The sequence below is a fragment of the Haliotis asinina genome, chromosome 11 (genome assembly GCF_037392515.1).
Source record: "Haliotis asinina isolate JCU_RB_2024 chromosome 11, JCU_Hal_asi_v2, whole genome shotgun sequence".
NCBI lineage: Eukaryota > Metazoa > Mollusca > Gastropoda > Lepetellida > Haliotidae > Haliotis > Haliotis asinina.
This window is the reverse complement of record NC_090290.1, coordinates 8,885,575-8,957,663: the sequence shown is the minus strand read 5'-3', so window position 1 is coordinate 8,957,663 and position 72,089 is coordinate 8,885,575. Positions and strand designations below refer to the sequence as shown.

The window sequence follows — 72,089 nt, the reverse complement described above, 5'->3', positions numbered from 1 at the left end:
CCTGCCTTTATTGATCTAGGAGCATTAGGAAAATGAAATGAAAACAGGTAAGTGTTCGTCAGAACGGTTTCGTGGTTTTTGCGTGTTATAAAACGCTTGACGTAAATGACTCTTTGGTCTTTCATTTCCGAAACAATATCAAGTTCGGACATGTCAGCGAACAATCGATCTCTGTCTGTAACAACTCCTGGTATTAAGTGATCTGTGAGGAGAGACTGATACCGGAATGCCGACGAACGTTTCAGTTGACATCAAATTAGTTACTTGTTGCCTTTTGCTGCACTCAATGAGCAATGACCCTGGACGCAAAAGTCTAATGTTTTTCACATCACCAGCTATGCCTTGTATGCCTTTTGGCACTGCAAAAGGATTCAACTTCAATCGTGTGTTATCTTTAGTCTCCATTACTAACAAACGTGGCCAATGATTTTGGCTGTCTGTCGTCATCATGGTCAGGATCAGTGTCGAGAGGACGTTTTGTTTTCTTTAGAGGAGTTTCGTATTCCATGTTTAGTGTTTTAAGATTCATTGTCCGAGCTCCCACCCATCACGTAGTATCATGAAGACGATGCTAAACATAAGTGGGTCTCCAACTTGCAGCACCAAGGATACTCGGATGATATACTCCAGCAGAAAAAAAACAACAAAAGATTAATTCTTCCACCAGATTGGCCCATGAACCACCGCATTCTGGGCATAAGACTCTAGGCAAAGTTCAAGTTAACAAAATTCAAGTTAAATATTATTCTATAATCCAAGGGCGCCAAGACCAAAATACAGACAATTTCAAATCCCATTTTGTGCAATTACATAATTACATAAAATGCACAGGGCTTGGCACGACCAGCCGATTGGTTGAACTAGGCCCATTCAACCACCCGTCTAGTTGAAGTCAGGGCCAAAGTGGTGTGTTGAGCATTAGGAACACTGGTCCTGCTCCCATTGCCCTCAACCAGCAGATCAACGTTTTGGTGGATCAAATAATCACCCTAGGCCTGGTCCACAACGGGGGTGAACGGTTCTTGGAGTTACTCAGCACCCACCACGAGGAGGTCCCCATGTTGAGGCTGATGAACCATCTCTTGAGCAGCGCCGTATTAAGTTAGCTTTACAGTACATTACTAAATTATACTCTAATGAATCTAACCCTACATATAACTGTGTTTTCAATCCCTTTATGAGGATTTATACAACAAAAAATCTTCTCTTGTACCGCCTCTAGGACATAGAATGAAACCATTTCTTTCTTTGGCCGGCATTGAGCTGGAAAACACAGCTCCCTCCCATCTTCTTTCTTCTCCTCCTTGGCAGTTGGTCAGGGCCCAAGTGGAACTAACATTGACGACATTTAAAAAATCAGAAACTAATGAATTACAATATAAACAAGAATATAATCAACGAAACAATAAATATAGCAATTACAAATCCTTATTTACAGATGTTATATGCAGGGTGAGATGCATTTGAGTGTAATTTAGTAATGTATTGTAAGGATAACTTAATACGACGTTGTGTAAGAGATGGTTCATCGGCTTCAATGTCAATAGGTAAAGTTCTAAAAGAACCAAGACAAAGTCTTAGACCTTAGTGAGGGACAGAATCTAATAATTTCAGGTTGCCTTCGCAGGCTCCTCCACATACGATGGAGCCATAATCAAGTTTTGAGAGGATGATTGATTTATGTAAGTGAAGGAGGGTAGTCTGATCCCCTTCCCACTTTCAATTTAAAACAACCTTTAATAAATCGAGTGCCTTCAAGCATTTGGCCTTAAAAGATTTAATATGGGGTGAAAAGGTCAAATGTGAATCAAAAATAAGTCCCGAGAACTTAGCCTCCTTGACAACTTTGATAGGGGTGCCACTTAGAAATAGTTCTGGTTCTTGATGAGGTTTATATTTACGGCAGAAATGTATACAATTGGTTTTTGATTTAGAAAATGTGAAGCCATTTTCAAGACAACATTTATCTATTTTGTTCAAACACAGCTGTAGTTGCCGTTCAATAGTATGCATATTTTCCCACGACAAGAAATATTAAAATCATCCACAAATAACGATCCATCAATTGAATCGTTTAAAACCTTTGATAAGCTATTTATCCTTATACTAAAAATGTGACTGACAAAATACTGCCTTGTGGAACACCCTGATCCTGATTTTAACGATCAGACAGGGTAGAACCCACGAGGACTTGAAACTGTCTGTTATTTAAAAATTATGAATTCAGGCAAACGACCACGCAAACAGAAATCATGTAAATCTCTCAAAAGGTTGTGTCATATGCCTTCTCGAGATCAAAAAAGACACACACAGCGTGTTGTTTATTAATCAACGCGTTTTTCACAAATAATTCCACACGCAATAAGTGATCGACAGTACTTCTGTTTTTACGGAAACCACATTGTATATCTGTTATGAGGTTATTTGTTTCCAAGTACCAAACTAGTCGATTATTTATCATGCGTTCCATGGTCTTACAAACACAGCTAGTTAATGAAATCGGACGATAATTGGATGGATCCGTATGATCATGTCCAGGTTTAGGTATTGGTACTACTATGGCATCACACCATGAAGAAGGAAATTCCCCGGAAGTCCAAATGTCATTAAATACTGATAGGAACGTCTCTAAACAGGATTCTGGTAAGTGCTTCAGGAGTCATTAATGTTTGTTATGAGCTCCTGTAGCAGTGTCATGAGCTTGATCATGAGCAGTATGGAGTTCATGAATAGAAAACGTTTCATTATAATCTTCCCTATTATCAGAACTGAAGTTAATAGTTTTCTTTTCTTGTTTTTTTTTTTTTTTTGATATTGCTGAAATTTAGGTATATAATTTGAAGAGGAAGAGTGTTTAGCAAGGGTTTCACCTAGTTTATTAGCAATATCTGATTTGATCTCCATGTTTAAGATGATGGACTGCAGATTTAGTACCTTTACCTTTAATTTTCTGGACCATATTCCATACCTTGGACATGTGTGTCCTCGAATTTATTTTGGATACATGATTTTGCCAAGACTGTTTGTTTTGTTTAAAAGTACGCCGTGCTTTAGCATTTAAAAATTTAAATTGATTTAAATTATGCACCATAGGATGGCGACGGAAATAATGTTCTGCTAATTTGTTTGCATTCATCGCTTAACCATGGTTTTCGAATATGTGAAACTGCAGAGGAATTTGGTATACACTCATCAGTTGACTTTTGTCTGACTAGAATGGATGATCCACCAGTGGCCCTATCACCTAGGGCGAAAAACAATGATATGCATTAAAATGACGAAGGTCAAATGTATCTGTCTTTTTAAATATGTGTCTTGGAGACATATCGCTGAAGGTGTAAAATATTTGAATAGCTGTAATTCAGGTAAATTAGTCATGTAAAAACCTTTGCAGTTCCCCTGTAGAATATTATTGGAGTAAACGTCAGCGAGACAGTTCTGAGTTCCACGAACATCCCAAGTGGCAATACGAAGCACCATTTCCACTGTACAATATTATTGGAATAAACTACCTTCTTGGGGATTTATTGGGGATCTACCCCGCACTCCATATCTTCAAGAGACTGATATGTATTGAACAAATGAATTGTATTTAGGCACCCTTTAGGAACTCTGCCACTTTGTTGTTTTGAAACATCAGACTTATGTTTGGGTTTAGTTTGAACAATTTGTTGTCTATGAGCTGTCGAATGTGACTCGGAGCGTGACTGTGAAGATGTACTGGGAAGTGATTCCTTAGTCTGTGATGATGTAGCAGGGTATAAAACCTGTGGGGAGTCGGAACTGACCCAAATCAAGGTAGTTTGGCATCCTGCGGATGATTTTGTTATTTTAGAGCTGGATTCAGATGATGATTTTGCTACTGTAGCATACCTTTCTGGAAGGTCAGATCTCTTCACCAGAGTCTTTGCCTCAGATTTTATTTTGTTAATCGCCATTTGCTCTTTCCAAATTGGACACTGTTTTGAAGAAGATGAATGGTCGCCAGAGCAGTTGGTGCATTTTTTAAAAATCACTGTCACAATCTTCGGTTGTGTGTGTCTTCTCACCACAGTCAGCACAAACAACAGGCAATATGCAGGTAGTTACACCGTGTCCATATTTCTGGTATGTAAAACACCTGAGAGGGTTGTGGATGTAGGTATCAACTTCGATGTTACAGTAGCCTGCCTTCACTGATTTAGGAGCATTTGGATATGAAAAAAAACAAAACAGATACGTATTCGTTTGGAATGTTCCATTGTTTTTTCGGGTTGAAAAGCGCTTTACATATAGAACACCTTGATCTTTCATATCTGATGTTATGTCAAGTTCTGACATATCAGCAAACAATCGATCACGATCTCTGACGATACCTTTACTTGAGTTCAAGGTCTTGTGTGCAGAGACCGTGACCGGAATGCCCACAAAAGATTCAGTCCTCATCAGATTGGTTGCTTGTTGTTTCTTGCCGCACTTAACTAGCAGCGCACCCGAACGTAATCGTCTAATGTTCTTAACATCCCCAGCAAAACCTTGAATACCCTTAGATACTGCGAAAGGGTTCAGCTTTAATGGTGTCTTGTCCGGAGTCTCGATAACAAGGAAACGTGGCCAATAGTCAATCGATAGAGACGGTCTGTGATCAGTATCAACAGGATCAATTTCAAGTGGACGTTTTGTTTTCATAGGGGGGATTTCATAAGCCATGTTTGGTGCCATATGGTTTATCATCCGAGCTACCCACCCACCACGGAGTATCACAAGGTCAATGCTAAAAGCAAGTGGGTCTCCAACTTGCAGCACCAAGGATACCCGGATACTCCAGCAGAAGAATTAAAATTAATAATTCTACCAGATTGGTCCATGAGCCACCGCCTTCTGGGTATAGGACTGTAGGCAAAATACAAAAGTGAAATAATTTCAAATTCAAATACATATTTGAAGCCACGTCATCTCACAAAACATTTTCTGGCGTGTCTGAAATTGTGTATCAAAATCTGCATACACAGGGCTTTGCATGACCAGCCGATTGGTTGAACTGGGCCCATTCAACCACCTGCCTAGGTGGTGTCAGGGCCGAAGTGGTGTGTTGGGCATTAGGAACGCTGGTCCTGCTCCCATGCCCTTAACCACTAGGATCCCCTCCTCCACCGACACAGGGCCGCAACCCACGGCAAACGGGTTGGTGGACCAATTAATATCCACCCGCTTTGAAATATTTATCCCTCTTGACTTAATGATAGATCAAATACAGAAAAGCCTTAAACAGCATTACCTGGGTCAGGGCAAATTTCATTGTAGATCAATGAGGTTTTCACGTGGATCGTTCTCGGATTCTGAGTGTGTTGGTAACAAATGCGTTTTTCACTGGCTGTTTGAAAGGTGCTACCGTTATGTGCGACCGATCCTGGAACAGTAACACAGAAAACAGCTCGAGATATATGTGTATAGGCAGTTTGATAGCTTAATGGAATGCTTTTAACGGTTACAATATATGTGCAATACAATATGTTTATAAGACTCAGAACGAGGTTATTAAGACTGAAACATCAACCAAGGAATTTAGCTTTGACCTACGTGTACAATTAAGTCCACTTTGTAAACGTCGAGCCCAGCGGAAAGTGTAGACAGCTAGGTATAAGGCTTGTATATCCTGTGATTACATGGATTGTATGTCGCCTAATATCCAAATATACTGTTTATTTCATGTTTCCGATCCCTCTATCGTTATCCAAATAGAACTATTTTGGTACCTTTCTTCGGTGTGAGATAGCAACACCAAACATATGATCCAAAACTGTGTTCCAGAGGAGTCGTTTGTGTGAGATCACATCATGTTTCCTGGGAGATATTGGTTTCACAGTACATGTTAAAAAAGGTCTTACAATGCTATGACGTCATGAATCACAAAGCTGTGAGATAGCTGCACTGCAAGTCTAATGGTAGTGCAGTATTGAGAGATGTTATTTTGCTTTGATTATGATACTTGATTATAAATAGAATCCTACCCTCACTCGCTAATAAAGGTAAAAATATCATTAACAGGAATCGGGTATTTCTAACCTTATCACTTGGTGTTGATATAATTGATATTATTACATATTTTTTAGAAATGTAGTACTTGAGAAATATCACTTATATCCTTGCATTTCATTAATGTTCATGTATGTCAAATTAAATCATATCTGGTTTATTGAAACATTGAACAGTTTGGGAATTATACGTCCTACAGGACAATAACAATCCATATTCTGCAATGATAATTGCTATTAAATAGATATTTGCAGAAAGTATAAACTCCAAAAAACGAGTTACCTACAAATAAAACATAAATGCGAATTCTAATTAGCAAGCACATGCAATTAAACCAATACACTCAACAATGCCCATGTGCCCGAACGAGCATCGGTGACAGCCCACCACATGGCATACAACTTCAAACACCCAGATTGATTTTACCTACAAATACGAAAACTTATTAACGAATACACATGTTACCTACGGATCTACCATTCATCGCGTGATATCATACACGCCTGCATTTTTAGCAGCAAGATTAGCTCTTTTGCTGACATTTCAATAAGAACAGTCACGATATCACAATAAAAGTCTAAACCACGACGTGAAGTGCAACGCTGAATAGAATATTTTTACTTTATGCTCGACAAGGTAGCCAATCGAAATTTCAAGGAACTATTACGATCTGTCAATAGTCAGTACTGCGTACCTTATCAGTTTTATTATCTGCAGTAATTTTAATGAAGTATAACATGTGAATGATAGCGGCGTATTGTGTAAACAACGAGTACATGTGTCGTACAAATACCGTGAGCCACAAGTAGGGAAATGCCAGCGGGATAGAATGTCTTACTAATTGCAGCCCCCATGCCAATTCCACTTGCAGCCTGACACATTTTTCAACAATAATAAGATTTAAAACTACACTAAGATTAAAGTTAGTTAGTCGTAACAGGCGTCACATGGATTCTGTGTCGTTGTGACATGCATTTATTTACATAACATTCTTACAGAAAATATGTAATCACCAATATGTTGTCTCGTCTCATCTGTGATGACTTCGAAATGGAACACGTCATTTCTCCATGACAGCTATCTCCACTAATCTATTTGAATGTGATCACTTGTTGAAACTTGTATGCAACATTTAAGAATTAAAATTTCCTAGGCATACAGGTTATAGTGTGTGATATCTTCTCAAAAACAGCACGAAAAATGTTCAGATGCTGGCACTCGCATATCTTGTGGCCCTTTAAAATTGTTACTTAAGAAATCATTGACTAATGTGTTCGTCTTAAAAAAAGCGACTTCTTAAAATGGATTTGTAGGTAGCGTAATTATTTTAGCTAAATAGGACCGTGACTTTCTAGCATCTTCTTAGCGAAGTACTTGTGAGAAATATTAAGTAACACCATTGCATTCGAGTACTTTGCATTTTAATGGAGAAAATATGCGTACTAAACACAACAAAAAAGACCATTTAAAATCAAATATTTAAGCCCCAGACAAACACATTTCAGGAGATTTGTTCACGAAATGTTAACCAGTCAGACTAATACTCTTCTATTCATCCCGCTTGACTGGTATTTAGCACATCAAATGGTTTCAACAAAACCAAAGTATAAAAGTATGAAGTATAAAGTGTAAGTCCAAAATAATACAAATGACCTGTTTTGTCTCCCATAAGTCTGTGCCACCACGAACATCGATCTACGCACTTGTGATATGATGAAGTTCATAGGCCAAGGAAGCATGCCTTTCTCCTAATCCCTTTATAATTAGTTGCCCTGATGACAATTTGCTGTTTCATGTACACTTTCAATATTTATAGACTAATGAAGAAAAAAAAATGTTAAATGGTAAAACTACAGTGGAACCAAATACACATTTTATCGTCAGTTTGAGACATGGAAGAAAGATTTATGTATTTTTCGCTATGTGTCTGCTTCCCGCAAACCATATATTGACCCCATTGTGTCTGTGAAAATCTTTAACGCCACTTGAAAGAACTGCTCGACGTCGCGGTGTTCCTTGCTGGATTTCATCGTAACTAGTTTTCTGCGGTCTTGTGTTTGCAGTATACTTCGCTATAGTGTTCAAGCACTTCACTGTGTACCATATGGTAACCACCACACATTGATATAAATAGGCTTGTGATCGCTGTCTGTGATAACTTTCAGACATTATGGTCCACTGCCTATCTATCCGAACGTAGCAACAACATATTAGTGAAAATAGTCTCGTACTCAATCTGTTACCGACCGTTTGACCTTACAATAGTTGTTCACCATCCGACACAACCATCCAAGCCTTTGATAGCACTGCAAAATGATACCGAGTTTTGTAAGTGTCAGTCTAAAACTGCTCTTGCAATTAACGGTTGCTTGGATGGTTGCATTTTCAACATCATGCACGGAGCAGTGTAAACCTACGACGACTGGGAGGAACGGTTATGTCGTTGTCAGGAACGTTGGCATCAAGTTGTGCCAACTGAAATGTGCTGAAAGTGGTCAATGTTTAAATATTCAGTACAATGGTGATTCTTTGAACTGTCGGTTATTAAGAGCTGAATCAAGAAAGACCAAGATGGAGGAAGGATATGTCACTCTTGCAAAGAATTATCCAGATGTAAGTAAAGGCGAAACCACCTTGTCCATAATGATACCAAATATTTGCACAACACACTGTTTAGGAACGCTATTCTGGACTAATTATTGACAAGTGTTTATGAATCTAAAATACTGATGTGTGTTTTTGAAGAGGTGCAAAGAACGATGTTTTCTTGACCTGCAAATTCCGGAGTCAAAACAGGGATATGTGGCAGAGATATGTTTAATTATTGTTGATTTTATATTTGTGTCCTTCACATGCCGAGCACAAGCAAGAAAAACACCAATTTGTTTTTAGAGAGGCATGCATGGTAAGGGAAACACAAGCAAGGAGAGATAAATTAGAGGGGAATGCCTGTTTCTAAAATAAGGATTCAACATGGTGGACTCTTAAATTAGAAAAATAAAATAAATAAACATAAAAAAACATATCAGATGGTGTCTTTTACTGTTTGAAGGTGCCGAATGGTTCGTGTTCATCCAGGGTATGCAGTTTTGGGTAGCGATGTTTGACGTCCCGGTCTGGAAAGTCTGTCTGTGTGCCAGGTAATATGCGGCATTTCACTTATGCACGCCCATTGAATTGAATAACACTTTGTCTTTTGAAGGGCACATGCAACTTAAAACAAAACTTTGAAGATTATGATACCTTTCGGTATGCAGTTACCGAAGCAAATCATCAAAAATGCAAATTCAACTTGTCAAGTTGAAAAACGAAAACGCAATGAAAAAAGCCACCGAAATCAGATTTCAAACGATTTTCCCCCTAGCGCTGGGTGGGTACACAACACGGTGGCATTTGGTATAGCAATATATCAATAAAAAGTCCGAAAGTAACTTCTTTCCACCAATCGTATTGAATGATATTACCTCCGAAGACCCTGAAGAAGTTACAAGTGTTTTAAATTTCTTTGTAAACCAGCCTACAATAGAAAGTGCAGTGTCACATTTATCTTACTACAGAGTCACGAAATGTTGTCAATCTTACAATTGATGAAATTCAAGATATTCTCGTCTCTCTCGATCTGTCTAAAGCTACAGGACGAGATGGAATAGGAAACACATTTCTGAAGATACATGGCGAAAAACGCTCCTCTGTTAACAAAATGACTTAAGGATCACATGCAACCAAAAATCAAACATAATCAAAACACAGTGAGTGAGTGAGTGAGTTAACATTTAACGTCACATCGGCAATATTTCAGCCATATCGTGACGAGAACCATTAATGTCATAAATAATAGAGAATGGTAAAAAAATCTGCACACGAAGGACAGTAAAACAACTAGACTATCACTGGCAAATATTTAAAACTAGTCATGAAATCTGAAACAAGTCAACTATAGAGGACGATACAATACAAAACAGGCTATAAACCGCCGACAACTGAAGGTGGATCACCATACCAGGGTCCATGGGGTATTGAAACACAGTTATCAATTGTTCGTGATATATAAAATGCATTGGTGGTTGTGAAAAAACAAACAAACAAATAATAAAAACTAAAAGCGTATGATCTCAAATCAAAAGTGCAATTTTATGTTCTTGGGTTTACCTCTCTCAAAACGAAGCAGCCGCTATACCGAACCCAGGCAGGGCCTTTCGGCGTGCACTCATGTGTAACACTTGGTCGGTTCTTTGTTTATGACTTATAAGCCCGATAGGTGTACATGTGTTAATTTGAATTTGCAAATGGTCACTAACTGAAGTTGTGCATTGCATATTGTCATTCGTAGACAGGCAGGCAGACACATACGTGTCATTAAACCAGACACTGGGTTCTCTTTGTGACAGAGTCTGGTTATCACAATCAACATGGTTTTTATGTAACAAGTAGGTTACTTGCTTGCTTGCTTGCTTGCTTGCTAGCACAACTACTGCTCATGATCTCATACTCCGGGCAGGCATACTGTTTCAAGCTCCGCGAACCTGCTCACTGCGCAATCGTTAAGAGCATAGCGCAGCATAGCTGCTGAAACCACTTTTTTCTCCAGCGCAGGTGGAAAATTAGTGAATCGTTTAAACTCCGATTTCGTGGGCTTTTTTCATCTAGATTATTTTTAACTTGGTTGGATTGGCATGTTTGATGATTTGTTTCAGTAAATGCATACCGAAAGGTGTCAGAATCTGCAACGTTGTGTTTTACGTTACATGTGACCTTTAACTTGTCCCTTCAGAAAGTTACGTTTCCAGCCGTCTGAAAGGAAACGTCAGTTATACACTGTTTATACGAATGCGTGGTGGCTACCATTTGATACACAATGATATGCTTGAATACTATAGAAAAGTATCCTGCAAACACAAGACCGCAGAAAACGTTACGATGAAGTCCGGCAAGGTACACTTTCAAGGGTTCGTTAAAATAATAGTGTAAATGAACGTTCCCATCACAGACCGGTCACACACATGTCAAATTCGTCATTAATGGATATAGTTCCAATTATAGACCTGTTCTTGCCGGCATCCCACAAGGTTTCGTATTGGGACTCTTGCTTTTTAACGCATGCATAAATGATTTAGTACATGATATAAAAAGCCACGTACGTTAATCAATTTTTCACGGAAACAGAAATGATACTAATCCGACATTGACTATAGACCAATCCCTGATACGAGAAGTGGAAAGTCATAAAAACCTAGGTATAACTATACAGAGTGATTGTGGATGGAAAAGTCATATTGAAGATATTGTTAAGAAAGTTAGTGTTAGCGTCTTGATAAACAGCCCTCTAAGTTTTAAATATCGCCTCTCCAGATTTTTTTTAAAACGAAAGAAAACAAAAAGACGCAACATACTTTGTACAAACTGTTTGTGATGTCGATATTTGACTATTGTTGTCACATCTGGGATAATTCTACAAATGATCAGTTACATCTTGAACGGTTACACCTAGATGCGGCGCTCTTCGTTGCACTAGACATGGTAGGTTTTATATCTAAACCATTAAATGAAAGGAGACTAGACATTAAACTAATATATCTTTACAAAATGTATAACAATCTTGCACCTGAATGCCTGTGTGACCTTGTCAGATACTAACAACAGAAAGAAACTGTGCATTGCCAAAATATTATCCCAGTTGGTAAGTACGACAACAATGCCAAAGGTACATATAAACTTTAATGGAGGGATCATGAGGCCATAACAAGTCGGGAGAATTTCAATTGAAACGTCAATCACAACGGCGTCTTGAGTCCACAAGGAGTACAGGGGTCAAACGACCGTGCCACAAGCTCAAGAAGGGGTATGTCGACCATTGGCATTGAGAGCAACAGTGCACCGACGACACATAGAGACTACTAAATGTTCAAGGAAGGCTTGTGGGATGTCATGGCAGATTCTCTTAGGTTCTGTTGCAAGGTCAAGGACTTAATCTGGCGGATGAGGAAGACGGCGTAGACGTGGATCTATCTCGTCCCCAAAAAGCCTCATCTGTTAAAACAACATTTCTCAACGAAAACAAGCGTCTGCGGACATAATTTTGGCACCACATTCGGCGAGCTTCTCGATGACGTTGTGTCAGGATCTGTTGTATGGCGGGACGTCGTGGTCTGATCCCATGATGACATAAACGTTGTTGAATTGTGTTTGGGTGAATACTGTCAGGTCCTGGGATGGTCTGGGCAGTCATCACTGCAGTGTGAAACCTGTGGCATAATGGGTCACCCTTATCCATCTGTCCTGTCTTGGCGTTGTTACTCGTGGACGTCCAGAACGTAATCGATCAATGACGTCATTTGTGTTCCGGTAGCGTCTCACCAGTGCAGAAATTCTTGTGGCAGTGGAAATGTGCAGCCACTTGTCGTTGAGACATATTTCCAATACGTACCATTCAAATGGCCTCAATACGTTGTGCTGACGTTAGCCTTGGCATGCTACACGTTTCAATAGCCGTCTAATTTTTTCCGAAGTGATAATATTGTGTGGCATTCATTTGCTTTGTTTCTCCTTCCCGGAATGCACGTGCAACAACGTATTGCACATTTCAGGGTCGAAACCACTGACGTCACGGAACGTGCATTCCTGTTGGATACATGCCTATAACATCTGAGTTTCAGCCCTTATGTGTCTGCAAAGGTTTGATAAATTTAGATTTTAAATTGGTGTATGCACGATATCTTTTTGAGTATATATGAGACGTTCCTACCTGACACAATCCAAAGTTGGAATTCTTTTGCTGACAACTTAATATTAGCCAACTCAGTCGGTGAATTTAAATCATTGCTTACAAATTATGAATCAATTAATTGTCTAAATCTTAATCATGGCAGTCCATTCTTTCAGAGCGTACACTGTCGACTTAAGCTCGGGTGGACTGATCTGAATTCCGATAAAGTAAATAAGCGCATTTCTAACAACACTTAAGCTCGGGTGGAGGGATCTGAATGCCGATAGAGTAAATAAACACATGCAATACAGACACGCTTGTGGAAATCACAATGAAGATACTGTTCATTATCGTGTTACGGTTAATAATATGCCGTGACAAATGGAATAAGGAATCCCCTCAAAACCAACAAAATACAACCCAGACATGTCTCAAATATCCAATATTATGTATTGACCAAAGAACAAGATACAATAAATTTACAATAGAGGTTTCTGCTGAGTCAAATCTTAAGTAATAGGTCACAAATGCAATGTCAACTCACCAAAGTCTTGGTTTTCAGGGAAACAGTTCTACTAAATCTTTCAGAACAAAGTGTGTGTAAGTCCGCGCGTGTATGGCCAACTCAACAACCAGCCTTATATATACACAGTCACCCATTCTTGTGCATTCCAGCGAAGTATGGAACCTTCGCGATTGGCAAGTCAAAAACACAGTAAAGGGAGATAACTCGTAACTGCCAACTTAAAGGCGTGCCGCTAAAAATGTGACCCAGAATAACTATCACTCAAAGCTCTAAACATTGTGACAATAACTATAACTTAATCAATAACAATACAAATTACAGAAAATACGTACGTTGGACACTGCTATTGGAAATAATTCCTACTTCTGTGTACATGGCCACAATCTCCAAACTGTTTTAATCGGAATATCCTCCACAAACAACGATATCAATAAAAACATAAATAGAATCCCTGCATCAATATATTTTTAAATCTAAACGATTTGATAAATCATTTTAGATAATTGTATGCAATAAGTCGATGAAGTGAAGCTGCAAGATCAAGGTTCATAAGCACCTACAACGCAAAGACATAATTGTATCCAGTTCTTGTGTATTACGTTTCAATGTACTGGTAAATTCTGCTTGTTTAATAAACCAGGTTCTAAAGGAATAAAAAATATGTTTAAACCGACTAATGTAACGGTAGCTAACGAAGTGACATTATTGTGTCACATAACATCCACAGATAAGAAGCAGAACTACACTGAGAAATCTCCTCAGCAAAAGGCTGACAATGAAGAAACATTTGTGAACAGCCCACTTCACGATGCATGCAGGAAGGGGAACCTGACCCGAGTGAAACGAATCCTATCCCAGGATTTGGTCGACATCAACAGCAGAGTCGGGAATCATCGAAAAACAGCACTCATGGTGGCAGCACAGGAGGGACATTGCAGAATATTTGACTTTCTTATTAGAGAAGGGGCTAACAAGTCACAGGTGGATGATAATGGTAAGAACTTCCTTTACTGGTCCTGCAAGGGCGGGCATGTGGGTATGGTGGAGTGTGTGCTGCAACATTATTATGCTGCCACCTATGCTGTCGTCATGACCCCACTTATGCAGGCTGCATTTCATGGGTACAGAGACGTCTGTGAGTTCCTCGTGTGTATGGGAGCTGATGTGTCAGAGGTTGTTGCTTACGGATATAACGTCTTGCACTGGGGCTGCAGCGGGGGACATGTGGATGTGGTGAAGTATCTACTTTCACTGTGCATTCTTGATATTAACAGCAGGGGAAAGAGTGGTAATACCCCGTTGATGGAAGCTGCATATGGAAACCACAGGGACATAGTTGAGTTGCTCGTAAGAAAGGGAGCTAATGTGTCACAGGTTGATGATTGGGGCGAGAACGTCCTTCAAAATTCCAATATGGATGGGATTGAGGAGATTGCGAAGAACATCACCTGAGAGAAGATAGTTAATGTTAGGAACAAGGACAGGAACAAGGGTGGGGTAACAGCAGCCATAACAGCAAAGTGCAAGTGACTACGTCTCTTGTATAACCTTCTTGTTTCGCTGTCCAGTGACATAATATCATCTATGTCATGCATAATAAAGTGAGTGAGTGAGTTACTACTTAACGTCACATCGGCAATGTTTCACCCATATAGTGACGGGAACATTTAACGCTCAAATGGAATATACGTGTATTATAGAAACAGTCGACAAAGGACAGTAAAACAACTAGAATCTCACAATTAGGAGATAAACATCATGTGTTGGCCAATTTCCGGGTGTTATTGAGTATTTGAAGCACGGGGATGCATTTGGAACCGACGGCGGAAATTGGCCAACACACGATGTTTATCGACATTGTAAACTAACAAGTAAACCAAAGGGGTTTTACTGTCTGCACTCGTTTACATCGAGTATGAGTACAGCAGTAAAGTGTCATCAGCTGGCCGTTTCAGCTGGTTCCCATGGTAGCATCTGGAGTTGCTCATTTGTGACGTCATTCTAACTTTACGTCACAATATGATTTGAATGGCGTCACCACTGTTGTTGACACAGCAAAACAATTGTTTACGTGTAAATACGCAGTGAATAGTCTTGCAGTTTCCGGGAATCTAATACCATTTGATCATGTTTTTCAACCAATCAGATTACAGAACACAGTGACTTTTGGTTTACAATTAACATTAAAACTAGTTAAAACTAGTAGAAAGTTAAACTACTATCATTATATGGACAATGCAGCATAAAAACAGTCTATAGATCTCCAGCAACTGACGGTAGATCACCACACTAGGGACCATGAGAACTTACAGGACCTTTGCTTCCTGCATGGACCCTAGTTGGATCTAGACGCTGGCGAGTGTACGGAAAGCTAGCCGAGATAAAAAATCCAAAATACTACGTTTAAAAAGCCTCGAGAGTTTATATTGGCGTGAAAGTGTTTCGAATGACGTACCCTCTCAGGAGGACAATAATTTTACAATACTTCAACCCCCTTTGAGGTACAGCCACAAACAATTCTAGTTAATAATATAAACTACCAATATTTAAAATCCATTTATCTACAGAACATATTACTCACAATTCAACAAGGAAATCAATTTCCTTTGAAAAAACATTCATTAAATGATCACTGACTGTGATAAAAAAAATACACTAAAATACTTATCCCTTGTGACTGAGAATTCAACACAGACTAGCAGAATATTCTCGACCGTGACTCTCTCATCACAAAAGGTACAAAATGCAGGGTCCTCACCTTTTAACAGGCATGCATGAGTATATCTAGAATGGCCAATACGACATCGTCGTAAAATAACCTCTTGAAATCTGGACTGACAGCCCAAGGAGGTGCAACCAGTATACGGATTTCATTTATGTAATTTATTTATACCAGCTTGGGCGTCCCACTTCTTTTGCATCAGATCACTGATGTAAGTTCTAATGCTGGCTTTGTAATCAGTGTATGGGATTTCAGTTAAAAGTGGGTGTTTGCAAGAAAGATTTTGTATACCCTGAAGGCAAGAAAGAGAATCTGAATTGATTATATACTGTTTATGGGTGTCTTTGAATATATTTAAGAGCTGTTAATACGGCGATAGCTTCTGCTGTAAAAATACAACTATTGTCTGGTAATCTAAATCCACCGTCCTTGGATCCATCTGTAAATAAGGGTTTGTAATTGCTATATTTATGTTTTATTTGATGATATTCTTGTTTGTATTGTAAGTCATTTGTTTCTGATTTCTTAAATGCAGTTAATGTTAGGTCAACCTGTGGCCTAACCAATTGCCAAGGAGGAGAAGAAAGAAGACGGGAAGGCGACATACTTTCCAGCTCAATGCCGGCAGCAGATATAAATGGTTTAATTCTGTGCCCAAGAGGTGGAACAAGAGAAGACTTTTTGTTATACAAATCCTCATAAAAGGGATTGAACACGCAGTTATAGGCAGGGTTAAATTCATTAGAATATAATTTAGTAATGTATTGCAAAGACAATTTTATACGACGTTGAGTATGAGATGGTTCATCGGCCTCAACGTAGAGACTATCAATAGGTGAAGTTCTGAAAGACCCAAGACAAAGTCTTAAGCCTTGATGGTGGACAGAATCAAGAAGTTTAAGGTTGCTTTTGCAGACTCCACCATATACGATTGAGCCATAATCAAGTTTCGAACGGACCAGTGATCGATATAGGTGTAAGAGGGTTGCTTGATCCCCTCCCCACTTTGAGTTGGAAACAACTTTCAACAAGTCAAGAGCCTTCAGGCATTTAGTTTTAAGGGACTTAATATGAGGCAGAAATGTTAAGTGGGAGTCAAAGATTAGGCCCAAGAACTTGGCCTCCTTTACAACTTTGATGGGAGTGCCATCTAGAGTTAGTTCAGGGTCGTTATGTGGCTTATATTTTCTGCAAAAATGTATACAATTAGTTTTGGATTTAGAAAATTTAAAGCCGTTTTCAAGACACCATTTATTTATTCTGTTTAAACACAACTGCAGTTGCCGTTCAATAGTATGCATGTTTTTCCCACGACAAGAAATATTAAAATCATCCACAAATAACGATCCATCAATTGAATCGTTTAAAACTTTTGATAAACTATTTATCGTTATGCTAAAAAGTGTAACAGACAAAATACTGCCTTGTGGAACACCCTGATCCTGATTGTAATGATCAGACAGGGTAGAACCCACTCGAACTTGAAACTGTCTATCATTTAAAAAGTTGGCTATAAATTGAGGTAAACGACCTCGCAAACCAAAGTCATGTAAATCTCTTAAAATACCATATTTCCAGATTGTGTCATATGCTTTTTCAAGATCAAAAAGATAGACACAGCATGTTGTTTATTAATTAGTGCATTTTTAACAAATGATTCTAAAAGCACTAAGTGATCGACAGTACTTCTGTTTTTGCGGAAACCACACTGTATATCATTTATAAGGTTATTTGTTTCCAAGTACCAAACTAGTCGATTATTTATCATGCGTTCCATGGTCTTGCAAACACAGCTTGTTAATGAAATCGGACGATAATTGGATGGATCGGTATGATCACGTCCAGGTTTAGGTATTGGTACTACTATGGCGTCACGCCATGAAGGAGGAAAGTTACCCGATGTCCAAATACCATAAAAAATATTTAGGAGAGTTTCCAGACAGGATTCTGGTAAGTGCTTCAGGAGTTGATAATGTATGTTATCAGCTCCTGTAGCAGTATCATGAGCTTGATCAAGTGCAGTATGGATTCATGAATAGAAAACGTTTCATTATAATCTTCCCCATTATCGGAATTGAAATTGATAGTTTTCTTTCTTGTTGTTTTTGATATTGCTGGAATTTTGGTACATAATTTGAAGAGGAAGAATGTTTAGCAAGGGTTTCACCCAGTTTATTAGCAATATCTGATTTATCAGTAAGCAATTGATCTCCATGTTTAAGATGATTGACAGTAGATTTAGTACCTTTACCTTTAATTTTCTGGACCATGTTCCATACCTTGGACATAGGTGTCCGAGAATTTATTTTGGATACATGATTTTGCCAAGATTTGCGTTTGTTCTGTTTAAAAATACGCCGTGCTTTAGCATTTAAAATTTTAAATTTATTTAAATTATGCACCATAGGATGGCGACGGAAATAATGTTCTGCTTTTTTCCTTGCCTTCCTAGCTTGTTTGCACTCATCGTTGAACCATGGTTTTCTTATGTGTGGAACTACAGAGGACTTTGGCATACACTCATCGGCTATGGAATTCAGTTCATCAGAAAAGCATTTAATAACATCGGGAACGTCAATAAAACGTTCAGGTGTAAGTTTTTCAGCACACAGTGTTTCATATAAAGCCCAGTTAGCCTTTTTAAAATTTCGTCTTGATGATGGAGGAACATCGGTAGGAAAATGGTCACTTCCACATAGGTCATCGTGGACTGACCATTCAAATTCATTTAATAGTTCTGAATTTGTCAATGACTAGTCGAGAGCAGTGTAGGCCCCTGTACCAGGGTGTAAATATGTGTTGGCACCATCAGTATAAATACATAAATCATTATCAGAACAAAAGTCCTCCAACAGTTTGCCTTTAGCGTTTGTAGTTACACTACCCCAGAGTGGGTTGTGGCCATTTAAATCTCCCATTATAATACAGGGCTTCGGGAGCTGATCATATAGAGCTTGAAGATCGGTTTTAGCAAACGTCGAAGACGGTGAAATATATAGAGAGCATAGCGTAAACGCTACATGTAAAGTAATTCTCAGCCTGCATATTAGTAGTAAGTGGAACAGGGCTTTGAATAATGTTTTGTCTGACTAGAATGGATGATCCTCCGGTGGCTCTATCACCTGGAGGTGAAAAACAATGATATGCATTAAAATAACGAAGGTCAAATATATCTGTTTGTTTTAAATATGTCTCTTGGAGACATAACGCTGAAGGTGTAAAATCTTGGACTAATAGCTGTAATTCATGTAAATTAGTCCTCAATCCTCTGCAGTTCCACTGTACAATATTATTGGAATACACTATCTTTTTGGTGGGTTAATAGGGGATCTACCCCTCACCTTTTTCGAGGGCGACAAGCTATGTGCCCTGGGATGGAAGTTTTCTGACACTTCCATGGCCTCAAGCGATCCGTATTTATTAAATAATTTTACAGGATTTTCTGAACCCTTTTGGGGTTTGCCACTCTTTTTTGAAGATTCTGTTCTTGAGTCAGTTTTACTTTTGAACAATATTCTTCGAGCTTGTTTTTGATCGTGATTTGTGAGTTGGCTGAGACAAAGATTGTTCTCCAGATACAGAGGAAGCCTGACTACAGGACTGTGACCTGGCTTTAGATACCACCTGAGTGTTGACAGAAGATGTCAAGGTTTGAGTAGACTGTTCGGGTGCAACGAACTGAGCGTTATTTGTTTTAACCCACGTCAAATCTGTCTGGCAATGTATCGACGAGGTAGTTACTTTTGAGGTATATTCAGGAGTCCTTACAACTGATGCAAATGATTCAGTATGTGCTGCAGATTCCACAAGTTTTATGGCGTCAGAAAAGCTGACGTTCTGGGTGAATTTAATTTTATAGATTTCCATTTGTTTTTTCCAGACTGGACACTCTTTGGCGAAAGACGAATGATTTCCCGAACAATTTGTACACTTTTTATTGTCACTGTTACAGTCTTCTGTGACATGAGTATTCTCACTACAGTGGGCGCATGTTATGGGTTTGGTACAAGTGTTAACACCGTCCCCATATCTTTGACATCTCAAACATCTCAAAGTATTTGGTATGTACACGTCAACTGAAAGACTACAATAACCTGCTTTAACAGACTTCGGAGGATTTGGAGATGAGAAGGAGAACAGATAAGTATTTGTTTGGACCGTTTCATTGTTTCTGCGGATCATGAATCTTTTAACATAAATCACTCCCTGATCTTTCATCTCAGAGGCAATATCTAACTCTGACATATCAGCAAACAATCCATCTCTGTCTCTGATTATGCCTTTACTGGTATTCAGAGTCCTGTGGGCAGTGATAGAGACGGGAATTCCAACAAATACTTCTATTGACATGAGGTTCTTTGCTTGCTGTTTTCTGTTACATTCAACCAGCAGAGAGCCTGAACGCAAGCGTCTAACGTTTTTAACCTCACCTGCAATGCCATGTATACCCTTGGAAATGGCAAAAGGGTTAAGTTTCAGTGGCGTCTTGTCTACAGTTTCTAGACCTAAACATCGTGGCCAATAGTCGATTGAGTTGGAAGGTCGTTGGTCGTCATCATCGTTGTCAAGTTGACGTTTATTGCGTTTTTGGGGGGTTTGGTATTCCATAGGTAGTATATATGGTTCATCATCCGAGCTCCCCACCCACCACGGAGTATCACAAAGGACAATGCTAAACACAAGCGGGTCTCCAACTCTCAGCACCAAGGATACTCAGATGATATACTCCAGCAGAAAAACCAAAAGATTAATTCTTCCACCAGATTGGCCCATGAGCCACCGCCTTCTGGGCATAAGACTCTAGGCAGAATTCATGTAAACAAAATTCAAGTCAAATAATATTCTGAACAAAGGGTGCCAAGACTAAAGTTTAAACAATTCCAAATCGAATTTTGTGCAATTACATACTATCTATGCACAGGGCTTGGCATGACCAGCCGATTGGTTGAACCGGGCCCATTCAACCACCCGTCTAGGTGAAGTCAGGGCCAAAGTGGTGTATTGGGCATTAGGAACACTGGTCCTGCTCCCATGCCCTCAACCACCAGGATCCCTTCCTCCACCGACACAGGGCCGCAACCCACGGCAAACGGGTTGGTGGACCAAATATCCCCCCGGGTCCACAACGGGAATGTTGGCGAGCTCTTGGCGTTACCCAGCACCCACCACGAGGAGGTGGCTCGCCACGGGTGCCTGAATATTGGTTATTAGGTTATTGGTTTCAAGATACCAAGTTAATCTATTATTCACCATACGTTCCATGGTTTTACAGACACAGCTAGTGAGAGATATTGGTCTGTAGTTTGACGGATCTGTATGATCCCTGCCAGGCTTTGGTATTGGGATTACAATAGCATTACGCCATGATGGAGGAAATTCCCCAGACGTCCATATTTTATCAAATATATCTAAAAGGGTCATCAAGCATGGTTCAGGTAAGTGTTTCAGAAGCTGGTAATGGATATTATCATCACCGGTAGCAGTGTCATGAGCTTGCTCAAGCGCAGTTTGTGGCTCATGCAATGAAAACACTTCATTGTAATCTTCACCGTTATTTAATTCGAAATTAAGTTTTGTCTTTTCCTGTTGTTTCTGATATCTCTGAAACTCAGGAACATAATTTGTTGATGATGAATTTTTGTCAAGAGTTTCGCCGATTTTATTTGCAATTTTATCAGTAATTAAATTATCACCATCTTTGAGATGGTGTACGGCAGATTTGGAACCTTTGCCTTTAATTCTTTGAACCATGTTCCAGACCTTGGACATCGGCGTGCGTGAATTAAGTTTGGAGACATAATTTCTCCAAGATTGTCGTTTGTTTTGTTAAAACGTACGACGCGCCTTTGCATTCAGTATTTTGAATTTGTTTAAGTTATGGACAGTTGGATGACGGCGAAAATAATGTTCTGCCTTTTTCCTCGCTTTTCTGGCCTGTCTACAATTTGCATTGAACCATGGTTTTTGTACATGTGGAGTGGTAGAGGACTTTGGTATACACTCATCAACTATTTTATTTAAAATGTCAGAAAAGCATTCAATGGGATCAGTTATATAAGTGAAACACTCAGGTCGCAGTTTTGATTCACACATAGTTTGATATACAGACCAGTTAGCCTTCGAAAAGTTCCATCTTGTAAACGATGGAGAATCAGATGGAGTAATTTGTGAGAGAAATCTTCAAGTATTTTGCCCTTAGCATTAGTGTTAGTACTACCCCATAATGGGTTGTGACCGTTTAGGTCACCCATAATAATACATGGCTTCGGGAGTTGGTCATATAGTGATTGGAGATCAGTCTGTTGTAGTGTTGAAGAAGGCGGAATATACAGAGAGCATAGTGTAAATGCTACTCCCAGAGTCAGTCGCACAGCAACAGCTTGTAGATTAGTTTTAAGTGTAACAGGGCTGTGAATAACATCCCGTCGTATGAGGATAGTGGAACCTGGAGGGGAAAAATAATGATCCGCTTCAAACTGACGTAAACTAAAGTTATCTCTCGGTTTAAGATATGTCCCTTGCAGGGAGAACGCTGGTGGTGCTAAATCCTGGATTAACAACTGTATTTCATTAAAATTTGTTCGTAGTCCTCTACAGTTCCACTGCACGATATGCTGAGATGGACCTATCTTTTAGGTGGATTAATGGGGGATCTACCCGTAACTTTTTCGAGGGCGACAAGCTATGTGCCCTAGAATGGACGTTTTCAGACACGTCCATGTCCTCAAGCGATCCGTATCTGTTAAATAATCTGACCTTATCATCTGACCCCTTTGGGGCCCTGCCACTTTGCTTTGTGAAAGAATCTGGTTTCGGTTTGGTTTTGCTTTTGACAACTGGTTGAACGTTTCTGTTAGACTGAGTCATTTGAGATGCCTGAGAAGATGTATCACAAGCAGAAGATGGTTCTGATTGGGTTTGCCAAGTCAAGTTCGTTTGACAGCTTGCAGATGACGTGGTTACTGTATGGGTTTTATCAGACGGTGTTTTTGCAATGGAAGCATACGTTTCCTTAATCTCAGAACCTAAGCCAATCTTTTTTGCATCAGAGAAACTAATGTTTTGAGTAAATTTGATCTTGTTGATCTCCATATGCTGTTTCCAAACTGGACAATCTTTGGAAAAAAGATGAGTGCGCACCCGAGCAGTTTGTACATTTCTTAAAAGTACTCTCGCAATCTTCTGTTTTATGTGTCTTCTCACCACAGTGAGCACATACAACGGACAATGTACAAGTACTAACACCATGACCAAATTTCACTCATTTGAAACACCTCAAAGGATTTGGTATGTAGGTGTCAATGGTCATGTTACAATATCCTGCCTTTATTGATCTGGGAGCATTGGGAGAAGAAAATGTGAACAGGTAAGTGTTCGTCAGAACGGTTTCGTGGTTTTTGCGTGTTGCAAAACGCTTGACGTAAATGACCCCTTGGTTTTTCATTTCCGAAACAATATCAAGTTCGGACATGTCAGCGAACAACCGATCTCTGTCTCTAACAACTCCTTTGCTGGTGTTAAGTGTTCTGTGAGGAGAGACTGATACAGGAATGCCGACGAACGTTTCAGTTGACATCAAATTAGTTGCTTGTTGCCTCTTGCTGCACTCAATGAGCAATGACTCTGAACGTAAAAGTCTAATGTGTTTCACATCACCAGCTATGCCTTGTATGCCTTTTTGCACTGCAAAAGACTTCAATCGTGTGTTATCTTTAGTCTCCATTACTAAAAAAACGTGGCCAGTAGTCAATTGATTTTGGCTGGCTGTGGTCATCGTGATCAGGATCAGTGTCGAGAGGACGTTTTGTTTTCTTTAGGGGAGTTTCGTAATCCATGTATAGTGTTTTAAGATTCATCATCCGAGCTCCCCACCCACCACGGAGTATCATGAAGACGATGCTAAACAAAAGTGGGTCTCCAACTTGCGGCACCAAGGATACCCGGATGATATACTCCAGCAGAAAAACCAAAAGATTAATTCTTCAACCAGATTGGCCCATGAGCCACCGCATTCTGGGCATAAGACTCTAGGCAAAGTTCATGTATACAAAATTCAAGTTAAATAATATTCTATAATCCAAGGGCGCCAAGACCGAAATACAGACAATTTCAAATCCCATTTTGTGCAATTACATAAAATCCATGCACAGGGCTTGGTGTGACCAGCCGATTCGTCGAACAGGGCCCATTCAACCACCCGTCTAGGTGAAGTCAGGGCCAAAGTGGTGTATTGAGCAAGAGGAACACGGCTGCAAGCTCCTGTTGCCCTCAACCACCAGGATCCCTTCCTCCGCCGACACAGGGCTGCAACCCACGGCAAACGGGTTGGTGGACCAAATATCCCCCCGGGTCCACTACAGGGGTGTCGGCGAGCTCTTAGCATTACCCAGCACCCACCACGAGGAGGTGGCTCGCCACGGATGCCGGTTTGCGGATGTGCGGATTTACAGAGGACTTAGGAATAGTGTCATCAGCTATATGTTTCATTTTGTCTGAGAACATTTTAATTGGATCAGGTACATCCATGAAAAGGTCTGGTTGAAAGGTCTGAAATAATGGCCAATTGGCCTTTGGAAAATTACATCTTGTTACAGGCGGAACATCGGAAAGGTTAATTGCTGTAAGTACTGTTGGAAAATGGTCACTACCACAAAGATCATTATGGACTGACCATTACAACTAATTCCCCATAATGGGATATGACCTTTGAGATCACCCATTATGATACATGGTTTTGGTAATTGGTCATACAAATCTTGAAGATCATTCTGATGAAGAATGCAAGAAGGGGACCGGAGATATACAAGGAACAGAGAGTAAGGGTTATATGTAAGGTAAGACCAACAGCAACAGCCTGCAGATTGGTTTTAAGAGGAACAGGGCTATGAATAATACCATGTCTCACCAATATGGAAGATCCACCAGTGGCTTTGTCAGGGGGGTGAATAAGAATGATAAGAATGGTATTTACGCAATTCAAACTTATCATTTTGTTTCAAGTACGTTTCTTGAAAACTAAATGCTGATGGTTTACAATCCTGTGCTAGTAATTGTACTTCATTAACATTGGTCCTAAGTCCTCTGCAATTCCATTGGATTAAGGAATTATTGTTCATTTAATAGCAGGTGGTAGTACTGGGGACCGACTTTTCCCCTTCCAAGGCGAACTGCTTCTATTTCGCGCACGGGGATGAGGAGAGACGTCCATGTCTTGATTTTGATAATTTCATATTCACGTTTCCAGATTTCACATGTCTTTGATGAAGACATATGGTCTCCAAGACAATTAACACATTTTGGAGAAGACAAACAGTTAGAACCTTCATGATCTTCTTCACCACATCTGTAGCATGTTTCACGATTCCTGCAAGATTGGGCACCGTGACCAAACTTTTGACACTTGTAACAACGAAGTGGATTTGGAATATATTGCTCCACTTCGATACTACAATATTCCGCTTTGATATACTTTGGGTGTTTCGGTTGTGAAAAAGAAATCAAATAAGTGTTTGTATTTAAAGTTTCTCCATTTTTCTTAAAAGTGGATCGTTTGACATGAGTGACTCCTTGATTTTGTAGTTCAGTGGCAATTTCTGTTTCACTCATGTGGGCAATCCACCGGTCTCTGTCTCTCAAGATGGCTTTGCTGCTGTTCAAAGACTTGTGTGGAGAAACAGATACTGCAGTATTTGCAAGCTGTTTTGTACCTATGAGGGTAGCTGATTGTTTCGCTGTTTTACACTCTATGAGGAGAAACCCGGATCTTATTTTTGTAACAGCTTGGACATCCCCAACAAGTCCATAAATTGCTTTTGATGTGGCAAATGGATTCAGTTTTAGAGGTTCACCGTCAGTAGAAGATACAACCAAAAATCTACACCGATGTATCCGGTAATCTGTTTGTAGCACTGTCCTCGTCAGGGGACAAACACTGATCTAGTGCTCGTGTATGTTTTTTTGGGGTTGAGCCATGGTTAATAATAGAAAGTTCACCATCCCAGCTCCCCACCCTCCACCGAGCATCACATGGACAATGCTATATACCACTGGCTCTCCGACTGGCAGCACCAAGGATGGTATACTCCAGCAGAAGATTAATTCAAAATTAATTGATCCACCAGACTCTGGGCATAAGACTCTAGGCAAAGTTCATAACATCAAGTGTTATGTGAATGAAAAAGCCAAGGCCAAAATTGAAACAGTACAAAATCAAATCTGTGCAATTACATGAATAATCCACGCACAGGGCTTGGTGTGACCAGCCGATTGGTCGAACCGGGCCCATTCGACCACCCGTCTAGGCGAAGTCAGGACCAAAGTGGTGTATTGAGCAACAGGAACACGGTTACAGGTCCCTATTGCTCTCAACCACCAGGATCCCCTCCTCCTCCGACACAAGCTAATTTTGTAATGTATTGTAAAGATGGTGGTTCACAGAATCAAGTAATTTTAAGTTGCTTTGACCAGCTCCACCATACACGATGGAGCCATAATCAAGTTTACATCGCACCAGTGATCTATATAAGTAAAGAAGAGTAGTTTGATACCCTCCTCATTTTGAATTAGAAACAACCTTTAATAAATCGAGTGCCTTCAGACATTTGGCTTTAAGAGATTTAATATGCGGCAAAAAGGTCAAATGTGAGTCGAAAATAATTCCCAAGAACTTGGCCTCCTTGACCACTTTGATTGAGATACCACTTAGAAATAGTTCTGAATCTTTATGGGTTTTGTATTTACGGCAGAAGTGAATATGGTTTTTGATTTAGAACATTTGAAGCCGTTTTCAAGACACCATTTATCTATTTTGTTTAAACACAACTGTAGTTGCCGTTCAATAGTATGCATGTTTTTCCCACAACAAGTATTAAAATCATCCACAAATAACGATCCATCTATTAAATCGTTTAAAACTTTAGATAAACTGTTGATCTTTATGCTAAAAAGCGGGACAGACACAAAATACTGCCTGATCCTGATTGTAATGATCAGAGAGGATCGAACCCACACGGACCTGGAATTTTCTGTCATTTAAAAAGTTGGCTACAAATTCAGGCAAATCTTTTAAAATGCCATATTTCCAGGTTGTATCATATGCCTTCCTAAGATAAAAAAAAGATAAACACAACGTGTTGTTTATTGATTAAAGCGTTATTAACAAATGATTCTAAACGCACTAAGTGATCAATAGTACTTTTATTTTTACGGAACACATTGCATATCGGTTATAAGGTTATTTGTTTCCAGGTACCAAAGAAGTCGATTATTTATAATGCGTTCCATGGTTTTGCAAACACAGCTAGCTAGTTCGTGGACTTGGTCAAGAGCGGTGTAGAGCTCATGAATAGAAAATAGTTCATTATAATCTTCCCCATTATGAGAACTGAGGTTAATAGTTTTCTTTCTTTGTTTGTTTCTGGTATGGTTGGAATTTATGTACATAATTAGAAGAGGAAGAGTGTTAAGCGAGGGTTTCACCAAGTTTATTCGCAATATCTGATTTATCTGTAACTAATTGATCTCCATGTCTAAGATGATGGACAGTAGATTTAGTACCTTTACCTTTAATTTTCTGGACCATTTTCCATACCTTGGACATAGGTGTCCGAGAATTTATTTTGGATACATACTTTTGTCAAGATTGTTCTGTTTAAAAGTACGCCAAGCTTTAGCATTTAAAATTTTAATTTATTTAAATTATGCACCATAGGATGGCGACGGAAATAATGTTCTGCTTTATTCCGTGCCTTCCTAGCTTGTTTGCAGTCATCGTTGAACCATGGTTTTCGAATATGTGGAGCTGCAGAGGACTTTGGTGTACACTCATCAGCTATGGATTTCAATTCATCAGAGAAGCATTTAATAGCATCAGGAACGTCAATAAAACGTTCAGGTGTAAGTTCCTCATCACACAGTGTTTCATATAAACAACAGTTAGCCTTTTTGAAATTCCGTCTTGATGATGGAGAAACATCAGATGGAGTTACAGGTTTTAGTATAGTAGGAAAATCTTAACTTCCACAGAGGTCATCATGGACTGACCATTCAAATTCATTGAGTAGTTCTGAATTTGTGAGTGACAAGTAGGCTCCTGTACCAGGGTGCGAATATGTATTAGAACCGTAATTATAAATACATAAATCATTATCAGAACAACATTCCTCCAGTAATTTACCTTAAGCGTTTGTAGTGACACTTCCCCAGAGTGGGTTGTGTCCATTCAGATCTCCCATTGTAATACAGGGCTTCGGGAGTTGGTCGTACAGAGCTTGAAGATCGGTTTTGTGAAAGACGGGAGATATAGAGAGAGCATAATGTAAAGGCAACATGCAAAGATAGTCGTATTGCAACAGCCTGCAGATTAGTAGTAAGTGAAACGGGGCTATGGATGATGTTCTCTTTGACTAGAATGGAAGATCCTCCCGGGCTTTATCACCTGGAGGTGAAAAGCAATGATGTGCTTTGTAATGACGAAGGCCAAATGTATCTGTCTGTTTTAAATAAGTCTCCTGCAAACAGATCGCAGAAGGTGTAAAATCTTGGACTAATAGCTGTAATTCAAGTAAATTAGTCCTCAATCCTCTGCAGTTCCACTCTACAATATTATTGTGATAAACTATCTACCCCGTACTTTTTTGCAGGGCGACAAGCTATGTGCCCTAGAATGGAGGTTTTCAGATACGTCCATGTGTTCAAGAGATCCATGTTTGTTGAACAACTGAATTCTAGTTTGTGATTATTTTGGGGCTTTGCCTCTTTGTTGCTTTGAAGCATCAGACTTAGGTTTGGGTTTAGTTTTAACAATTTGTTGTCTATCAGCTGTTGAATGAGACTCAGAGAGTGACTGTGAATATGATTTATGATCAGAAGACTTTGATGTACTAAGAAGTACTTCCTCAGTCTGGGAGGGATGACATAAGTCCAGCTATAAGTCCAAAAACATTCATAGTAAATTTACGTCTACCAGGCTTTTAATCGTAGTATTCCTGTTGTTTCAGTTTTGGCAAGGCATATTGTACACTCGCCAGCAGCTGAAGGGATGGTGTAAATCCAACTAGGGTCCATGCAGGTAGCAAAGGTACTGTAAGACCCCATGGTCCCTAGTATGGTGATCTACCTTCTGTTGTTGGCGATCTATAGCCTGGTACGTTGTTATATTGTATTGTCTAAATATTGATATTAGTTTTGACTTTCCATGCTAGTTTTAATTCATATTGTGATACTGTATATGTTTTACTGTCCGGCACCCGTGAAGAGCCACCTCCTCGTGGTGGGTGCTGGGTAACGCTAAGTGCTCTTCTCCCGTGTGGACCCGGGGCAGAATGTGTCCACAGCACCCCATTGCTGGTCGTAAGAGGCGACTAAATTGGGCAACCTGTTTGCCGTGGGTTGCGCCCCTGTGTCGGTGGAGGACGGGATCCTGGTGGCTGAGGGCATGGGAGCAATGAATAGTGTTACTGTGCCCAACACGCCACTTTGGCCCTAACTTCACTTAGACGGGTGGTAGAATGGGCCCGATTCCATCAATCGGCTGGTCACGCCGAGCCCTGTGGTATGTAATTTTGTTATATCTTGACTCGGTACCTTCATTCTGAATACTCAGAACGTTCATGAATTTGTTTTATGTTCTTGCCTAGAGCTTATTCCCAGAAGGCGGTGGCTCATGGGCCAATCTGGTTGATCCTTTGGATTAACTGGAGTATATCATTTCTGTAACCCTTTGGTGTCAGTTTGCTGGAACTCCGCTTACGCATGACACCGCCTTTGTAGGCGCTCCATGGTGGGCAGGGAACAGATTTGATGAACCATTCTACTATTCATTATGAGTAAGCAAAATCCCAAAAAACCAAAACGGCAACTTTCAGAATCTGATTCTGAGCTTGACTCTGATGAAGATGATGTTCTGACGAAATTGTTATATTCTGAGAGGGATACTTGGCCACGCTTTCTTGTTTTGGAAGCAAAAGGTGACCCTTGCTTCCTATTCCCCATTTCTGTTAGAAAAAGGCCTACAAGGTAAAGCTGGTGAGTTGAAGAATGTTTCCAAATTACGGTCTGGGGGTCTTCTGGTTGAATGTGTCAGGAAGTCACAGGCCATTAATCTCATGACGTCAACCAAACTAGCTGACATTCCAATTACATGTTCAGCACACAAGACACTTAACTTTTCCAAAGGACTAATCCGTGACAGAGACCGAAGTCTCGCTGACATTTCTGTTGAAGACATTGTCTCTCAACTCAGAAGTCAAGGTGTCATTGAGGCAAAAAGATTCACATACCGTAAAGATGACCGTGTATTCCCGTCCAATACATATCTTTTGACTTTTGACACCCCAGTTCTGCCTCCTTCTATTAAGGTTGGATGTTTCTCCATGAGTATAGATCTCTTTATCCCACGCCCTACTCGTTGTTTTAACTGTCAGAAGTTCGGCCATGGGCAAAATTCTTGTAGGAATAAGCTAGCTTGCTTTAGATGCGGAGAACCTGACCATGATGGGAAAACATGTACCAACACCATCAAGTGTTTAAATTGCAAAGGAGACCATATGGCATCTTCTACAGACTGTCCTCTTTGGAAATATGAGGCCACTGTGCAGAGATTAAAAAGTGAAAAACGACTGAGTTACTCTGATGCCACAACACAAGCCAGACTTCTTGCACCTATTTCAGAAAGTCCATCATATGCTTCAGTAGCTAAAAAGGTCACGGTGTCTAAACCCTGTCAGACAGATCTTTCCTGGGTACATTCCGACCATCGCAAATCCCTTTCAGATCAATCCATGGTGACCTAGCTTGTTTGCAGTCATCGTTGAACCATGGTTTTCGAATATGTGGAGCTGCAGAGGACTTTGGTATACACTCATCAGCTATGGATTTCAATTCATCAGAGAAGCATTTAATAGCATCAGGAACGTCAATAAAACGTTCAGGTGTAAGTTCCTCATCATACAGTGTTTCATATAAACAACAGTTAGCCTTTTTGAAATTCCGTCTTGATGATGGAGAAACATCAGATGGAGTTACAGGTTTTAGTATAGTAGGAAAATGTTAACTTCCACAGAGGTCACCATGGACTGACCATTCAAATTCATTTAGTAGTTCTGAATTTGTGAGTGACAAGTAGGCTCCTGTACCAGGGTTCGAATATGTATTAGAACCGTAATTATAAATACATAAATCATTATCAGAACAAAAGTCCTCCAGTAATTTACCTTAGCGTTTGTAGTGACACTTCCCCAGAGTGGGTTGTGTCCATTCAGATCTCCCATTGTAATACAGGGCTTCGGGAGTTGGTCGTACAGAGCTTGAAGATCGGTTTTGTGAAAGACGGGAGATATAGAGAGAGCATAATGTAAACGCAAGATGCAAAGTTAGTCGTATTGCAACAGCCTGCAGATTAGTAGTAAGTGAAACGGGGCTATGGATAATGTTCTCTTTGACTAGAATGGAAGATCCTCCTGGGCTTTATCACCTGGAGGTGAAAAGCAATGATGTGCTTTGTAATGACGAAGGTCAAATGTGTCTGTCTGTTTTAAATAAGTCTCCTGTAAACAGATCGCAGAAGGTGTAAAATCTTGGACTAATAGCTGTAATTCATGTAAATTAGTCCTCAATCCTCTGCAGTTCCACTCTACAATATTATTGTGATAAACTATCTAACCCGTACTCTTTTGGAGGGCGACAAGCTATGTGCCCTAGAATGGAGGTTTTCAGATAAGTCCATGTGTTCAAGAGATCCATGTTTGTTGAACAACTGAATTCTAGTTTGTGATTATTTTGGGGCTTTGCCTCTTTGTTGCTTTGAAGCATCAGACTTAGGTTTGGGTTTAGTTTTAACAATTTGTTGTCTATCAGCTGTTGAATGAGACTCAGAGAGTGACTGTGAATATGATTTATGATCAGAAGACTTTGATGTACTAAGAAGTACTTCCTCAGTCTGGGAGGGATGACATAAGTCCAGCTATAAGTCCAAAAGCATTCATAGTAAATTTACGTCTACCAGGCTTTTAATCGTAGTATTCCTGTTGTTTCAGTTTTGGCAAGGCATATTGTACACTCGCCAGCAGCTGAAGGGATGGTGTAAATCCAACTAGGGTCCATGCAGGTAGCAAAGGTACTGTAAGACCCCATGGTCCCTAGTATGGTGATCTACCTTCTGTTGTTGGCAATCTATAGCCTGGTACGTTGTTATATTGTATTGTCTAAATATTGATATTAGTTTTGACTTTCCATGCTAGTTTTAATTCATATTGTGATACTGTATATGTTTTACTGTCCGGCACCCGTGAAGAGCCACCTCCTCGTGGTGGGTGCTGGGTAACGCTAAGTGCTCTTCTCCCGTGTGGACCCGGGGCAGAATGTGTCCACAGCACCCCATTGCTGGTCGTAAGAGGCGACTAAATTGGGCAACCTGTTTGCCGTGGGTTGCGCCCCTGTGTCGGTGGAGGACGGGATCCTGGTGGCTGAGGGCATGGGAGCAATGAATAGTGTTACTGTGCCCAACACGCCACTTTGGCCCTAACTTCACCTAGACGGTTGGTAGAATGGGCCCGATTCTATCAATCGGCTGGTCACGCCGAGCCCTGTGGTATGTAATTTTGTTATATCTTGACTCGGTACCTTCATTCTGAATACTCAGAACGTTCATGAATTTGTTTTATGTTCTTGCCTAGAGCTTATTCCCAGAAGGCGGTGGCTCATGGGCCAATCTGGTTGATCCTTTGGATTAACTGGAGTATATCATTTCTGTAACCCTTTGGTGTCAGTTTGCTGGAACTCCGCTTACGCATGACACCGCCTTTGTAGGCGCTCCATGGTGGGCAGGGAACAGATTTGATGAACCATTCTACTATTCATTATGAGTAAGCAAAATCCCAAAAAACCAAAACGGCAACTTTCAGAATCTGATTCTGAGCTTGACTCTGATGAAGATGATGTTCTGACGAAATTGTTATATTCTGAGAGGGATACTTGGCCACGCTTTCTTGTTTTGGAAGCAAAAGGTGACCCTTGCTTCCTATTCCCCATTTCTGTTAGAAAAAGGCCTACAAGGTAAAGCTGGTGAGTTGAAGAATGTTTCCAAATTACGGTCTGGGGGTCTTCTGGTTGAATGTGTCAGGAAGTCACAGGCCATTAATCTCATGACGTCAACCAAATGCGGAGAACCTGACCATGATGGGAAAACATGTACCAACACCATCAAGTGTTTAAATTGCAAAGGAGACCATATGGCATCTTCTACAGACTGTCCTCTTTGGAAATATGAGGCCACTGTGCAGAGATTAAAAAGTGAAAAATGACTGAGTTACTCTGATGCCACAACACAAGCCAGACTTCTTGCACCTATTTCAGAAAGTCCATCATATGCTTCAGTAGCTAAAAAGGTCACGGTGTCTAAACCCTGTCAGACAGATCTTTCCTGGGTACATTCCGACCATCCCAAATCCCTTTCAGATCAATTACAAAATACCGTAAGTTCCCAACAGGTCACAGATCCATCACCACAACAGAAAGGAACATCTTCTACACAGACAGACTCAAATCAAATCAAACCGTCCAAATCTACCAAAGTGGATACAAAGAAAAAACATGTTCAGTCTGACAGATTGCCAAAAGCACTAAAAGATACAGTGCAATTTCATAATAAATATGGATTGCTCAAAGATATGGATACCGAAGTATCCAACCGTGTGAGCACTGGTGGCCATTCAAATGGTCACTCACCCAAAAAGAAAGGTAGAGCAGTATCTCCTGTTACTGCTCCTTAGATACTTATCCCTCCACGAACCATTCAGCTAATCTAGTACAATGGAATTGCAGAGGACTTAAACATAACTTTAATGAACTACAGTTGTTAGTGCAAGACCTTAAACCGTCAGCACTATGTCTCCAAGAGACGTATCTCAAACATACTGATACATTTGATTTAAGGCAGTACACTTGTTATCACTCTTTTTCTCCTCCAGGGGATAAAGCGACTGGAGGTTCATCGCTATTAGTTAGACGTAACATCATTCACAGCGATGTTCATTTGAATACCAATCTCCAAGCCGTAGCTATTCGCCTCAGCCTGCACATTGCGTTTACTCTGTGCTCTTTGTACATTCCACCGTCATCTGTTCTCCGACAAACTGATCTCCAAAATCTCTATGATCAATTACCAAAGCCCTGTATCATCATGGGCGATTTGAATGGGCACAACCCTGTATGGGGACGTACGAGCACAAACCAAAAAGGTCAGATTATTGAGGATTTTATATTTCATAATAGCTTGTGTGTTTTTAATGACGAATCAAACACCTATTTACATCCTGGAACAGGAACCTATTCTGCACTTGATCTGTCCCTCGTTGATTCGAATGTTTACAACGAATTTGACTGGTCTGTTCATGATGACCTTTGCGGAAGTGACCACTTCCCAACTGTCCTAAAAGCTATCAAACCCGATGATGATCCCCCTTTATCACGGTGGAATTTTAATAAAGCTAATTGGCCTTTTTATGAAATGCTGTGTATGGAAAAATTAATACCGGAAAACTTTATGAATGTATCAGATCCGATAGAGTTGTTTTCAGCTGAGTTAAATGAAATCGCTGACCAATCAATTCCTAAGTCCTCTGAAATTCCACACCTTCGTAAACCATGGTTCAACAAAGAATGTAAACAAGCAAGAAAGTGTAGGAAGAAAGAAGAAAAATACTTTCGCAGACATCCTACCGTTCACAACTTAAATACTGTTAAAATTACGAGTGCCAAAGCACGACGAACTTATAAACAAAACAAGCGCCAGTCTTGGAGGAAATATGTTTCCAAGATTAATTCGCGCACACCCATGTCTAAGGTGTGGAATATGGTCCAAAGAATAAAAGGCAAAGGTTCCAAATCCTCTGTTAAACATCTCAAAGAAGGTGATAAATTGATAACTGGTAAGGGGGATATTGCCAATAAAATTGGTGAAACTCTTTCCAGAAATTCATCATCATCAAATTATATACCTGAGTTTCAGAAATATAAAAATCGACAAGAAAAACAAAGAATTAACTTTGACTCTAATAACGGTGAAGATTATAATGAAGTATTTTCATTACATGAGCTACATACTGCTCTCGAGCAAGCTCATGATACTGCAGCTGGTGATGACAACATTCATTACCAGTTACTGAAACATTTACCTGAGACATGTCTTTTGACACTTTTGGAAATATTTGACCGTATTTGGATTTCAGGACATTTTCCTCAGTCGTGGCACAATGCCATTGTAATACCCATACCAAAAGCCTGGCCGGGATCATACAGATCCCTCAAATTACCGCCCTATATCGTTAACCAGTTGCGTTTGTAAAACCATGGATCGAATGGTAAACAATAGATTAGTCTGGTATTTGGAAACGAATAATCTTATCACAGATATGCAATGTGGTTTCCGGAAAAACCGAAGTACTATTGATCATTTAGTACGATTAGAATCCTATGTTAAGAATGCTATTGTAAATAAACAAAACGTTGTATCAATTTTCTTCGATCTGGAGAAAGCATATGATACCACTTGGAAGTATGGCATTTTAAAGGATTTATATGATTTCGGTTTGAGAGGTCGTTTGCCTCATTTTATCTCACAATTTTTAAAAGACAGGCAATTTCAAGTCCGAGTGGGATCATCCCTGTCTGATCATTATAATCAGGATCAGGGTGTTCCCCAAGGCAGTATTTTGTCTGTAACACTCTTTAGTATCAAGATCAACAGTTTATCCAAGGTTTTAAATGATTCAATCGATGGATCACTTTCTGTGGATGATTTTAATATTTCTTGTCGTGGAAAAAATATGTATACTATTGAACGGCAACTGCAGTTGTGCTTAAACAAAATTAACAAATGGTGTCTTGAAAACGGCTTTAAATTTTCTAAATCGAAAACCAATTGTATACATTTTTGTAGAAAATACAAACCGCATAAAGATCCAGAATTGTTTTTAAACAACACTCCCATCAAAGTCGTTAAGGAGGCAAAGTTCTTGGGTCTGATTTTCGACTCACATTTAACGTTTCTCCCCCATATCAAATCTTTAAAAAATAAATGCCTGAAGGCGCTGGATTTATTAAAAGTCGTTTCTAATTCAAAGTGGGGAGGTGATCAAGCTACCCTCCTACACTTATATCGATCACTTGTCCGCTCAAAACTTGACTATGGTTCCATCGTGTATGGCGGAGCCTGCAAAAGCAACCTGAAACTATTAGATTCTGTCCATCACCAAGGTCTAAGACTTTGTCTTGGGTCCTTCAGAACTTCACCTATCGACAGTCTCTACGTTGAAGCAGACGAACCATCTCTTACCCAACGCCGTATAAAATTATCCTTACAATATATTAAAAAGTTATATTCTAATGAGTCTAATCCTGCATTTCATTGTGTCTTTAATTCCCCTTATGAAGATTTATATAACAAGAAATCATCTCTTGTTCCACCTCTTGGGCTGAGAATTATGCCTTTCATTACTGCTGCCGGCATTGAGCTAGATAATATAGCTCCTTCCCGTCTTCTTTCTTCGCCTCCTTGGCAGTTGGTTAGACCACAAGTTGACTTAACGTTAACTACATTTAAAAAATCAGAAACTAATGACTTACAATATAAACAAGAATATCATCAATTAAAAAACAAATATAACAATTACAAATCCTTATTTACAGACGGATCCAAGGACGATGGTGCAGTAGCTTGTGCCACGGTCATTGGATCGAGAATAATATCTTCTAGAATACCATATAACAGCTCTATTTTTACTGCAGAAGCAAACGCCATATTAACAGCTCTCAAATATATTCAAAGACACCCTAAACATAAACAGTACATAATTTTCTCTGACTCTCTTTCGTGCCTTCAGGCTATTAAAAACCTATTATGTAAACATCCACTTTTAATTGAAATTATTGAATTGTATAATTATCTTGCCACTGGTCAATACGACATCGTCTTCTGTTGGTTACCCAGCCATGTTGGAATCTCTGGTAACACTTTGGCTGACCTTGCTGCTAAGGCAGCACTCAACAAATCTGTGACACCACTTCTTATTCCCTATACTGATTATAAAGCTACCATTAGATCTTACATCCGTGATCTGATGCAGAAGAAGTGGGACACCCAAGCAGATATCAATAAATTACATGAAATAAAACCATATGTTGGTTACACCTACTTGGGTTGTCAGTCCAGATTTGAAGAGGTCATTATACGGCGATGCCGTATTGGCCACACCAGGTATACGCATGAATATCTTTTGAAAGGTGAGGATCCTCCGTTCTGTGTCCCTTGTGATGAGATAGTCACGGTCAAGCATGTCCTGCTTGACTGTGTTGAATATTCCATCACAAGGGACAATTATTGCAAGTCAAGAACTATGAAGGACCTTTTTAGTAACGTAAGTTCTCATTTAATTATTGCATTTTTAAAAGAATTGGATTTATTGACTGACATGTAAATAAATATGTTTTATGATTGGAAGTTGAATTAGTAACTGAGATTGTTAGTGGCTGTATCCTCGAGGGGGGTTGAAGTACCGTAAAATTATTGTCCTCCTGAGAGCGGTGCGTAAGTCCAAAAACATTTGAAGTCAAATTTAGTCTTCCATTTCCTTTTAGCCGTAGTATTTCTGTCATTTTAATTTGTGGCTAATCTTGCGTACAATGGCCAGCAGCTGAGGGGATGGTGTAAATCCAACTAGAGACCATGCAGGTAGCAGAAGTACTGTAAGTCCCCATGGCCCCTAGTATGGTGCTCTACCTTCAGCTGTTGGCAATCTATAGCCTGTTTTTATATTGTATTGTCTCAATAGTGATATTGGTTTTTAATTTTTGACACTAGTTTTAATTCTTATTGTGATATTCTAGTTGTTTTACTGTCCTTCGTTGACAGGTTTTTACCATATATATAACTTCCTTCTTCCAAGAATCTTTTCGTCACGATATGGCTGCAATATTGCCGATGTGACGTTAAATATTTACTCACTCACTCACTGTTTTACTGTCCCTTGTTGACTGGTTTTATAACACACATATATTCCATTTCAGCGTTTTGTTCCCGTCACGATATGGCTGAAATAGTGCCAATGTGACGTAAAATATTAACTCACTCACTCACTTTTTGAAATATTACATCGGGGAATAAATCCCTGGGACTGCATTTCTTAGTGAAAAAAGAGGCGTTGGGGCGGGGGTACAGGCGGAACTCTTTCCAAAATTTTTTTCTGTTGCGTTTTCATCGCTTCTACACCGAAATGTGGAAGAACTTGTCCGAGCGCACTGTCAATATTATCTTGCGTAGGCATTTTGTCGGTCCCGCCGAACCGTAATTAGTACCTGTTCCCTGGTGAAATCCGCTCGGTCGTCTCGCGTTTCATTGGGCGGTTATAAGTAGCTCAAAGGTTACCTGACGCGACCTTCTACTAGGAAGAGAACAATTCATACTTTTTGTACCATTTAGTAACAACAATTCTTAAAAGTTGTAAAATCTTTCGTTTTTGCTTGAAACACAGCTGGGTTTTTTTACAAACCTTCTTAACAGTATGGAAAAACACATTTATTTCTTTAATGTCAGATACATTGTTTCAAATGGCACACATTTTCTTCAAAACATCGCCATGAAAATCCATTTGCTGACACTTGCTGAAAGGTGTCAGACCTAGACTAATGCTTAGTCTCTGAATAGATAATCATAAATGTTGATGGCAACCAACAAACCTGTTACAAATTGAAAAGGAGCCCCAGGGAGACCAAGGATTCTGAACCTGAGGAAATCTAGACTTGCTTCAATTAGGACTTTAGTATTGCAGGGAGGCTAGGATGTAGGGAAATAGAAATGTGGTTCAGGGACTGTGAGAGTGTCAGACCATAGGCCCGGTCAAATTCAGCGGTAGGTTGCTATCCGCTTTTATAAATGTGAGTCAGGGTGCCATTGGTAGACTGTGACGGAGATTTCAAGAATTCAAACTAGTCAGCAGTCTTAGATGATAGGCACATGATTAACGCTGCGTTATGACGCCGATTCCTTAACGCAACAGATGTTCCAACAGAACATTTCAATGTTCAGTGTGTAAGGATATCCAGGATATCGGTAATTTCCGTATATCGTACGGGATTCATTGTGACTCGAGATAAGAAATTACTACAACGAAGTACCAAATGAGTTCGGCATTCATAGCGGCGGGGTACATAGAAACTGTTAAGTGGAGTACATTGAAAATAACAGAAAAGCGCTGAGCCAATCACAAAGCGACATCTAGGCGTGAAGTGTGATAGTAAACATCAAAATAAACATTGGCTCAAAAGAGGACGATGAATTGCAATCTAACTCGGAAACTGTTAAACATAGCATACTCAGTGAAACACTGATCATAATCAAACCATCATACCAACTCTGTGAGGATATTGGTCCTAAAAATTAAAAGTTACTTAACAATCTATCATATTAAAATATTCACACAGTTCACTGTTTGTTACGGAGGAGGAGTGCAGAGAAAGGGACAGCCACGTGTTCGTGAAGCACGCGCACAAGTGCCGAGAAAGTTTGTTTTTTTTCATTAACTTGTGCTATGCAGTTATTTCTTCATTAACTTGTGCTGTCCGCATCTTAGTCCTTTCTCCCACATTTCCTTGGACTTTAATTTCTGATTATTTGCCAATAAAGCTTAGATCCAAACAATATGTTTCAGTCATCTTCACTTCTGCATTGTCCATGCGCTTGTTTGAAGTCTGTACGATACCGATCGCTGCAAGAAAAAATACGATCACAACAAGCATGCACAGTGGGTGTACTGTCATTGGACCCCGATCACTTCACGATCACGTTTAGATACATAAAATGAATATTATGTTTTCAATAGGGCAAAGACGTCACATATATGTGGAAAAGTGTATCATCAACAATATCGGCCCATTGAAATGCTGTAAAATAAAACCATTAGGAAAAGACCTTTTTATTTGTCCACGTGAAGATATGTTCTGTCGATAATCGACGATTGCTTCTGTCATGTTTAACCTACCAGCTTGAAACTTTCTACTTATAACCACCACATCCTGTGCATTAGGGAAATGCTAATATTTCAACCATACTGTTCGTGTTTCATAAATGGTGACTAGATTTTTAACTTCGATCTTACATTCGCCACCAAAGCAAGCACGCGATCACTGCACCTCTGCAGGACAGTGGTTCCAGGGGGTGATTCTTTTCTGTGACATTCTAGCTGTTTTACTCACTTTCGTCGACAGGTTTTTATAATACCCATGTATTACATTTCAGTGTTCACGATATGGCTGACATATTGCCAGTGTGACGTTAAATATTAACTCACTCACCTCTTAGGACAAGAAAAGTCGGCTTTTATGGCAAGCATGGGTTGCTGAAGGTCTATTCTACCCTGGACCTTCACGGGTAAAGACCGAAGAACATAAAATATTACGCTGAGGCTTTATGGCTTTAACGGTCACACGTTCACATAACATTACAAAAAATAGGAGTATTAAAGCGATTCATATTAAATTATACTCGTGCATAATGCACACAAAGATTTTCCAGGTCAGTATGCTACCCTTGCCCGGAAGCTGGCAAATCAAGGTATAGACCCTTGCAAAGTAAGCCACAATGTTGCTTGATCCAATTCCTTGTCAGACGTGTGCGATGTGTTCTCGCTGTGTTTCAGGTAAATAACTGTTCAGTTTGTGCATATGTTTCTACGGTGATACGAACACCTGTTATCACAAGTATTTTGATAGTGTATCACAACCATCCTGATGCTCATGACATTTTCAAAGTTAAGTAATGTTTTCTTCATTTACGAATGAAGGGTCCATCACACCCAGTCTCATGTGCAACTGCAACTAACAAATCGGTTTACTATGTCACAAGGCGGTACTTTGAGAAGGATTGAAATGCCTAAATGAAAGTTATTGAAATTAACATATCCTTATTTCATTGTCTTGTTTGCAGACTTGAATTTGTGGAATCTATTCCAAAGGATGCGGAAAATGTAACACCTGAAGATTAACTTCAATTTAAGCCGTTTTCTGAAAGATCATTCAATACTCATCTCGTTTTCCGCCCCATATGCTTTTGTACATTATAAAGGTTGGACTATTATCATAATGGGTCTTTGTCTGCTCTGTGGGGCTGAAATTAACGACTGTAAATTGTACACAAAGGTGTGAACTTTGATTTTTATGCACAATGGCCGCTGTAGCTGCATCTAAAAAGATCTGTGACACCACATCTCCGACCATATACCCGAGACCAGATCTTAAGTTATAGATGTAACACAAAATATCCGCAGGTCACGAATGTGGCTATTGTCAATCTATAGTCCGAATGTACAATGCAATTTTATGACCAACGGTATTTTATGGTCATATATTTAGGATAAATATTTGGTTATTTTACTGTCCTTTGATAACACATTTTATACATGTTATGTTTTCAATACATGCCATTGTTACAGTTACACTATGGCTGACGTATTTCTGACGTGATATAGCTGGAATATTGCGCAAAACTATACTCACTCTTTCACTCTTTGTATATTTTTATGTTATAAATTGGCGATCCTCATATGTAGTGCCCAACTTTGGTTTCCTGGCATATGAAAGTTGTACGTTACATTACAATAAAAGAATGTTTGTGATATGTTTTAAGGAGCAACATCACAATAATAATAATGTTGTAGTGCATTTAAAACGTTCGATCTGTCTCGACGGTAGATTAAATCGGTTATTGGGTATTTGGTCTGGTAGCATTTGTAATTAGATTCCATGGGGTTTGAAATCTACGTTTTACGACTCTTTGAGCATACCAGCCAGATCCATCATTTATTGAATCGTTGGGCCAGTATGCTACTGAGGAACAATTTTCTTTCCGGGAACTTACAGGTCACATACGTGGGGTAGCTGAAAGTTCAAGATCTGCACAATGCTGCTTGTTAGTACGTCCATTTATGCTAAACCACCGTGCAAAAGAATTGAGCTTCTAAACTGTCAAACATGGCGGTAGGTTTTCGTATGTACTGGTAATATGCTCGGGCAGGAGAGTTTTTGTTTAAAATAATACGATGTCCAGTCTTCACGCATGTTCATTAGCAAACATAAATATTGAATTTGTGTTGCTAAATCAGACGTGATTTCACACTGAATCCATTCCTTGCTAATATACTGTGGACACATCAGAATGACTTTCAAATTAAAAAAAATAGCATCAACTTTTGACTTTGTACACGTTCCCGCTTGTTTTACATGCTGTAAACGTGTAATCAACTCATATGTCAAATCTTTCTGATTTTTATTCATCCATTGGATTAAAACCGTGTAGCTTCACAGATCTATTTATGAGTGGAAACGATTCACAAAACAGATAGTGACATTGCAGATAACGCATGCAAGTGCTCAAGATTTCGTGGGACCTGCATTTTAGTGTACATTTTATGAAGCGTAAGAACATTTGTCAGAGGAGCTTGGCCAATATTCTCCATCATTGTTTTGTTTTCTGCGACAATAAACATTTGAACAGTTGCCTTCAGATCCAGGTTTTGCAAGAGTTCTTTCAATAGAGCCCACGCAATGATGTCACTATCAGCATACAGTGGTGCAATCTCATTGCAGTATTCTGTCACCCTTAAACATCCATATCCGACAAGACGTCCTGCACCTGAGCGAGCTATCAGAACGTATTTTGCATGGCTGACTATCCAGTTTCTGAAGAAGTAATCCCTCTCGCTTTCATATATTGTCTCGTCGTATACCCTCAGCTCAGTAAACATGGCATCTTCATAATGGACAAGACTTATATTCGAACTCAGGTCTGCAACAGGAATGGACCCCAGAAAGACCTCCACTGGTCCACGTTTCTGGTGTACGTCATAGTAGAACTTGAAGCCATGGCTGTCGTAAAGGCTGACCACAGCTGCCGAGAGGGTGATGTTTGCGTCACCAACTGCTGTGAGACCATGCCGGTTTACGTCTCTTCCGATACCCTTGCCTCTGAGGTCTTTCCTCACGACATAGAGACCGCCTTCTGTTGTGTCCTTATTAAAGTACACGAAGACTCGAATAGCTGGTGAAACATAAAGACATGTATTATTATGGACACATGCATAACACCAGATCCAGCTTACCTCGTCATATATATATTTCATCAGCTGAATATATATTATCCCGAAAAAGAAACGCATAGGCAATTATTATTTTCAAAAGTATATGGATTACCTATTTGTATTTTAAAAATGAATATATTATATACCTGTTGTGTTCAAACGATCGTCAAAATATGTAATAATAATGTTGATAACACGACTTTACACAATTGCACAAGTAATAAGAGTTTACCTTATAATGGCAATTTAAATGAAATCTCTTACAAGCATTAGAACCACAACGCAACAGAAATCACCTTCCAGTTGAAATTGGGCAACAATGAGCATTCACTGTCTGGCAGTATAACCCAGATTACTTTCAGGCATTCGCTTTGAAGGAGTTTCAAGGTCGAATCACTATGTCTTGACTGGGCGACAAGGAACATTGCCACTGACAGAATGCATGCTGGAGATTACCAGGCGTCTGAATGCTAGTCTGAGCAAGATGCCATGGCTTTCACCTTAAACGGGTGTAACAAATGACCATCTTTGCAACACATTTTTGCAACTGATTTCTCGCCTATGCGTTTCTTTCTTGGGGATGGTATAGATAGGTAGCAACTATGTTTTAGGTTATGTTTCCATATGCAAGACACTAACCAATCCCGCACAGAGGTAATATCCTGGCCATTTTGGTTACTTTCACAAGCGTTGCATCTCTTGGCTCAACCAAATTACTTTGGGATTTTTCATTATATCTCTTTTCAAACTTTGTGAATTGAAATGCAGTCTGTCAGTGATGGGAAGGGCTTAATACCGTCTATATCATCGGCAGTAATTTTATCCCTAACTACGAAAGTGAATGAGCGTCACACAGTGTTCCTTCATGGGAATTCGAACCTGCATCTTCGACATGATGAGCGACCGCTTTAACTACTACTTGGCCACCCGATCACCCCTATCCAAAAGAGACATGTGACCAATTTCTCAAAACAAACTTGAGCTTGTGCTCAAATTTCAGTTTTGGACTGCTGATGATATAGACGGTATTAAACTCTTCCCATCATTGACAGACTGCATTTTAATTCCCAAAGTTTGAAAATAAATATAATGAAAAATATGTAACACAAGGAAGGTAATTTGGTTGAGCCAAGAGATGCAAAGCTTCTGAAAGTAGCCAAACTGGCCAGTGGGAATTAGTTGAGCTTCTAACTCCGTTGGATTTCCAAGAAAAATGAGCCAAAAAAAAAAAAAGAAAGAAAAGAACTCGAATGATATAATTTAACTTCAGATAATGTACTATCATTTTCAGTTTATTCTTTTATTCTGGGAAATGTAGTTTCCTGCATTTTCTCAAGATTGAGTAAGACAAACTAAAGTGAAAAACTCAGATGTAAGTTTGTTTCAAATTTCAGTTTTGGTCAGTGTGAATCAGCTAAGCTTCTAACTCAGTTGGATTTCTAAGAGTGAGTGAGTTAATATTTAACGTCACATCGGCAATATTGCAGCCATATCGTGGCGAGAACGATTAATGATAAAAATATAATTGAATCAATAGTACATACATTGTAAAACCCTGTCAACGAAGGACCTAAAACAATGTATCTATAGAGGACAATACAATATAAAAATGAGCTATAGGTTGCCAACAACTGAAGGTAGATCACCATACTAGGGATCACGGGGACGTACAGTACATTTGCTTCCTGCATGGACCCTAGTCTGATTTACATCATCCCTTCAGCTGTTAGGAATTAGACAAATCGATCAATAAACTAAAAGAACACTTATTCTACGATTGAAAACCTGGAAAACTGATATTTTCTTAAGTACCTGGATTTTTAAGAACAAAGGGCTAAAAGCATAAAATATATATAAAAAAACAACTCGAATAAAGTAATTTAGTTTCATATAATCTGCTGAGTTAAATATCATTTTCAGTTTATACTGTGAAGTGCATTATCCTTTGTCAAATTTGAGGAGAATAACTAAAGTGAACAACTCAGACGTAAGTTTGTTTCAAGACATCTGGGCCCGATGTGTTTATTTTGAAAGTATTAACCAGAATAAAATGCTGTAACTTGTGAAGTATACATCAACCTCGTGCGTCATAACAATCCAGTGATATGACGTACCCATTCCACCATATTGTCAAATTTGTAAACTGGATGAAAATGTATGTTGCTCGGATATTTGTATGTTGAAAACGCTGTGGCCACATGTTATTAGAGACGGATCAATTTGTCATTCGTAGCGTCAAAAATATTGGATTTTGTGGCTAAAACGAGAATAGGACAGCATATTCTCGTGTTAAATTTTAACTGGAGAAGATTTCCCCACGAGTTGAAGATCTTCAGCAGAGAGTGAAGGTAACTGAATCGAGGGGTATTTTGACATTATGTGAGAATACATAGGCTTGTTCAAGTACAGTCCTGAACTTTAGATAAACTCTTACAATGAAAAAAATGTCACTGTGTCACTCACCGATTATTTCACCTGTGTCCGACTCAGCTACGACCCAAGCCCTTGAATCCATATCAAACACGCAATACAATAAGTCGAATGGTATCTCCCACTCCTCTGCGTCAGTCAGTGTTTTAATCGCTCCAATGTCAGCTCGTGCTGCCTTTCTGACAGTGTACTTGGGTACAACTTCAGTCATGTCAGTTTTGGAGGTGTCTGAGGACGGACGGAGATAAACGTTCAGTGTGTCTTCCAGTGTAAGCGAGCACAGAGAACAACGAGGCTTGGCAACGTCATCTAATTTTTAACTAGGGTGTCGAAATTGAGGCTGACGTCATGGCCAATGTCCTGGGCGCTAGCAGGAAGATAAAACTAATGATGCTACTGGTCCCGTGTTTGAGTGAATGAGTGAGGTGAACTGTAGCATCACATCGGCAATATTTCAGCATGTAACACACGCTAACATATGTTCAAGATACATGCAACTTAAGGAAACCCTATATCATAAACACACGAGTCATTGTGCAGGATCTTTCGTATACATAAGCAATAAAGGATGCTCCTATGCACTAACAACGGGTCATTACAGTGCACAGTGCACAGTGCAAATGCGTCTTCGACGGTTTACATTGCACCATTTAAGTTAGAAGGAGATCAAATAATAAACTCTATAGATTATAGATCAGTTTATTTAAAAGGTAAGCGGGTTCAGGATACGTTCGTATTTAAGTCATTGTTCCTCCTTATTCTAACCTGAGAAGTTTTCATTGGCTTGCTTAAACTGTTCACCTTTTCATACACTCTGAAACAACACGACATTGACACATAAAAGATGTGACTACAGGATGACTGGAATAGACGGTTGTTATTGTAAAGGTTAAATGACACATGGGATTAATTGGCATTGTTTACGTACATGTATTTGTGTAATTTGTGTAATCTAAGATATGTTTAATGGTATTTTTTTATTACACTTAACTTTGGAATCGTGATAATGTCAACATAATCGTTGATTCAGTACTACTAGACATTTTGAAAAGCTTCTAATCTTCTTTATCTTCCTGTGTGAATGTTTATTGACGGAAAGCCTAATTTTATATGTATCACGTCATGAGATTTCTGTGCACTGTGAAACACTGTTATGGTGTTTAGTTAGAGGTACGTCCCCTGAGGTGTAAAAGATGGAGCAATATATATATTTTTGTGTACAAAAGCTTTCTGAGGACACATCCTTATGTCAGGAAGAATGCATTAATGTATAAGTTATATCTGGGTTGAAAAAGATGAATGTCGATATCTTCAGAACTCGTATTGGAACTATCACCCGTCAAATCAGACTAGCGAGACACACACCACCTATGGCTGGACTTTTGATTTGTGATCTAGTGTTCACACAACAGCCACAGTTTTCATTCTATATTTTGCACCCTATCAAACTGTGAATATTGAACAAAATGACACGACAGTCTGATATATTTTTATTCGTGGGCTTTCTTATTACATTGTCTCTTAATTTCTCATCTACTTTGCACCGCCATAGTGATACCTTTGTACTAAATTGTACTGTTTTCTGAACCATGTCTGATGGAAACAACACGATAGAGCTTCGAGCAGAATATACACTTTTCATGTGAGAATATATCATAATTTAACAACAATATTATTTCACTGTTTCTCGGATATTTGTCCAAATGGCGTTCGTATGAATCTAGATAGAACGTTTATGTTGTTTCACTACTTGAACATATCCACTATGTTGGATGTAAAGGTTGGTCGTCCTGCCAGGCGGTGCATCCTGTACTCATCCCTGTATCTGACATCTGCAGGGAGCCAGTCAGCGGCAGGACTCAAGGCAAGATTAACACTCTGGAACAAATTCATAATAAGTGCATGAAACAGCCCTTGTATCATTGCATACGGGGCATGATGGACTAAAGTACAAAGGGCAGATGTTCAGAGAACTATTGTAACATGAGGAAATAAGCCATCTGCTATCCGCACCTCTGCCGGTGTCTTTACAAGATGTAAACAAGCCTTTTAGTGTAGTGCACACCATATCGATCGATGACCACACTCTCTTGGTAAGGTGTTAGACCAGGGAGAGGCCATACGATTGCCATTACGAGACCGATCCAGTCGCTTTTGACGTTAGGGAGACAACGTCTGACGAATAACAATGGCGAAACATACGTGATTGGGAACGTTATTGGTGAATTGTGCTTGTGCTACTTTGGTATCCGTCGTTGGTGACATTGAAAGAGGAAAGTCATACATATTTTATTTTTTATATATAGTAGCTGACAGACTCTAATATCCGAGTGAAACTGAGTTCCATGCCGGTGAAAAATCATTTCGGCCAGTTGCTGCGTGTAGGAAGCATGGATCTATTTTCCTTCGAAATAATTAATCTATCTTGCAATTCACGCCCGTCTAAGATACTAGCAGGGAAGTGTAACTGAAGTATGTTGTTTGTTTGTTTTTTTCTCTAAAATTCCTATCGTAATTTTATAAACCGTGAACGCAACCATATGTTCAAGAGCCAGGGTGTCTGACTATCTATAGAATAGACTGTCACCGCTGCGCGAGGCAGCTTTAGTTCGATCTTTATTCCGATGTTCACAGTAAGTTGAATCATTCATGTTAAATCATGGGTTTCTATCTTTGATTAACAATACACAAACATATTTTCCCTCTGCAACTTTGTGCACCTTATCTTTCTGTATAAGGTAAACGTAAACAACTCAATTGCAACATGACCTATTTGATCTTATTTGGGGAATCTGGAAGAGTTGACTGAGCTTGTAAACAGTGCAGTATGTTTCCATACCAGCTTATGTACCCAGAAGTAAATATTCAACAGCTAATCTTCAGGAAATCTCAGCAAAATGTCGCTCTTCAAATCTATACACCATCCTAAAATGACCCTGAATATATGGAAATATATTTCTTCTTCAGCAATGATGCTAGAAATCTGTGTTCTATAATATCCGAGACCATATCTTAGAGAACATAACACTAATTCTGATATATTTCCTTTTCTGAGATACTAGTGTCATAAAATGTATTTCAGTTGTTTCAAAATGTGGTCAAAGTCCTAACAAAAGTTGAAGAAACACAGATGAAAATGTCCTAAAGCTTTTCCCTCATGCAAACCAGCGTGCAATTAAATATGAAGCTAATTTTCGTAATAACCATGCATCAACAAACCTTGAACAATTTGTCCAAAGCCAACATCTTAATAATAGTTCATGCAACATTGATTAACCTCCTCAAAAGCTGATGTTTTATAGGAAGTATTACGTCAAATCCGGGTATGTTTCAATATTCATTTCTCCAGTTACATCCGAGAATTTGCAAGTTATTCTGTTCCAAGACTGAATAATGCCTGACCAGGGTGTGCCCAAAACCAACTTGTTCTTATTTTTTCAAACACTCTCGATGTTGAAATAGTGAGTGCGTGAGTTAATGTTTAACATCACATCGGCAACTTTGCAGCCATATCGTGACGAGAATGATTAATTATAAAAATACAAATGAATTAATAGCACACACATTGTAAAAACCTGTCAACGAAGGACAGTAACACACAGCGAAAAAAGTAAAACTAGTGATTAGCCCTAACACAATGTATCTATAGAGGACAATACAATATAAAAATGAGCCAAAAGCGTGTCAACAACTGAAGGATGTTGAGATTAGTACCAAGTTAGTACCAAGTGATTGCTCACCCATGATATGTCTATAGTGTTTGAATGTCTGGTTCTGCTTTCAAACCATATGAATCTAATATGTCAGTCAGTTAGGTATAATTATTCGTAATTAATTAGATTATTATTAATTTTATTACCTTTCTACGTTTTCTAAAGGATGAACTATTCTTAAAATTTATCTTGCTATCATTTCCAGTGAAGTAATTAAAATTACAGGTTTAATGACTGCATTATTCCTAAAAATGCACCAGTGTACCACTCCTGCACTGGTCATATAAAAACACACAACTCCTCAAATATTTGTACTATTAAACATGCGTGACAAATGTAAGAATATGTAAGATCGAAGGCAACAATATTACCACATTGTTCTTTAATGTACGAAGTTTTGCTGATTTTATCGTCCCTAACCGAAATCTACCCTTCTCGCCCGTCCAACTTTATGGTCTACCAACTCAATGTCCAGTATTGACTACACACAATAAACAAAAACAATTTCGTAGTAACCAAAAATGTGTTTATAACACTTGCCATGTCTTAAACTCCTACTTCTTATCATCTATTTGGTAGTGACTTTAAATGTGCGAAAGTGTGGAAATTCATGCAAATTCTCAACTTCGACCAGACGAAGGTTTTGAGAACGATGGTGCCGACAATTAACTGATCGTGAGGCCGACCGCATTCCTTGATCTGCCACATTTTTTTGTGTGCAACAAAATGGTTTTGTTGAAGATACTCAAATAACAACAGTGTATAATAGATATAACGAGTGTGAATGGCATAACTCCTAGCACATCGTTTCGGAGGGATCGTTTCATCCCGGAAATAAGTCTGACAAATCCACAATGCGCGCCCTGTCCGCTGAGTGGCCAAATTTCGATTGACAGAAAGGATCGGTCTATTATGTTTAAAACATTGACACAACCCAGTGGTCAATTCAGCTACAATATGTCCATTTAAATCCAATTGCCACAGTTCAAACTTTGCTCATTGGTCCAAGGATTGTGTCTTTTTCTTTATCATTGGCTAAACAAAGACGTTCTCCCAGACTAGAAGACGACAGCTCCATATCTGCTGCTGAGGACAAGAATATCCTATGGGCTTCGATATATTTTCAGAAACATAATGAATGCAATTAATTCATGATGTTATCCGATTTAACATGCCCACAGACACCTAAAATCGAATCATCCTCCAATTTTGGTGAAATTTAATCTCATTCAATGTCCTTGACACAGACCGATGCGATATCGTTTTGAATTGCCTGCTCATTGCATTTGATACAAGAGACGCTCTTGATAAATAACTCTTTCACCTTTTTGTTCCCTACAATGATCTTAAACAATGCATACAACAATATGTTAGTTATGTAATGGGACTGGTAAAAATGTATTTCATAATTGTTACCCAATTCATATACATCTACTCAACCTGTCATTGTAGGCGACGATGTCAGATCGGCCACGCGCGTTTCACACATGAATATTTAAGAAGAAAGGATCCTTCTTCATTCTGTGTCCCTTGTGATAAAAGAGCATACTTTGCCTGCATGTGTAGTGAGAGACCCATACGCCTAGTATCATATAGTTTGAAGAAGCATTAATAATAATCAAACGTTCAATTAAATCTTGCTTTTCAAAGGAAAGTAGATTGTACGATGTATTTGAAAAATTTGAATTTTGTTACAGATTATTGTGCTGTTCTCAACAGATGAGATTATTGACGGCGACTAACCTGTACTATAAATGGTAAGAGTGGTAGGCGAGCCCATCTGAATCAAGGCATATCACATCAACTCGTCTTTCAATTTCTAGATAATATTGGCTAGCACTGCACATAACCACTGGTAAAGAAAGTGACGATGCTAATGCTGCTGTGAATCATGCAGAAAGAACGCACCGCGAGTCGTATTGATGCCTAAGTAGGCATGGCGATCAAGCTTTGGTTTCTAGAGGTCTATTGCCTCGATAATGTAATCTTTATTGACATGACATAGTTGGGGTTTCCTATTTAAAACTATGATATCTATATCACTCTTTTTGCAGACAGACATAATAATAACTAACATGTTCTCATCTTGATAAGGCCGCTGTATTATTGCCAATGCGAGATACGTTTGAACTTACGAACTCACTAATCACTCATTCACTCAAATAAGCACATGGGTCTCTCTTGTTCCGAGCATAGGTAAGTGTAAAAACATATCACGCCGAGGATTAACCACTTCACCAAATTGATGGAGAGGTTCAGTTTGTTGTCTGTTAAACAAGACAAGTGATCATTGCTGTCAGCCAGTCATACCTCTCTGACACGTGACGCAGCGATTCTCTAAAAAACGCCTCGACTCAACCTCATATTTCCATGCATTACTGAATAGTGTTATATTTGCTCATCATGTTTCTTTAATATGCACTGAAATGTCAGGATTCACTTGAGAGTTTTATCATTTTCAGAAAGCTATGAAAGAATCACACCCGTCAGCATAGCAATGCGAAGTCTTTCTTACAACTGAACTGATTGTTCAATTCCGGCTTATGAGTATGTATATGAATTACAATAAAAAAACGATGGTTTGATCGTTGTCATTACGCCTACATATACACGGTTGTTTCATAGGAGAAGTGAGCAACAGCTGCATAACGTTTCGAAACACATTTCACAACTTTTAGCAAATAAGACTAGGGTGACTTTCACCCTGGATATACCAGGGTAAACACACAAAAAACATGGGATCAAGAAACGATCTGGTTCCATCTTTGTTTCTTTAGATCTGACGAAATGGATCAGACAATGTCCATTTGTGCATTAAGTCTAGATTACATAAGGACACGTATTACCTTCTTCAGGGAATTGGTCGCCATGTGCTTCCTGACAGTCAGGACCATGTAGACTGGTATCGGTACAAGGGGCAACACTGCAATGATCCACCCGATTGTAGAGGCGTAGCTGGGAAATTCGTACTTGCCATAGGTCGGTGGTTGGTAGCGGAGAAGTGCCAAGATGAAAGTGATCTGACAGAATGATATTGAGGACACATTTGGAATGCACGCAACTTTATCTGTAGTTAAATCGTTTCATTTAACATTCTTTTCACAATTTGCTGATTCAATATCATGAATAGGGCAGTGGTACCAATATCGGAAACTTATGAATAATGACCTTTTAGTCTGGAGTAAATATTGTCAGATATTATTATACTAAACATTTGTATAGTGCTGATGTCCAGTTCGCCAGGTCAACTGCTCAAGGGCGCTTTGTTTTTCCCCCTATAGTTAGATGTCCATCACAACGGCACATCGTATTTCCAGTTTCAAATCCCTGGGGATCATACAACTCTTGTAGCCGACTAGACGGACCGAGTTAATGTGGCTTTCCCATTAAAAACGTCCACTCTTCACAGCTAAGACAAATTATATAATGCCCACATATCCAATATGTTTGAAGCCGGTGTTCGGTGATCTTAATGTTATCAGAATATTGCGTTAATATAGAGGTGGCCTACATCAGTGCTCACTCACTGTTAAAACCGCTGGTGTCACAAATACCAAGAGAAATTTGATGAGGGGCGGTAGTCGTTTCCCACACATCATCTCGACGTCCTTGGCCATTTGAGTAATTCCTAAAATAAATAAGTAGGAAGGTGATTTGGAAGTAGTTGTCACATTCTGCACGTTTGCTCCTAATATACTCCCCATGAAAAGTGTAGACTCACTTAAAGCACTCACCATATGTTATGTTATACATACGTATATCTGTATGCATGGTTACAACGAAGATAAATTTCTTCACAAACTATGGGGAACCAAATGCAAAACGTATGCAGTTGAACTGCACGAGAATCATACATCAAATAGGCGAAACACACGTGCAAATATCAGGCATGTGAACAACTGCGTTTGGGTGTACATATTTGCTGAGAATTTCCAAAATTTTCTCGGAGACTCATAAATTTTTTAATTCAATTTGAAGTCTTTCAACGTTACGAATTCGTTTCACAACACATCAGTTCATGTGTAACTGTACCGTTACACAACATGGAACATTTAGCAAAATCTACCATACACAGGTGACTGAAGTTAGTGGCTATATTTTTCACCAGTGAATCTAAACCTCTGATGGTTAGTATATATCACATCAAGAAAATGGCATTTTTGTGTCTCGTTTGTCTGGGAACAGTGACGGGTGTCGTAAAAGACTAATATTAAGCACATACCGATGGTATGTGAGTGGTGTATACGAACCATATATGCACCCAACGGCAACACACTCCACTGTACAGAACACCATGGGTGCAAGAGAGGCTTCATACCAGTCCATCAGCTGGAACATGTACGGCCCTCCCTGCAATAGTTAGGTCTGTATGGTCACTCACACTACACGTGGCATATCATTTGTACTGTTCCCGCTTCCTGCTATTATTTACGTCTTATCTGGAGCGACAAACTTAACAATATTCCAGTTCCATCATGGCGGTCTTGTGATACAAAGACATGTGTCATCTACGTCATCCAGCTTGACCACCCGATCCTGCAAGTCGTCTCTTACGACAAGCATGGCTTGCAGACGATCGATCATAATACGGTTATTCTTTCATAAAGAAGGTTCTGTGATTAATGCATTGTGTTTTTCATTACTGTATCATCACCTGTGTGCAGAAGACGACGCCAAGAAGAAAGAACGTAAGGCAGAATCCTGCTGTTACTAACATCCTCCTCTTCCCCAAACGTTTCGGATACTGGTCCACCAACGCAGTCACTATCACTTCAGTACCCATGAACTACAATAGACGAAAGGTGTTACATGTTAACTGGAACTCAGTGTGTTCATGTATTTACTTATTTTGCATGGTTGTAGACTTGTTACGTATTGGACCATTATTAGATTAGGTGCATGTATCCAGATCTCTAGCCCAGACTTTACTGATTGGATATTTAACATCACTCTTCACTATTTCAGCTGTACTTTGTTGATAGTCTGGTGGTTCGTAAATGTATGACAACAGTCTACAAATACTCGAGTCGAGATCAGACAGTCCAGTGATTCCCATTTTGATTATCCATCTCCGCAATAGGGATACGATGTCGTACATAGACGTAGTCAGCAGGCCTGGCAACCGATCATGCCAGACTACTTTTACCAGTTGCTGACTGTATCCCTGAAGTCTACGAATCATATGATACAATATTTATACACATATCTGTCTACACAGTACCTGTTGATTTTCCATACCTCAGAATCTAAGCCAACCATTAACAACATCAGAAAGAACAGGAATGACCACAGCTGAGGGACCGGAAGTTGGGCCAGCGCGTCTGGGTAGGTTACAAATCCCAAACCTGGACCTTAGCACAAATATAGCTTAGTGAAAATATATGTGGTAAGCTTGTTGTTTTATTGTCTTTCACTGAAATACCGGGTCATAGAAAGCCGAAGTAATATCACCATACTAGGCACCACGTGAGTTACAGTAAGTTTGTTGCCTGCATGGACTCTAACTGGATTTACATCATCCCTTCTGCCAATGGCGAAAGTGAGCTATTTTAGTCCGTAATTAAAAAGGCAAATATAATGCATATTTAAAGTACATAAAAAGTATGATTAAGACATAAATACGGCGGAAGATCTGGAACTTACCTACCTCTTTCTCTACCAGAATTTAGGAAAATCAATATTTTAACGGGTTGCTGGCAGAAACAAGAGACATATTTTACACGTTGATACTTCTTTCCCTCAAATTCGAAGTAATTGTTGATTTTAATGTTTTTCATCGGGAGAGAAAATACTCACGCTTACATTGGACATTAAAGGTGCAACATTGAGTAAGTTAAGATTTTAAGTCACATTGCCAATATTTCAGCCACATCATGACCACTAAGACGTTTTAATGTAAAGGTAAATTGTAACCACCTGTCGCCAAATGACAGCAAAATAACAAAAATACTAATAGTACTATTTGCACTAAACAATATAAAACACGGCCAATACATCGCCAACAACTAAAGGTAGATCGCCATACTAAGGACCACGGGGACTTGCATTACTTTTGCTACCTGCATGGACCTTAGTTGGATTTACACCATCCCTAACGCCACTGGCGATGGCTGGAAGATTTAGCCTGTATTCAACACAACAAAAATTCTACGATTAAAAAGTATGATTGAGCAAATTGATATGGAAAGTTTTGGGGACTTACGTACCTACAGCATTGACAATTTTATGGATGGATCAGTATGAACCTGTCGCACAACCTGCAGTGCCGGACTTGCCTACCTGTCGAAACTACGTTCGCAATAGGGACACCTGTTTTCTGTGCCATCACTCCAAGAACAGCAAACGTCACCAGGCCAGAAAAGATGCTGGTTCCCTCCGATACCATGGTCAGAATGAGACAGTCTCTGTAAAATTATATTTGCCAATGAGCCATTCACGTGACACACCCCCATACAATATCATTGATGGGGAATCTTGATTCGCAAATTTCGTGATAAAGATATGGTCAATAACTAATATCACATTTTATATTTAAGAAAATCATTAATAAATTTCTAGATTACGTATATGCCTTACCTTTGTGATGGGCAGACTGGTTGTTAAAGCGTACGCTCGTCATGATTAAAACCCGGGTTGGATTTGCCCCAGTTTGGGTAAAATGTGTTAAACCCATTTCTGGTGTCGGCCGCACCGATGTTGCAGCATATTGCTCACTGTCTCACCCCTGAGCTCACGTACACGCCCCCTTCATATATGACACGGAATGTCGGAATGAACATGTCTGGAGATTCATTGAAATTCGAACTGACTTTAAAACTTCTTACTGCATTCCGAATGCATTCACACTATTCGGGTCAACTTTTGTAGCGCGCCCTAATGTCTCGATACTTTCGAGCTTTATTCGAAAGTGGAAAAATATTGAACCTCATCTGAGGTGCATTTGGACTACGGTCTTACTGCATTTTAGGTATTCGAGGGAGAATAGACAAAGAAAGCCATTTCAAATCCTGTTAGAATGTATCGAAAGTGTTTAAAGGTACCTCGACTGGTGCTAGACACGTGCAATATTCTTCGAATATATCGAAACGTTACGACTAAATTTGGAATACAACCCGAATACAACTCGAATACAGCCTGAACGTCCCGAATAATGTTCTTCAAATGAGCCCTGACGTCCTCACAACACCGCCGAATCGCACTAAATCAGTCACGAAAACGTCAGATTGCATTTCTGAGGTCTCATTCCTACAGAGCTGTAAAAAACGTGTGTAATTTGGCACTCTCTCCCGAATGTGGTTCTAATTTATCAAATGTCATTTCGAAATAAATGTGATGAACCCTTATTCAAGGAGACACTAAGGCAAGTTGGCTTTCTAATAAATGACTCAATCCAACTAACCTGAGACAAGGTTCGTGGAATTTTTTGTAGCTTGCCGCAGTCCCTATCATTCCCCAGCCAGGCCCTAGTGAGAAAAAAACTTGTAAACACGCTTCCAGCCATACCTGAAATGAGTCGGTTATTATAATGAGATGTATTACATCGCATCAGTGATATTGAAGTCCTCTCAGGAAGAGAACAGTAAATGCCATCTACAAAGTGAGTGAGTGAGTGCGTTAATATTTAACATCACATCGGCAATACCTCAGCCATATCGTGTCGAGAACATTTTATGCTGAAAAGAAATATATGTCCATTATAAAAGCCTGTCAACGAAGGACAATACATTAATTAGAATATCACAAATGCAATTAAAGCTAGCGTAGACGGTTAAAACTAATATCACCATTAGGACAATACAACATAAAAACAGGTTATAGATCGCCAACAAATGAAGGTAGATCATCATACTAGGGACCATGGGGACTTACACTACCTTTGACACCTAAATGGACCCCAGTTGGATTTACACCATCCCTTCAGCTGCTGGCGATTGTATGAAATGTTAGTCAACGAAACATTAATGGGTTTGAAATAGTCTGAACGTGGAATCATCAGTAACGCACCTGTATGTCACATAGTAACGCACCTGCACATCAAGCAGCTGTGTGAAGTCGGGAACGAGGAAGTATAGAACGCCGTTTACGGCTCCAGGTTTTAGCAACGTCGTGATGAAGATGGACAGCAGAAGAATGTACGGAAGCAGTGCAGTCACATACACAACCTAGTTTCAAAGAATGCTTTATTACCTATACTGACATCTTTTCAAACAAGAACCACACCTTTAAAATACATAGGTCATAATTCTATCTTTCAAGCTGACGATTTTTTCCCTAGAGGAGAAGAATCTTAGAGTTGTCTTACCTTGCCCGCAGACCTAATGCCATTGATCAGACATAGAAAAATAAGCACATAGGATGCAAAGAGGCACCCAACCATGTGCCACTGAACAGATCCCACGTCATCCAGGCCAGAAGAGATACTCAGTACATTGTACCTGAAAACAGAAACAGATTGACTGTAATCAGAACGCCTGAAGTATTTCATACATACGGGACAACTGCAAATTCCCAATACCTGTTACGTTCCAACGCTCTTCGGGATCAAAACCGGAGACAGACCTCTTTCAGTACATTATATCATAAGTGCACTGAATTCCTCTGACGTCACGACATCAGCGATGTGTCTGGCAAATCGTTTATTACTCATCAGAGACATTATTGATTCTAATTGTAAATGATATGCAAATGTAACAATATTCTACTTCATTCTTGCAATCAAAAATGTCTAAATGACATTTTCAGCATAGTAATCAAAATGACATTTTGGTTAGATCGTTCAAGAGAGGTGTTTGACAGGTTCTGGGTCTAAGTGAAAGGATATCCGTTGATCGAATTACTTGCTATTATTTTTCATTGCTAAGTCTACACACAATGTCCATCACAGTATGCTTGTTAGTGGCTGCATCCTAAAAAGAGGTTAAAGTACTGTAAGAAAATTAAAACTGGCCACATTTTTAATCGTAGAGTAAGTGTCTTTTTAATGTATGACTAGATTTCCTACATTTGCTAACAGCTGAAGAGATGATCTAAATCCAGCTTGGGTCCATGCAGGAAGCAGTATAGTATAAATCCCAATGTTCCCCTAGTATGGTGATCTACCTGTAGTTGTTGGTGATATATAGCCCGTACGTTATATTGTATTGTCACTAGTTTTAAATCGTAACTGTGATATTTTAGTTGATTTACTTTCCTTTGCCGACAGGTGTTTGTGGGGTATACACATTTCATTTCAATATCAAACATGTTCTCGTCACGATAATGTTGAAATGTTGCCGATGTGACGTTATCCCACTCACTCATTCATATAGCCCGTACTTTATATTGTATTGTCACTAGTTTTAAATCGTAACTGTGATATTTTAGTTGATTTACTTTCCTTTGCCGACAGGTGTTTGTGGGGTATACACATTTCATTTCAATATCAAACATGTTCTCGTCACGATAATGTTGAAATGTTGCCGATGTGACGTTATCCCACTCACTCATTCATATAGCCCGTACTTTATATTGTATTGTCACTAGTTTTAAATCGTAACTGTGATATTTTAGTTGATTTACTTTCCTTTGCCGACAGGTGTTTGTGGGGTATACACATTTCATTTCAATATCAAACATGTTCTCGCCACGATAAGGTTGAAATGTTGCCGATGTGACGTTATCCCACTCACTCATTCATATAGCCCGTACTTTATATTGTATTGTCACTAGTTTTAAATCGTAACTGTGATATTTTAGTTGATTTACTTTCCTTTGCCGACAGGTGTTTGTGGGGTATACACATTTCATTTCAATATCAAACATGTTCTCGCCACGATAAGGTTGAAATGTTGCCGATGTGACGTTATCCCACTCACTCATTCACTCACTCATAATAAGGCCCACCCACTTGTACCGTGTTATTTTTGGAATCCTGGGTCCGGGATTAAAGGGATTTTGCCAGTTGGTATAGGAGCAGAACAATTCGTCCTAAACGTTAGGTGAGTTTGCCATCACTGTCCAGCATCCATGTACATGACATTCAGTAAGGGTGGTTTCAGCCCTTTCAGTGAGAAATGTACCGAGGGAAAAATAAAAGATCACGTGAAAGGACAAGTGTTCCATTATTTCTTCCAAAATTTCAAATAGTCTGTGAAGAAACCTGGAAAAAATAAACGGAGCACTTGTGCTTTCTTGTTATCCCTTATTTTTTTCTCTCTAAGTATATGTCATCAATAGAGCATACCTAGTGACGCCCTTGTCTTAAATATACTATATATAATGGAAGGTGGAGTGGCGCAAATATATTTTAAAAGCTTGCAAAATGTTTTGAAGAGTGTTCAATACATAATTCTCATTTAGGCGCAGAATCATTCAGTCACACATTACACTTAGTAGTTGTAAGTGTCTTACTGCCAAAATTCCTCAGACGCGGAGTGAGCGAGCGTAACATTTTCCCAACGTTGTGCGACAGGAACTGTTATGTTAACAGTCGGGGTAGTTCCGTTGTTGCTGCTGTAGGTGACGTTCTTTAAGTCCTCCACACACAGGTCGGTGTTCCAGCTGTTGCCACAGGTTGTCCAAGGCAGGACGCTGGAGCAGGACTTGACCATGTAGTAGATAGGCCAGGCCAGGTAAAGGTTGTAATAAGATATGTAGAGGAATGTAAGTACTACACAACCAGTGCCAATCCCTGTGGGTGATAAGTAAACATCATGGCTTTCATAACTTACAAATGTATCCTTATTGATATGAATACTTCAGTTAAAATGCTGCTTCAAAACATTTATTGTTCCTGAAAAGAGTTTTCTGAAAAATAATCATCCAACTTAGTTCCCAAACTATGTATTATATAACATTTGTTGTACCTTGAGTTACAAACATCCAAGCGTGAACAACATCCATAGGACCTCACATGTCCTCAGCAGTTATGGATGTAATACATGTGATATCGGCTGATCAGGGGGGCAAAAGGTACAATGAACACTACTGCAAGGAAATTTCTTCATTTGCAAAACACATACATGCTGAGTATCTGGCCGAATCAGTACCTCATGGAGAACCAAAGCGAAAATCGTGGGTATAGATGGTGTCCCGAACATCACGATCAGATGGAGACATTGCAAATAAGATAATAAATGATTTCACAGAAATCATTAACTGATAATACAAGTCACTGGAAATATGCTTGTTGTTGGTGTTGTTTTCTAATGGTGAATGTTAACGCTTATCCGTTTTGATATTATATCAGATACTATAAATAAAGGTTTTTTAATGATCACTTCAAAAGAATAATTACGATGGGGTTGCAGAGTCAATAAAGCGGCAAGATCAGAAACTAATGCTATTTTAACAGGCTTAAAATTTATTAACAGACACTCTATAAACAACATATATTTTCTGACTCTCTTTCTTGCCTTCACGTCGTTAACTTTCTTTCTGTTGAACATCCACTTTTAACAAATATTATTGAACGATACAATGTTGTTGCTAGTGGACAATAGGGCATCGTCTTTTGCTGCTTAACTGCCGAATGCTGGTATTTCTGGCAACACAATCTTGCTCTCAAGGCAGCAGTCAACAAATCTCTGACACCACTTCTTTCTCCATGTACAAACTGTACAAATATCTTACATCGTCTGATCATTTAACTACTTATCTTGCCAGGACAATAATGCAGCTCCTGCGCATATCATGCATGTGTCTGGACATAAACATGTACAGAGTGTGAACAATTATTCACGCCTATCGGATGAACAACACAGGGGAGTAGGCAATCTGTTCTCTTCGACCGGAAATCAGTCTGCCATGCTTCCACGTTCGCTTCGCGCGACTTCACTCTATCCGTCGTCGGAAACCGTCAAAAGCCAAATCTACATCCGAAAGCATGTCGTGCACAAACACACCCAAAGCCTTGTCTAGTGCTTGTTGTTCACGCCATCTTCGGAAGTCCAATGTACGGTGGGACATTTCATATAAACATTGGCAATTCCTCTATGAGACCATGGAGACCGAGCCCGACACAAAACGTCTCCGATGTTGCCCGGTGTCCTCTCAGTGACCCTTCTGACGACGAGTAACTTTCACGTTAACAAATTTCCACTTCTGCAATTCTTTTTCGTGTTGATTAAGATTGAATTTTTAGTCAAAATCTGTATTTTCGGTCGTCGTGCAAGAAAAGCTATTCAAAATATCGCTCGAGCATTACCAGGGAGTTTACGTCCACACTGCCGTATTGTTGAATTCATACGCAGCATTACCAGGGAGTTTACGTCCACACTGCCGTATTGTTGAATTCATACGCAGCATTACCAGGGAGTTTACGTCCACACTGCCGTATTGTTGAATTCATACGCAGCATTACCAGGGAGTTTACGTCCACACTGCCGTATTGTTGAATTCATACGCAGCCATCACCTTTACGTCAATCGACAATAGCTGTTTTCATTTTACTTGGATTTTGTTGCTTCGAAATGAAAAGTTCGATACAAATGGATAATAAAGAAGTTAACACACTCGCGAGGAAGTGATTTTGTTTTTACGAAACGAGTGTCAGAAATATCAATTTTCCTTCGTTGTCGCTCGTGTTTTAAACTCTCTATATAATTCTTCAAAAACAACACCAAGGATATCTACAACGTACATTTAGTCTGTTCTTTCTACATCTGATGTGACCTCTGGAATTACATTCGCAGCTTTTATGTATCACTTCTAAATGCCGTTCAACGAATTCGGAAGATTAAACATCAGACATATACATGACGTGACAGTACGTTAGATAAGTAATGTATTAACTAACATGTTGAGGAAGGTGTTTCAATCGGCTCTTAATCTTATTTAATCTTATTTTACATGATCAACATTATTTAAGCCGCATAATACATCAAAATAAATCTTTCTCGGGCACATTTTTTTCTCGAATCGATAGGACCTTGACGAGGGCGACAGGATTTCTTAAAAGAATGATAATAACAATTACGCGGGAGGAATACATTTTTCCATTTTTTTTTATCAGAAATACTGTTTGAGAAGTTTAGCACACGATAATGAGTAGGAGATTCAGTCACAATCGTTCTTACAGACGCTCATTCTTATTGTGGGCAAATGGATGACCGAGGCGTTGCCGTGTCATTGTTTTAATGGTAATAGAATATATTACGTGCACAAATAAAAGTGACCCGCCGATGCCCGATGAAATATTTCACTGTATTTTAATTAGCCTTATTTACCTCGGAAGGAGTGGTAAGCACCAGCAGAAAGTGAGACTACGTGAGTTTACTGCACACATGACGTGTATACATAATTACTAACCATAGTCATAAACACATAATTACGATTCGATGTAGAAATTGAAGATTTTAATAGTTAAGGACCGAGTCTGACTGTCACAGCCTTCTGCATGAAGTCTTGGGGTTTAACCAGAAACTGCTACAAAAGTAATTTGGAGGATGTCTAGCCGTTTCACCAAATCACCTGGCTATTATTTATTCACAGGTTCGTCCCTAAACTTGCATCTGCATCAGAAGCGATGATTGTTATGGCTGATTTGCCTCATCCATATATTTTCCGTAACAGCTGGCCAGTTTATCAACGAGGTAATCATGGAAATAATAATACAGTATTCTTTACAGTCATGATACGTCAAATCAATTACACGTGTATCTAACCTTCTCGGCGCGTTTATGTCACCTCAATATATTCTGCAACAAGTAATCTAATTTGACATCAGTGTCCGACCGGTCGCATAATATCATTACGTTATTTGAAAACAACCATAGCGTGTTCTAACACGCACAGTCGTCGGATCATGCGTGACATATGCATAAAAATTATTATTAAAATAACATCTGCTACGAATGTCATGCAAATATAACAGTTTCTATTCTGTCTTGACGGAAATGCCTTTGTATATATTCATTTTCCTGATATCATTGCTTCTTGTATAGATTACATGGATTCATATGCATTAGCAACCGACCAGAGATAAACTGGCAAAAACTACATGAAAGACTGATGATTTGCCCTGTCGCAGACTGTCTATTACTGCTTGCGAAATGGTCTCTGGGTTTTGATACTTGTCTCACAGTCATCGGTTCCCAATTGCAAAGATCGATGCTCATGCCGTTGATCACTGGATTGTATGTTTCACACTCGGTTACTTACATACCGCCTTCATATATCTGGAATATTACTGCTTGCAGCGTAAAACTAAACTCTCTTTCACAATTTGTTTTGACCGTCGACAATGAAGACCAAGTTCTGTTCATTGACAAATTATCCGTCCTTCTTTCTTCGCGTAGCTTGTCTTTATTTTTTCCAGGGGAATGTTATCATCATCCCCGGAAGAGTCTTGATTACTCACTTTATCATTAAATTCTCCATCATTCATCCATCCATCTCCCTTGACGTGCATGTGTTATCTTGCACACACTGCCTAATGTGATCCTAGTTTTCACTGTAATACGGACTATAGTGCCCCTTTTTAACGTTACCTTCATCCTTTCGCTTTCTGTTTCCCCAACAACATACCTACGCCTATTTAATCAGCCACTGAGCTCTCATTAATCAGGCTTTATACTGACAAATAAACTACATTTAGTACATGGGCTGATATAGCTATTAAAGCAAGAATACCTTCTTGTAACAATTGACAACTAGTGTAGAAAACAGGTTTAAAAGTTTGATTTTTCCCTTAGACACAATGTATTGTTCAAAGTTACACTTCCTGTGCCTCCAATTAATTAATGAACCTTAAACATTTGATTGTTCCTGATAGAAAGCAATTATTAGGATGTGAAAAGAAAAAAACACTTTTGGTAATTACCTCCCACCACAAACACACACAAACACACACACACACACACACACACACACACACACACACACACACCGCACTCAGGCTGCAAACACCTTCCATTTAAATGTAAATAAGCTTTCAGAAAAAATATAGCCTTAACATTCAAAATTCCCCCGGGGAAGGGGAAAGGGAAGGTCAGCTATGTCAGCCCATGGATTAATTGTAAACTGTGTTCCAGTACGTATTGCTATATATTGGCAGCTTCACTTCTTCACATTGAGTGACTCTGATTGTTCATGTCATGGTTATGTACATACCTTCTAAAGTCTGTGCAAGGCAGTCTTGTGATTCACTGTAACTTGTTCATTGTTTGTTTAACATATTGTTGAATATTTTGGACTTGTATGTGTTATATTATGCTGGCTCAAAGTGGATCTATTACACCATTTGTCCCGCCAATTTATTAACCATAACGCAGTACGCAAAGCAATATAGCGATAATAACCTACATTCATTTTTCAACGCGAGTGAGTGAGTTAAACTTAATGTCACTTCGGCAATATTGATTTTCAGCCATATAGTAACAAGAAATGCTGTACATACACGATAAATATAATTATTTAAAAAAAGAAAACAGTCATAGACGGACTGTAAAATATCTAGAGTATCACGAAAAAGAGTAAAAAATAGCTAGCATATATTTTAAATTAAGAAAACTATTTTAGACAAAACAGTATAAAATACGGGCTGGAGATCGCCAACAAATGAATCACCACAGGCACTGTACTTGTGCCTCTGCTTCCTGCATGGACTCAAGCTGCAAGCAATTGTAGGCAAATGACAATGATACTACGAGCAATAAAGTGGAATGTTAAATTATACTTCGAATTTTTGGGGACTTACATATCCTCTATGGAGGGTAATAATTTTACGGTACTTCAGACTTCAACCCTTAGTGCTTATTTAAAATCCCGTATATACTCGTGTATTCAACTGCAGGTCTTTAGCAAAGTGACTGTTATCGTGTGATGTTGTCATTAATGGCAACCCACTGTGAAGTGAATGAGTGAGTCATTTGTTTTTAAGTCACACTCAGCAATATTCAAGCTATATGGCGGAGGACTGTAAAGAATCGAGTCTTGACTAGACAATCCAGTGATCAACAGCATAAGGGTGGATCTCAGTAGTGTTAAGCTAGTTTTAATCATGCTTTCTGTACTCAGCTAATTTGTACAGTCCTGATTATATATATGTCCTAGTGATCAGCTCTTTAGGTCTATCGGTCTACCTAGCTGGTACATACAAAATGAAATCAGATTTATAGTTTTTATACATTTATTTACAGATCCACCCCTCTGTAAATTTCAGACATAACACAACTTACGTTGAACGAAGCACAATATGTACAGAGAGGGTGATTTCGTCATTTTGGAGACGCTGTTCAGGAGCTAAAAGGGCCTCTTCCCATACTGCTTTCTCTTTGAGGGTGGTTTGCTTCCGGCTGCATAATGTTTCAATCTCGATTCAGTGAACATTTGCATTGACTACTAGGAATGTTATTGCCTAGAATAGATATTGGGATGCGCCTTGATGAAAATGTGGTTCAGGTAACTGTTGTATCCTTCTAAGGGGTTCTTGGTCTGTGGTTCCACGGGTGGGTGTGAACATCACCCGCTCACCACCGTTTGGTAATGTAGTATGCAAGGCTAGTGCACCGAGCACCATCTGGCTTTCTGGTGATGATGTTGACATAACTCCTCTCAACTGCCAGGAACTGCATTGCTGGGATTGATACCGTTGCCAAATAACCATTCCCTTGAGTAGGTTTCCAATGAACACTTTTCTTGATATTAGGGGCAGGGGTCATTTTAACCACGGAACATTTGCTAACACCATAGTAACACAGCTTTATTCTATTAGGAACTGATTTAGGTGTTGGGGAGGATTTGCTGGTCACCAGAGCGCATAATACTGTACGACCGTCTTAAACGTGCCACGAAACAAAGGGTGTCTACCATCTTAATGCTATAAAAAGGAACGTTTTATTGATGGCAATGTATTGTCTTTTTGTAGAGGCACAGTATCACTGACGATATTTCAATTTGGGTGGCGATCTCCTCTTGACCATGGATGGTGACACTTACCTGTAACAGTGTGTGGCATGAACGGTACATACGTTACATCAGGGTGTCGTGGCTTAATATAGCTTTCTTTTCTAAAACCTTCGTAAACTGATTTTGGTGGTAAGGGAAACTTTTCTGTTTGCATGAGAGCATGAAGGATCCAAGGGATGTCATAGTGTTAGGGAATAACAATGCACCAGCCCTTTTTCTCGAGCCTGGACCAAGCAATCCACTGATCAATATCATGAACATCAATTAACGCAATTGGGTTACGATGACATGTGACAAACATGTCAGTGAGTCTGACTTAATTACTGCAGTTGCCTGTTACTACTGTAGGTTGTACATATTTGCAACACATACCAAGTTAATCCACTTGAAAACCCAAGCAGCTGAAAATGTGAACTTATTTGAGAGTCATTTTGGTTTAAGTTTGGAAGTACAAAGTAGAACAAACTCTATTGATCACGACTTCCTTTATCCACGAGAGATACCTTTCGATGCAAATTCTTGTTCAGATGTCAAGTATCAAAAGATAAAAACAAAAATAATGCTCGAGGACGGTACTGGAATCTGTATCGAAGCGTCACTCCCGTGAATACTAGACGGTGTTATCCAGATTGTTCAAGAATCATAACACAGAATGCAGGTTTCAGTTCACCGGTGCAAATCAGATATCATAGATAAAGTCTGCACAATATGCGCAGTGTGTCTAAATAAAATTTGTTGAAATAAGATATATGTGTCAAACGTATTAAAAGAAATGTGTACTGGCCTTGGAACATGGGACAAAAACTCCAGACTTGTTTGACAGCCATTCCCGAGAACTGGGAGATTGCTGACTCCAGGAAAAACATTGGAAATCCAGCAACCAGGAGACAAACGATGAATGGAACCAAGAAAGCTCCTGAAAGAAGGTAGATTCTGATGTGCCATATATATATTCATTCAAAAACACCTGCTTTTGTCACAGACGAAGTCATACAATGGGCCATCAGGATTGTGATTTATTATTATATAATTTTTCAGAGTAAAATTAGCATGCACCAGACAGGGTGCGGGCGATCCTGGCACAGTCAGACTGGTCCGGGTAGTGGATGAGACTTGTCCCAGGAGACATTGGCGAGTCGGACCCCCAAGAACGTTCCAGAGAATATGTAGACTTCTACATTACCCACAGTGTCAGAAGGGCTGTGCCTCAAAAGGAGAACCCTGACACTCGCCTGGCCTGCACCAGAAGATCAAGAGTATTCAAGCCAATGGAACCGAGAACACTGGGGTGTCTGACGACAGTGAACTTGATAAGCATGCGAGACATTTCAAAAGCGAGGTCCGCATATTTAGAATTCTTTTCCTGAATCTTGCTGTCAGGTTGCTGTCGAAAGGGTCATAAGATACAATGATATAAATAAATGATATAAATAACTTAATTAGCTTATCAAAAAGGACAAGATCAGGTTTGCCTTTATTATGCATTACGTTCCTGGCGTGTCCAGAGATCTACAAGGGATGGACCGCCACAGTCGAAGCCACAGGCATGGTGAAGAGGCTAGCAGAAGAAACACGCCATGCAAGGATGGCTTTAAATGTGTCTGTTCGTACAAAAGAAGTGCATCCACTGACAAAGTGTTGGGCAATATCGGTAAATGTCATTATACAGTCGGCATTTCATGTTAATATTTTCACATTATAGGCTATTACGAGTGGGAAGTGACTTGTCGTGAGCAAAAGGACGCCCCTAGTTTCATACTTGAGACCTGCAGACGTCATCCAGGCGAGGGAGTTGGTTGGGTTGCTATTCTGTTCCCACACACTGCATGTACACATGATGCAAAGCCTCTCCACAAATTACCGACTCTGTGGACATTTCTTGAATACCTAGTTTCTTTCCATCGCTGTACCGTCCGAAAGCACATCGCCAACAACAAAATGAACATAAAGTTTAAGAACCCTGTTATCGCCAAATGCTTTCAAACGTTTTTTGAATTGATTGTGCCAGGATCGCACAAACCTTCTGTTTTTAATTTTTTTATCTGAATCGGTAGAACACAATAATAAAGATATAGAAATGCATTGTAATATAGAAGAATGTCAGGTTTACCTCCACCGTTCCTGTTGCAGATATATGGGAATCTGAGCAAATTGCTTAACCCGACACTGTAGCCCACCATCGTAAGCATGTAATCCAAGTGTCTGTGCCACGATTCTCTTTGTGGTCCAGGTTCGTTCCTACCTAACCCTTGGGTATGCCCTGTTCTCTTAGCAACCATTGGGTCTGTAATATCTCTTAATGATGTGGACATGGCTGTCCGTCTTGTCGTCGGAATCTAGAAAAAGCTAGACCAATGCGATAACGATATGAAATAGTAACCGTAGATTTTGGCATTTTATGGTTACAGATGACTGATTTCTACAGCTATATTACAATACGTTCGTCTGTTACAAAATAGTGAAAGGGTAGTAAAAGCATGATTCATTAGGATATTTGAATATGAATATTCGATTCCTTTAACAAGAACTGCGTTGGATGGTTACATCTGAGAAAATATTTAGTAGTGTCAGCTAGTGAAGCCACAGTTATTTTTGCACGAGTTTGAAATCTTGTGATACTTTCGAAATTAGAATCCGTATATTCTTTGTTTCATCTGACTGCTGTCCATTTTCTTGTCCCAGCTGACACATACACTCGTTTCAGCCTCGCTAGTTTCATAACTATTGTATCCGGTAGAGACGACAGTCGTTCAACGAGACGGTGCGGTAGTGCAGACAGGATTATTGGTCATGAACATCCAGGCCGGAATTAAAATGAAGTAAAACATTCTGTCACCATTGACCTACCAAGCGTATATCAGCGTAAACCGAATTGGCATTTTCAACCTATTACATGTGGCATCTAACTGTGTTTCTTCTGAATAAATAAACGTACGGGTGTGAACAGGGTCTTGGGGACTATTTTTCTGTCTTCAGTACGATCGTTAATGACAACAAAATTACGATTTCTTGCATTCTTAAAAACATAAACAATGTTTGAGATCCTGTCAATGTTTAAAGATATTCTTATGAAACGGGGGCTGGGTTAGTGAAAGGCTACAAAACCATGAAGGTAGATTTGCGTGAGTGTATCTGAGTCAAAGCTGTCACGTGTCACAGATGGAATGCTGCCAAAAAGGAAATACGGAATTTACTAGGGTCTTACAGTCCCGTACACCCTTTAAAAACACCCCTGAACTAATATTCATTTCACTATTACAAAAATCTTAACCGAGAACCTTCAACAGTTGAAGGTGAACCACAACGACGAAATATTAAATAATTAACAGCTGCATTCCTGCATTAAACATGTTTACAGCATTACAATTAATATTTCAGTACACAGCAGAATTGTAGGACAAAAGTTCATGGCAGTAAGAATACAATGGACACAGCAATAAAGTGAACGATATCAATATTCACCTGACTGCAACTTTGGTTATGTTTTCCCAAAAGCACTGCATGGCTGAGTTCCCCGACTAAAAATGGTGTCTTCCAAGTGTTGCTGGTCTCTTTATCAAGTAGGACGACCGACGCATGCGATCGCCCACATGCATACAAAATGAGAACATTATGTAAATTTGCAATAAATTTAGTTTGTTTATTCTTCCCTGCAAGTCCATCGAAATAATATTTTACGCATCACAACGAACTAGTTACGTTTATAGCAGACAGTTGTTCAAGGCCAGTGGACACGACATGATTGGTACATATTTGTACAAGAGATCCGAACTGCAGTAAATGAAGTTAATACATAAGAAATGACATACACCTATGGTATATGTGTTTCAAATGCATACGATACTCTTCCAGGAAATAACGCAGCAATCGTCCCACATATCTAAACCCACAATATGCAGTCCGCGTGCAAATGTTTATCAGCAATTGCAGGCATATGTGGCTGCCACGGAACGTCATTTTTAATGGGAGTGGAAATATGAATATGCGCAGTACGTTCGCTACGAGCAAGCAGTTACATATGTGAAATATGTCGCTAAATATAACTTACAGTGCGCACAATATTCGCAGACCTCGTCATGCAAATACTGGCACCCATGGCGAGCCACCTCCTCGTGGTGGGTGCTTGGAATCTCAAACAGCTCGCCAACACCCCAGTCGTGGACCCGGGGGCATATTTGGTCCACCAACCCGTTTGTTGTGGAGGGCGGGAGTCTTGGGATTGAGGGCACTAGGAGCCAATAACCGCTTTCCCTTTGCTCAACACACCCTTTCGACCCTTGCTTCACCTAAGGTGTGGTTGAATGGGCCCGGTTCAAGCCATTGGCTGATCCTGCCAAGCCCTGTGCATGGACTGTGTATGTGTCATTGATCAAAATTGATTTGTGTGAAAAAATTCGGTCTTGGCACTACTGTAACTGATACGTTTTTGATTGTGAAATATGATCATGCAAACTTTGCCTAGAGTCTTATGCCAGAAGGCGATGGCTCATGGACCAGTCTGGTGGATTAGGTATTTATAATCCTTCCGCTACAGTATATCATCTGAGCATCCTTGGTGCTGCAAGTCAGAGACCCACTTGCTTTTAGCATTGTCTTTGTGATACTCCGTGATGGGTGGGGAGCTCGGATGATGAACCAAATTACACTCACCATCGCTTATGAAATCCCTCCCAAAAACTGAACACGTCAGCTTGAAATTGATCCTGTTGATACTGATCACAACCCGTCTTTATGGATTGAGTATTGGTCACGTTTCCTTATAATTGAAACTCCTGACAAGACAAGTTGAACCCTTTTGCAGTATCTAAGGACATTCAAGGTTCTGCTGGGGATGTGAAGAACATTAGACGTTTACGTTCGGGTGCCCTGCTAGTTGAGTGTGGGAGCAAGCAAACATTCTGATGGGTATCAATTCGTTTGCGGCCATTCTGGTCACGGTCTCTGCTCACAAAACCCTGAACACTAGTAAAGGTATCGTCAGAGACTGTGATGAATTATTTGCTGATATGTCGGAACTTGACGTGGCAATCAAAATGAAAGACCGGGCTGTGCTTTATGTAAAGCGTTTTTCAACCAGGAAAAGTAATGAAACTATCCAAACAAACACCTATCTGTTTTCATTCTCCTCTCCAAATGCTCCTATGGTAGGCAGGTTACTGTAACATCCAAGTTGAGACATCCCCAACCCACTTAGGTGTTTTAAATGCTAGAAATATGGACACAGTGTGTCTGTCTGTACATTGTTGTGTGTGCTCACTGTGGCGAGAAGACACATACAACAGAAGATTGTGACAGCGATATTAAAAAAATGCACCAACTGCTCAGGCGACCATGAAAATTCATCTTCTTCGAAACAGTGTCCAATATGGAAAGAGTAAATGGCAATAAACAGAATAAAGTTTAACTAAAATATCTCCTTTTCTCAGGCAAAAAAACTGGTGAAGCGATCTGACCTTACAGAAAGTTATGCTACAGTACCAAACACATCATCTGTGTACAGCTCTAAAATAACAAAATCATCCAAAAGCTGCCAAACCACCTTGACTTGGGTGAGTTGCAACTCTCCACAACTTCTATACGCAGCTATATCATCACAGACTGAGGAATCACTTCCTGGTACATCGAAGTCCTTTTCTGATCATAAATCATCTTCGCAGAGTCTCAATCGACAGCTCATAGACAAGAAATTCCTAAAGCTAAACCCAAACCTAAGTCTGATGCTTCAAAACAAGAAAGTGGCAGAGCCTCAAAGGTTGTCACAAATAGAATTCAGTTACTCAACAAATATGGATCTCTTGAAGATATAAATATATCTGAAAACGGCCTTTGTAGGGAACATAGCTTGTCGCCGTCCAAAAAAGTGCGGGGTAGATCCCCAATAAATCCCCCCAAAAGATAGTTTATTACAACAATATTGTACAATGGAACTGCAAAGGATTGAGGACTAATTTACATGAATTACAGCTAT

The 72,089-nt window shown here is 39.4% G+C and overlaps 2 protein-coding genes across 2 annotated transcripts; both read right to left on the bottom strand.

Annotated features, from left to right (window-relative positions):
* Positions 1-42,341: 42,341 nt before the first annotated feature.
* On the bottom strand, positions 42,342-45,732 carry LOC137256613 (uncharacterized). The gene is made up of 2 exons (XM_067794494.1): positions 45,555-45,732; positions 42,342-43,051 (listed from the first exon to the last, which is right to left on the bottom strand). Exons 1-2 carry the CDS (start codon positions 45,730-45,732, stop codon positions 42,342-42,344), a joined length of 888 nt encoding a protein of 295 aa, XP_067650595.1.
* A 1,266-nt stretch (positions 45,733-46,998) lies between these two features.
* Positions 46,999-68,340, bottom strand: LOC137256194 (sodium- and chloride-dependent glycine transporter 2-like). Its single transcript, XM_067793912.1, has 13 exons — positions 68,232-68,340; positions 66,906-67,037; positions 59,624-59,903; positions 57,537-57,669; positions 57,262-57,396; positions 56,634-56,737; positions 55,514-55,638; positions 54,473-54,585; positions 53,889-54,020; positions 53,485-53,584; positions 52,762-52,862; positions 52,081-52,254; positions 46,999-47,399 (listed from the first exon to the last, which is right to left on the bottom strand). Exons 1-13 carry the CDS (start codon positions 68,308-68,310, stop codon positions 47,268-47,270), a joined length of 1,740 nt encoding a protein of 579 aa, XP_067650013.1. The 5' UTR covers positions 68,311-68,340; the 3' UTR covers positions 46,999-47,267.
* Positions 68,341-72,089: the final 3,749 nt, after the last annotated feature.

Bases quoted from the DNA above. Each gene is read 5' to 3' on its own strand.
- LOC137256194 (XM_067793912.1), bottom strand. From the start codon at position 68,310: ATGCTTACGATGGTGGGCTACAGTGTCGGGTTAAGCAATTTGCTCAGA. The intron at 67,038-68,231 runs GTAAACCTGACA...ACCTTCTTTCAG, and splicing joins CTGCAACAGGAACGGTGGAG to GAGCTTTCTTGGTTCCATTC. The intron at 52,863-53,484 runs GTTCGTATACAC...TATTTATTTTAG, and splicing joins TGCCGTTGGGTGCATATATG to GAATTACTCAAATGGCCAAG.
- LOC137256613 (XM_067794494.1), bottom strand. From the start codon at position 45,732: ATGACTGAAGTTGTACCCAAGTACACTGTCAGAAAGGCAGCACGAGCT. The intron at 43,052-45,554 runs GTGAGTGACACA...ATGTTTCACCAG, and splicing joins GGACACAGGTGAAATAATCG to CTATTCGAGTCTTCGTGTAC.